At 48.5% G+C, this 60,276-nt stretch overlaps 1 protein-coding gene across 1 annotated transcript; it reads right to left on the bottom strand.

The window, feature by feature from the left end:
* Positions 1-1,131: 1,131 nt before the first annotated feature.
* Positions 1,132-60,045, bottom strand: GPR107 (G protein-coupled receptor 107). The gene is made up of 18 exons (XM_005908791.2): positions 59,672-60,045; positions 48,373-48,495; positions 48,004-48,054; positions 47,682-47,761; positions 46,365-46,504; positions 44,743-44,780; positions 43,227-43,283; positions 40,555-40,665; positions 39,910-40,043; positions 35,617-35,692; positions 33,984-34,057; positions 33,476-33,593; positions 31,197-31,327; positions 27,761-27,804; positions 14,591-14,640; positions 12,488-12,571; positions 11,430-11,551; positions 1,132-7,672 (listed from the first exon to the last, which is right to left on the bottom strand). The coding sequence occupies exons 1-18, from the start codon at positions 59,810-59,812 to the stop codon at positions 7,576-7,578; spliced, it is 1,671 nt and encodes a 556-aa protein (XP_005908853.2). The 5' UTR covers positions 59,813-60,045; the 3' UTR covers positions 1,132-7,575.
* Between the last annotated feature and the right edge of the window lie 231 nt (positions 60,046-60,276).

Consider the following 60,276-nt stretch of genomic DNA (forward strand, 5'->3'; position numbering starts at 1 on the left):
TCTCCTGCATGGAGGAAGCCATACACCCAAGTGGGATCCCACGCACGCGACCTTCCAGAATAGACCAAACCACGGCATAGACATCAGAGCAGCAGCTGTGGCAGCTGTAGAAAGGGGGTGGTGTAGACCGACAAGGGGCACAGGGGACCTTATGGGGTCGTGGAAATGTTCCACCTCAGTTATGGGAGAGGCTGGAGCTGTTTATACACACTTAAAACTCATCCAACTGTATGTCTGAAAGGTAAATTTTACTGTATGTAAGTTAAACCTCCATTTAAAACATTTCTAGTAAAATAAGGGGTTTGGGATTAGATGACTTCCAAAAATGCTCCAAGTCTAAAATCTTGGATATCCTCTGATTTGTCTTTTTAAAACCATTTTTTCACTTGGGCCGTACCGGGTCATCACTGCTGTATGCGAGCCTTCTCTAGCTGCGGCAAGCGGAGGCTCCTCTTCACTGCTGTACAGGGCATCTCACTGCGGTGGCTTCTCTTGCTGCCGAGCCAGCTCCAGGTGTGCGGGCTTCAGCAACTGCAGCTCGAGGGCGCTAGGGTGCAGGCTCGGCAGTTGTGGCCCCCGGGGTTAGTTGCCCGAGGCACGTGGACTCTTCCCAGACTAGGGATGGAACCTGTGTCCCCCTGCCACTGGCAGGCGGATTCTTAACCACTGGATCACCAGGGCAGTCCGGATTGTTTGGATTCTGATGTGGGATAACTAGCAGGGCTGATGTGGGATAGCCAGCCTCGAAAGGGGGCAGACCTAAGCCTGTCAAGGTGTCGGCTTTGCCCCAGGTCTCTGCCGTCAGAGCCCCTCCAGGGGCAGCAGCGCGCAGGACCGGGCTCAGAAGGCACCCCCGGCCCGTGGAGGCGGGACCCTCGTCAACGACAGCTGTGCTTCCATCTGTTCTAAGACACGGCCTCTGGGGCTGCAGCCACGTCTGTGTTTCGGTAGCAGCTGCACAGATCCGCTAAGACACAGGAACTTCTCTAGTAGGTGTCACTATTGTCAGCAGGAGTGAGTGGGAGGCATTCACTCATTTAATGAACAAAAAGTCACAAAGGAAAAAATGATGAGGGAAGTGGAGAGACAGCAGTCAGGAGTTGGCGACTTGGCTCGGATCACAAACATACATTTCCGCCACAGAATCTTTATTTTACATGTTTGCGTCACAGCAAGAGAATCCATCCTCTACATCACCCTGATCGGAACCCCCACCCGTTATATGTTTACATAAATACTCTTCAATGATCATCAGCATTTAAAAAAGAAAAAAAAATATTGACAACTCCCTCTGCATCCCAAACTAACCCGGAAAGCAAAGAATATTTACAGACATTTTCTCCCCCAAATGAAACTTATTTTCTGGATTGGATGTGTCTGAGTTCTTTTGAGGTCACATGACCAGGCAAATCCAATTTTACGATCTGCAGAAGCTGCTTAAGGCGTCAAGAAACCCCCTTGTGCAGACAGGATTTTTGGATCCTTTTGTAATGAGTATTTTAAATGCTAAGAACGCTGACAGCTGGCTCCCTGACTGATCTGCCTGCCCACCACCAAACCTCAGACCCTGCCTCGAGACAAGCTTGCTGTCTTGGGAGTAAGCTAAGTTCTCTGTCTGATCTTGACCTTTACTGACTTCATCGGGGACCCCCTTCCCAAACGGCCGGAAGCCCAAAGGTCCCTGGTGTGACAACGAGCGAATCCTGGCTCCAGCATCTCCCTGTCCCTCCCCTGGCTGCGTTTTTCACACAGCCCCGCAGGGGAGGTGTGTGTCCATGTCCCAGAAACACTATCTGTCAGGCACACACCGTGCAGAGTGGGCGGGTGCATTGCCAGGTGAGAGGAGAGGCCCCGGGGGAAGCTGGAGAGCGTCCCGCTTGCCAATCAATAACTGCGTTCCAGGTGGAAGTGACAAGGACTAGCATCAACTCAGATGAAGCTCTAAAGACCTCCTGCCCGAAAACACCGGGAGAAAAGCGGAGTAAAGGAGCAGATCTTCTAGAAAGTCTGGTGTGGTTTGTTTCTGATATACCAAGAGGTATCAAGACAAAATCTAATTTAACTTCTTCAGTGGGAAAACCATCAATTTACTGAATTCTTAAGAAGAAGAAGAAGAAAAAGCCGCAGGCCACAGCACCCTGGACTCAGCCGATTCTGAATCTGCTCAAGGTTGGGGTGGGGCAGGGAAACAAGGGTGAGGCGTGGAGCGTGGGGCAGGAGGAGGGGTGGGCAAGGACCCGGCTCCTCTGAAGTTCAGCTGCCGGGCAGCAGGAAGCACCAATGGCCCCAGTGCTCCGTGGGGTGCGTGGGGCAGACTGTCTCAGGCCCCAGGAGACGGCCAGAGCCGCTCACAGTGAAAACCAGCATCTGTGACAGGGCTCCTTGGTCGGTGAGGACTAAAACAAGACATCCGTTTCCATGTGGGGGCAGAACATCACACACGGTCGAAAGCGATCATACATGCTCGGGATGAAATTCTCCTGAGCTTGGAAAATAATCCTTCTCACAGCTGCTGGCAGAAAATGATGCAATGCACCAAGGGCTTCAGCCTGTGTTCCCAGGCTGAGCCCACGTGGGACTGACAGGCCTGGGCCAAGAGGGGGGGAGGGGGAGGGGCATGTGGGTCGTGGGGACCCACAACGAGGGAGCAGACCCCTTGCCCTGACAGCCCTACAGAGTGGCATTATGAAGAGTCTGGGTGCTGCCTTCACTGGCTGGATATGTCCAAGGGCAAAAAAAAAAACAACCCTGTAAATTTTACTCTAGAGTGGTTTCTGGAAAGAAAACTGGGCTCAGGCTCTGATCTGAGAAACCATCTTTTACACTAGAACGAGCTTCTCCTCACGAGAGCGTGAGCCCCCAGGGGTGCTCAGCAGACGCACCGCTGCTAAATGTCACAGCACCCAGGGACGGAGAACTAGGCTAGTGGGGTCTTTGGCCACTGCTAAGAGCCAGGGTTAAGAGATCAGTGACTTCAATCTGGAGAAGGAAATGGCAACCCACTCCAGTATTCTTGCCTGGAGAATCCCATGGAGGAGCCCGGCAGGCTACAGTCCATGGGGCCGCAAGAATCGGACTTGACTCAGTGACTAAACCACCACCACCACCACAAGAACATCGTGACCTGACCACGCCCTGACATCAAGAACAAAGACTCTGACCCCAGAAGTAAACAGGCCACTCCCTCAGCTTTCCTAGAAAAGCACTTTGCTGAGTTTTCTGGGTGCTCAGCATTTTTTGTTTGTTTGTCTTTTCTCCTTGTGTGGCCCTGCAGGAAGGCTTTCTCTCCTCACTGTGTGTTAGGAGCACAAACTTGTGATCAGTACCAAGATGATATTCTAATCAATAATAGAATCTGTTTTTATTCTCAATGTGTTAGATTTGTCCCTCCTCACCCCAAAATGTTTACTATCAGCTATGCTTGGGGACAGAACATTTTCATTCATATAAATTATTTTCATAATCAGAGAGGAATGTGTGAGCCTGAGATTCAATTTTTGAAATAAAATGTTTACTCTGAAAAGCCAGACTTGTCCATAGGCTCACAGTAGCAGTTGGACAGTGGCAGTTGGACTCATCCTGTGCAGAGTTCAGTTAATTCTGAAGGCTCTGTGATGTGTGGTCACCATGGTAATGTGGTGATACACATTCCACATTCAGTGTGTTTGCGAGCTGAGAGCTTCATGTATGGTGGCAAAGAGAAATGGGTAACCTGAATTGTTTGGGAGAATGTCTCATCCAGAAGGCGAGAAGAAACACCCCTCAAATGTCAAGAACATCAAGAACCAGCTGGATGAAGAGAGTTTGTTTTTGGCCACATAATAGGGTGCACCCTTTAACTGACTCAACTGAAGAGCTCCCAGAGGACCAGCTGGAGGAGCTATCCGTTTCAACGTTGGAGGAAGAGGCTCTGCCCAACTCCACAGCCTGTGAACAAGCCAGTGAACACGCTCCCCAGGACATGGCGGTGGAGCCGCCTCAGGCCGGGGCTGAGGACGAGCCTCTGAGGACGGTGGACGAATCCGGGAAGCCTATGAACACGCTCCCCAGGAGGATGTGGTGTTGGATCTGTCCCAGGCTGGGGCTGAGGAACCGCCCCTGCATCCCCTGGAAGCAGCTGGAGCAGCCAATGAACACGGTTTCACTGAGGACCTGCCAGTCAACCCAACTTGTGACAAGACCGAAGAGACTCCATGTGTCTCCAAGGTGGCCCTTTCAGAATGTGAAAGTGACTGCTTCCTGGAAAATATTAGCAACAGTGATGCAGAAGAGAACTCAGCCTCTCCATATGACTGCTGCCCTCAGACACCAGACGAGTACATGGCAGATAATGAAGATTCAGAGACGATGTCAGACAACTCTCTAATCAGCTCTTTGGAGAATGGCAAAAATGTCATCAGTGATGATGAAAAAGACCAGGAGGAAGTGTGAACGTGGGGCCCAAGTTGAAAAGGCTCTCGTCTGAATCCCTGAAGACCTGGACCTGGACCCCATCCTGGACCCCAGAGGCGGTGGGGCCCACACAGCACGAGGAGCCTCATTTGGATCAGATTAGGGGAGGCCTCACTGCTTCTCTCCTGAGGGCCCTCATTTAGTACAGCTTCAGTTGTTTTGTTGTATAGATTTAGTATTAGTTTTATCTAGTTTTATCTACAAGTTCTGTATGTATCTGTATGTTCAATGTTTATAGGCAAGGTTTTTCATTAAAGTTTTAAAGTCTTAAAAAAAAAAAAGAGATCAGTGACTTCAAAAAATAAAAAAGGGAGAGATCAGCAATTGTTCTTACTGTCCAAGAAGTACTTTTCTATCAAAATACACACAGCTTATTAAAGGAAAACAGATCCTTTACCTCCTAGAATCTCGCAGCCAGTGGCACTTCCGGTCCACAGCCGGTTTCTCAGAGGAGGCAAGGGTGTTTCTCGCAGGCAGATACGGGGAGCAGGGGCAGAAGGCGAAGCTATAAATACCACTGATCACTCCTGACACGCACAATCCTCTCTGCCCGATCCTCCAACACTGAAAGGGAGGGTTTAACCGCCCCGACAGCGCCCAGCACGGGCTGCTCAGGCTCTAACCGTCAGGCTGCAGCGAGCGGCTGTCAGCTGGGCAGAAGACCTGGCTCTGGACCCCAACCCCCATCCTCACTCCAGGGTGAGAGCTGAGCGCTGCTCACAGCTATTCAAGCGACAGAGGGACAACCACGTGTTTATGGAACAGGACGAGGAGCTTAAATAATTTTGAAAACACTTGCATTACCACCGCCTGGTCTCAGACTGGGGCCTTGATTTTCCTTGCTCATCGGCCTGACTTCAAACCTTCTTGCCAGTTACAACACAGGAGGTGGGCAGATGACCTATTTGTTAGGAAGGCCGCGGCCTGACTTTCACTTCGGATCCACTACCTTCTCTCACGCATACCGTCCTGGTCCTGAAGGGTCAGGACTGTACAACTGCAGCCAACTCAGCCCTTCCGTGAGCCTAGAGGTGCCCAGAGAGGGGGACACGGGGGTTTGAAGATGGTCGAGCCTGGGGGCTCCCGCCCACCTGTGACTGCAGGGGGCCAGGGCCTGCCCACACCTGTGCCCTCATCTGCGTGTACTGTCGTCCCTGTTTCCAGGCCAGGAACTGAAGACACCTCCATGGAGACCCTCAGGGTGGCAGGGGTGGGGGCTGGGGAGAGGAGGGGGTGTCCCTCAAACCTTTGGTTCCTGCCAAGAAGTCTATGGCCTTGTCAAGGACAGCAGCTCGCAGGACAAACAGCAAACGTGTCCTTCGGAGGGGAGCACCGGAGGGGGTATGGGCCACGGCAGGAGACACGGTCCTGAGGTGCGGGGATGGCGTCTACACACAGGCAGACAGGAGTCTGGAAAAATGTCCCTGTTCTCCGGGCCACTTCCTTCTGTCACACGGCTCCGAGTTAACTCAAAAAGAAAAGTCCCTTAGATAATACTCAGGGCATATTTCCTGGCTCCTGAAGACAGGAGAACACACAAACCTCCCCGAAAATATCTGTGGAAAGGCAAAGGGCAGGGTCAGGCCAGGGGCTCGCTCCTCTCCACACTGGGCCGGGACCGAGCCCCGTGGAGGTCTGCCAGGAGAGCACAGGGGGATATCAAAGAGCGCACAAGGGCACGTGCGTCCTCACGGTCAGCTGGGAGGAGACGGGCACAGGGGAGGGGAACCACTGTTTTCTCAGTAGAGACTCTTCAGGTTCCTAAACCGGGGATGCTGAGCGGCACCCCTAAATCTTGTGGCTTCTCATCGACCCTTCCAGGCCAGCGGTCTGAGAAGCACCCCCAGCTGCCGTCACCGTCTGGCACTCAGGAGGCGAGGGAGGGCTCAGGCTTCTGACACACACGCGGGTGCTGGGAGCCACCTGCATGGCCAGCACCCCACATTCCTGACACGGTGTCTCAGTCCCCGTCTCGGGCCCCGCTACGCCCCGGGTCACGGTGGACCTTCTGGGCTTGCCCCGTTATTCAAAGGCCTCGGCTCCGAGCGCAGCGGCAGTGCCGTTCCCACCCGTGCTCAGCCCCACGCTCTGCAAGTTTGGAAGAGAACCTCACTGAGATTCCTGAAAGGGGCTCCCCACCCCCAGACCCCGAGAGTAAAACCACTCAGTCACACTGGAACACAGGGACGAGGTCTGCGCCACTCCTCCGTTCCTAAGTCCTGCCCGGCTCACAGGGAAAGCTTGCTTAGACTAAGGGTTTGCTTTAACAGGACCCCTCCTGCCCCAGGCTGCTCCTGAAGGAAAGTCCTTCCCATTCCCCCGCTTCTGAGCACACAGAACAGGGGCAGCTGTGAGAGGAGGGCCAGGGCCGCCGGAGACGGCGCTGCCCTGGGCTGCTGGGGAAGCCAGGGAAATCCCAGCAGGGGCGGCTTTTCGAGCTTAAGAACACAATTCTGTCCGTCCATCAGGCAGCAAACCATTTGCCACCAGCAGAGCCCCGATGGACGGTGACACCGCGGCCCTCAGACAACCGCTGCCCCTGGTCACTTTCAGAATTTGGGACGAAAGTCTGGGGCGACACCCGGGGCCGGGAACCCTGGGGCAGGCTCCTCATGCCTCACCGAGTCTCGACTTCCTTAGTAAAATAACCTCATCTGTTTTCTCCCCGTGGACGCAGCGACACTTGTCCCCCGCCCCCGCCCCGGCCTTCTCTGTGAGTCCCTGAGCCCCCTCTCGACAGCGGCTCGCCTCCTGATGCCCCTTCCCGGGCCGGGCGGGCTCCCCCATCTGCCAGCGCTCCCTGCTACACACTGGGTCCCAACTGCGTCTCCCTGAAGAGCTCCCCAATTAAAAAGCGGAAATAGAAATTAAAAACAAAGGCTTCCTTTCCCCTGCCTCCTCTTACACTCCCTCCCCGCCACTCCCACCTGAAGGAGAATGCGAGCTGCCTGTCACCAGCGCGCACCCGGCATCCAGAAAAGAGTGAAAAGTTGGGTCTCCGTGGCGCTTGGCTCCAGCCGCGAGCTTTGCGGTGTCGCCGTCGCGAGGGGCTGACGCTCCCGCTGACCAACCGGACTGCGAATAAATTAGAAGTCTCTGCCAGCGCCCCTCCGAGCCGCTCCGTCACGCGCTGCCTTCCCAGTCGGCCTGCGGCTCCACCGAGCCATTGGTCACCTTCTTGACTTTCTTCATATTCTCCATTACCCCTGATGTCGTCACTCTGAGTGAGGGAAAAAACAACAACGAGGGAAACCTCAGTCTTTGAGTGAAAGGCTGCCCGCACTGCAGCCCAGCGGCAACCAGGGGTGCAGGGTGTTGGCTCTGAAGTCGGACAGACCCGGGTTCAAATCCTGGCCTGCTTGATGCGAGCTGAGCTGTGTGAGCGTGCCTGGTCACGTGACCCCGCCTTGTGCTGCAGGATAAACATGATCCTGACTTCCTAGAACTGTCATGACAGGCAGCCAGGTGCTCTGCTGTGCTGAGTCACGGCACGTCAGCTGTTAGCACAACCAACGTTAATCTCTCTCTCTTCCCGTCACAAAGTTATATATATATATATATATATATAAAACTAGTCACAATTATGACACTATTATCTGTGTCGTAATTAACATTCTGGGGAAAAAAAGCTAATCAGCTATAGATACTTTATACTAAACAGCCACAGTGGCTCACTTCTGAGACCTGGGACAGAACCACGGGTTTGGAGGAATCTTCTGGGCCCAAAGACTCTTTGACGGTTACAGAGACTAGGAGTGAATCACGACATCCCTTGAGGAGGTAGGGTCCAGGAGAGGACAGCCTCCTGCCTCACAAAGTGGGAGCCAGACAGAGCCTGAGGCTCTCCGTGTTCACGACGCAGCCGCGTGGCTCCACCACAGGAACACCAAGCAGACACGAGCTCCCCCGGTCGGCAGAGCCCGGGGGACTTCAGGGCGCCGCAGCGACGCTGTACGCCTCTGTAACGGCGGGTACACATCTGTCCAAACCCGCAGAGTGCGCAACACCAAGAGCGAGCCCTGCTGTAAACTACGGGCTGGGGTTACGATGGTGAGTCAGCGCAGGTTCATCAGTTGTAAGGAAAGGGCCCTGTGGAGGGGATGCTGCTGATGGAGGAAGCTACGCACATGTGGGGTGGGGGGCACACGGAGGGAATATCTGCATCCTCTGTTCAATTCTGTTCAATGTTATGAAGCTAAAAACGTTCTACGAAAGAGCCTTAAAAACAAACACCCCGGCCCAGCATCTCTGAAGTACTCTAAGAAACATGAGGCACCTCTGTCCCCCATCGTGGACCAAGAGGAATTTCCTAATCAGTGAAGTAAAATTCACAGCCAACCCAGCACTCTCTCTCCAAGGACCCTTCCCATGCCCCCACCAACTCCCAGATCCTGTTACCTACAAATGGCAACTCAGTGGCTCTACACAAGGCACATCTAGTGTCTGTCCAGCTGGATCTATACAGTAGACAAACGACTGCACGTGGAGTGAGGAAAGAGAAGTTTTTCTCCCTTCTTTTCTGTTGTCATGTTGCTGCTGTGACCAAGCCTCGGGGTCATGCAGTCCTCCCCCAGGGCTGGGCTTTTCTCTTGGGTTATCTGTACTTCTGGTAAAGCCACGACCGGGAGGTGGTTCCTGTGGGAACCGAAGGATTCCTGCAGAGGCTGCTGGTGAGTGTAAAGTGTTGGTTCTGTGGCTGCCGCACCGTGTTAAGAAGGCAGAGGAGCTTAACACATGCGGACGCCGAGGGCAGGGCACCAGGCATCACAACCCAGGGATGGCTCAGATGGCAGGCTTGGGACAGCCTTTGCTCCCTTGCTTTCCCTAAGGAAATACTCCTTGCCACATGATGGCCCAAATGAGAAAACCACATTCCCTCTATCATGACAGGCCTGGGGTGAGAACAGAGAGTGATGAAGCTGGAACTGGTGCTCTCAGGGGGCCTAGTGCCCAGCAGAACGGACAGTCTTTCAGATGGACACGCAGAGCCACCCCAGACATACAGGATGGAAGTGCCAGGACGCAGGCCCGATGATGGCCCAGGATGAGGAACCACCTCTACCGGGGTTGGGTAGGGGACGGGGGGATGCTCTGAAGCTTGTATTGAAAGATGAGGAACAGCAGCAAGATGCAGGTGGAGGGAGGAGGGCAGGGGAGTTTCTGAAAAGCAACCTAACAGGAAGAGGCGTTTTGTAAAATGTGGTCCCAAACAAATTACAGCAAAAAATAAATGTATACTTAACTCTGGGCTCCCCAGGTGGTGCTGGTGGTATAGAACCCACCTGCCAATGCAAGAGACATAAGAGACGCCAGTGCGATCCCTGGGTCAGAAAGATTCCCTGGAGGAAGGCATGGCAACCCACTGCAGTATTCTTATCTGGAGAACCCCATGGACAGAGGTGCCTGGTGGACTGCAGTCCACAGGGTTGCAAAGAGTCAGACACGACTGAGCAACTTAGCACACACGCATGCTCAACTCCAGGTGGACTCTCATCTGTGCCTTTTCAACCAGCGGTCCTGGCTCGGATTCTGTTACTTCTAGAAAAGGTATATCTGGCGGTTCCCCTGCACTCCCCTCCACAGGGGTTTCTTCCTCTGCACAACAGGAAGCTGGTGTTTGGGGCCCAGAAGTAGGCTCTGCTTCCAATTACTATTTCCACAGAGGAGCTGAATGCATCCTACGCTGCCCGACCTGCCCGCCAGCCCAGCAGAGCCTGCCGTGGGTCAAGGCTCAGCCTCTGAACTGGGAAGAGAGAAAAGCTGCCTGTGCTGGAGGCCACACACTTCAAAGAGTGGACAGGGAGGGAGGAACTCAGCCGCAGGCGCGTCATCAGATACAACTGCGGACCTAGCCCATCAGAACTCATCAGTTTACAAGCAAATATTCTCAATCACTATTCACTTCTCTAGAAAATGACTGCCCCTTCCCGGAAAACAGGACCCTAGAGTCACTTAGCCTGTGACTCAGAAAAGCTCTTTTTACAGCTCAGATATAGGTCAAGTCACTGTGCTAACTGGGAAAAGCCATCAAGTTATCTGACAATGAAGGCCATGCAAGGATCATTAGCAGACCTACAGATGACTTGGATGATTACACTGTCAGACCTGAGCTTCCACCGGCAGGCCCAATGGGAAGTGGGGCTACGCATCCCCAGTAGTTCTGAACAGGCCAAGGATATCCCCAAGATCTTGCTGCTAAGTTGCTGGCAGCAGGCTCCAAGGATGCCTCAGATGATGGCAAGTTCTACTTCCCCTGAAAAGACTAAGTGATGCTTGGCAGATACTTGACCTCAAACTGAATACACAAGCCTGGGGCCTGAGTGTCCATCTCCTGCACCTAAACGCAGAGGGACCAGCTCTGGAGCGATAATCTGCAGAGAGCAGCTGCTCCCACTCACACCACGCTGCTCAGTGAGGCAGGCGCGAGGCCGGGGAGGGAAGGAAGGGGGCGATAATCTGCAGAGAGCAGCAGCTGCTCCCGTTCACACCACGCTGCTCAGTGAGGCAGGCGTGAGGCCGGGGAGGGAAGAAAGGGGGGCAATAATCTGCAGAGAGCAGCTGCTCCCGTTCACACCACGCTGCTCAGTGAGGCAGGCGCGAGGCTGGGGAGGGAAGAAAGGGGGGCAATAATCTGCAGAGAGCAGCTGCTCCCGTTCACACCACGCTGCTCAGTGAGGCAGGCACGAGGCCGGGGAGGGAAGAAAGGCGGGCGATAATCTGCAGAGAGCAGCTGCTCCCGTTCACACCACGCTGCTCAGTGAGGCAGGCGCGAGGCCGGGGAGGGAAGGAAGGGGGGCAATAATCTGCAGAGAGCAGCAGCTGCTCCCGTTCACACCACGCTGCTCAGTGAGGCAGGCGCGAGGCCGGGGAGGGAAGAAAGGGGGGTGATAATCTGCAGAGAGCAGCTGCTCCTGTTCACACCACGCTGCTCAATGAGGCAGGCGCGAGGCCGGGGAGGGAAGAAAGGAGATTCTTACACAGATTCCATTTCCAAGTCATCTTCTTCCTGAGAAAGTTGTAGGTATGGGTTGTCTGAAGCTGGACGGAACTTATACCCCGTGAGAACAAAGAACACCAGCGTGGCCATTTCATCCAGGAGCTGCGAATTTTAAAATCACCACCAAGTAAAGGGATTAGAATATCGCTCTTCAGAAAGCAGTGGAACCAAACAAACTGCCCCCCACCCCGCCCCCCAGTAACCCACCGCTCACTGATCTGCCACTCAAACGCAAAGCTGACCGTTGGGGACCATGTTCCTTAGGGGACTTGCTGAAGCCTTCTGCCTAGAGAGGGCTTCCCTTGTGGCTCAGCTGGTAAAGAATCCACCTGCCACGTGGGAGATTCAATCCCTGAAGGTTCAATCCCTGGACTGGGAAGATCCCTTGGAGAAGGGAAAAGCTATCCACTCCAGTATTCTGTCCCACAGAATTCCACTGACTGTATAGTTCATGGGGTCGCAAAGAGTCGGACATGACTGAATGACTTTCACTTCTTCCCAGAGAGGACATTTGAGAGTCCTTGCTTTAAGTCTTCACTGGCATCTTTGAAGAGCTCATTATATACATACATTTCCCTATAACGTCCAAAGCACCAAGTGAGAGCTTCCAAAAACTAGTCTCTAAATCATTTGGTGACTATCCAGTAGTTAAACTAGCTCTAGAATACTACAAAGACAACTTTATTACTGAAATAATAACAATAGGCAAGAAGAAGGGAGGTCTGGATTCTAAGCTATTCTAAGCCCTATAACTGAAGGATTGGGCCCCATTTCATTGAGGTTTGAATTATACTGGGCAAGGCTTTCTCTGCCTGGGGTTTTTTTTCTCTTCAAGGACTTTTAAAATTGAAAACTACATCAGTTCCAGATTTCTCACGTAATCCAGCAGCTTTCCTGGACAAACACATCTTAACTGTGGACCAGAAGAGACAGACGGTCTTAATGGCCACTGCCAAATAAATCTGGAACCATCTCAAGTTACCCTGAGACTTCCTGCTCAGACACAAGTTCCCTGGCACTGTCCCCTGAGCCGCATACCTGGTAGAGCCACTTCCACTGGAACGGAACAGCGAGTTTGAGGAGAAATGCAATAATCCTGGTGAAGTATATGTAACATACGATCTAATGAGGAACAGAGAGACAAGAATAAAGTCAGTGCAGAAATCATAGCACTGCTTTCTTCCAACCGTCTGCTAAGGGGAAAGCAGCTACCTAAAGAAAATTACTTGACACTTACAGTGCTAATTAATCAGAGAAGGCAATGGCACCCCACTCCAGTACTTTTGCCTAGAAAATCCCATGGTCAGAGGAGCCTGGTGGGCTGCAGTCCATGGAGTCACGAAGAGTCAGACACGACTGAGCGACTTCACTTTCACTTTTCACTTTCATGCACTGGAGAAGGAAATGGCAACCCACTCCAGTGTTCTTGCCTGGAGAATCCCAGGGACGGGGGAGCCTGGTGGGCTGCCGTCTATGGGGTCGCACAGAGTCGGACACGACTGAAGCGACTTAGCAGCAGCAGCAGTGCTGATTAATAAATCAGCAGAGAGAGAAACTCTCCACTACTTGAGAGGATGTCCTCTTTTTCTCTAGGTGACTAAGATATTGATAACAATCACTTTCGTGAACAGGATATTTTGCTCTTAACTCCTGAGTAACCTCCTTCTCACCTAATTCTCATACATTTTTGGTGGTGGTGGTGTTCAGTTGCTAAGTCATGTCCAACTCTTTGTGACCCCGTGGACTGCAGCATGCCAAGCTTCCCTTCACTATCTCCCAGAGTTTGCTCAAACTTATGTTCATTGAGTTGGCAATGCCATCCAACCATTCATCCTCTGTGGCCCCTTCTCCTTTTGCCCTCAATCTTTCCCAGCATCAGGGTCTTTTCCAATGAGTCAGCTCTTCTCATCAGGTGGCCAAAGTATTAGAGCTTCAGCATCCTTCCTTCCAATGAATATTCAGGGTTGATTTCCTATAGGATTGACTGGTTTGAACTCCTTGCAGTCGAAGTGACTCTCTCAAGAGTCTTCTCCAGCACCACAATTCAAAAGCATCAATTCTTCAGCGCTCAGCCTTCTTTATGGTCCAACTCTCACATCCTTACATGACTACTGGAAAAACCACAGCTTTGACTTCATGGACCTTAGTCGACAAAATGATGTCTCTGCTTTTTAATAAGCTATCTGGGTGTGTCAGATGTCCTTTAAAGGAGTAAGTGTCTTCTAATTTCGTTGTAGTCACTGTCCACAGTGATTTTGGAGCCCAAGAAAATAAAATTCTCATACATAACCCACCGATTTCCAGCCCCAAAGGCTAACAGTTTTTCAGTCCCAGGCTTTGAGAAATGTTTTCCAGCAATAACAGCAAAATAAAACCATACGGGGAAAACAATGGCTTTTAGTCCCTTCAGGAGATCCTGTGAATGTTCGAGGTCTACAGTCAAGAGGAAGGACCAGTCATCCTAAGTGCCCTAGAAAGAAGGCCATGACAAGGATTCAACATGTGGACCCACCGGAGCGGACAGCTCACTGGGCTGTGCCCAGGGCAGACAGACAGGCTTACGGGGAAGGGACTGTGCAGAGTGACAGTCAGTGCCAAAACCACAGATGAAAACTACTCTGAAACTTTCGTCTGGAAGTAGGCAAGCAAAATTCTAGGAGATCCATAGCTTATACATTCCGGGAAATTATGACCCTATATTTTATAGCAAGTTCTCCTTTTGGTGGTACGCTTATATGGACTTTTTGTGTTCACTTCAGTCATGTTTTTAGACATGATCCCAATTTTGTAAGCCAATTTTTTAAAAAAGTTAAAGGAACAGCTATGCATGGCGTTCGCCTGTACATGGCGTTTGCCTAGAAAAGAATCTAGAGAAATAATGACTGAACTGTAAACTGTAATACCTGGGGGAGGAGTAAGAAAAGGGAAGGAACAGAAGGTTCAGGGTCATAAATGGCTTTCACTGTGTTCCTATCATTCTGCATTTAAAAACTATCAAGCATGTGTTACTTTTCTGAGTATGTAAAGCCAGATGTAAAACTAAAACCTAGTAGTAAGTAACTCAGGTACTCCGGGGAGCTAGTTCATTAGCTCTATTTCTTGAATTGACCTTATTCACAGACTTAGGGATTTTTTACTCACCAAGACGTAGTAATGTCTGAAAAGTTTCAGCTTCGCTAAGTTAATAGCAGCTGGGGAGAAGAAGACAACACCATGAGAGGCTGCTGCTTTTCTCATTTTTAAAGCTTGTCACCAGCAAGCACACTCGCGGTCCAGAGGCCGAGGCTAACGCAGATGGGGGCGCCACCAGGGGGCACCTCTGTGGTTCTGGACATGAAGCCTGGCAGGGTCTCCCCCCATCTCCAGGAAGGATCTGGGAGTCGTGGGGGCAGCAGGCTGGCGCCCCCAGCTCCAGCAAACCAGCGCTCCTTCCCATCCCGGGTTCAGAAGCTTTAAACGGCCTTCCTGGGAGGATAGTGACACCACAGAAATTAGCAGACACTATAAATCCCGACTCTTCCAACCCGCAAAGCCATCATTAAACATTTCAGCTCTGCCACTGCGGCTACAGAGCTGCAACTCTATTAGGAATGGTCTCAGGGGACTCTCCAGCTAACTGAGGGTGTAAACCCAATTAACCCATGGGTGTGTGTTGCAAATTTCACTTAGGTTTTCACTGTGTCTTGTAACAAAACCCTTTAAAAACGACCTCCCCAGCTTTGTCCTACCTCCCAGAGTGCTCAAGGTCAGGGAGCCAGGAACAGCTAACTTCCTGCCACCACCAACCGCCATGAAATATTGATGACCACAGAGGGTAGCCTAGCTCCCTCTCTGATTAGCGAGCCTTTCATTCATCATCAACCTTCCGGCAGGAGGCAAATTAATTTTGCTTAACGGCATTTAATTACTGGTTCCCTTTAGGAATGGAACTGTGGATGGTGACGGATTGACTTCCCGTCTCCCTCCTCTGGCTCGTGATTAGTGGGGGGGCAGTTGAGCTTAGGTTCCCAAAGAGATTCCTGAAATCCTAAATTAACCTTCAAGGTGATCACCAACTAATAGTATCTGTAAGAACCTGCTCTGAGAAACAGAGTGGGCCGATGAGGTTCAAAAAATCTGGGCAATTCTAATGCCCCAAACTGAGAGGCTCTGACACCCGTGTCTACAGCGCGATGGACTCACGCATTCATGTAGCACCTGAAGGAGCTAAATGAAGGAGCCAGATAACCCAAAGCTCTCTTATCGAGCAACCCCTCTGGTGGTCCTGCTGTTATTATGTCTCTCTGGTTCTCTGTCCTTTTTAATCTACGCTGACTCTGGGCTGGGCCCCGGGATGCAGCGGTGACTGCGGAGCCTGCCCCAGGGGCAGCGGCTTCCATCCCTCAGGGAAGGAGAGGCGCTGGATCAGGGCCGCCCCCTCACCACGCCCGGCCCACAGAGACCCGGGCGGTGCGGTGTGGGGTCAGGGACTCCCCACTGCCTGCAGGACAGGAGAGGTTTCACTGAGGACAAGATGTTTACACCAAGAAGTGACAGATAACTGTGTCACCAGATTTAAAACTCTGCACGTTTGTATAAAGCAGTGTTCCTCCTGTGCACGTGCACGAATCTGCTCACGCCGGCAGCGGTCAAAGAGACGGCTGGCTCGTGCTGCACTCTGCCCCACAAATCCAGGTGGCCTCTGAGACCTGGGGCCCTTCCACACAAGCAAATCGCTCCTACATTTGGACGTTTAATCTGCGTCATCGTGAGTAATTGAGAAAGAATGGCACCAACAATCGGACCATTTAAATGATGAAAACGCTTTAGAAGTCTCTTCTGAATTTTGCTTGCTGAAATAGATCCTGGCAAATGAAACTCCTGCCTTTGCTTCAGCAAGAACCCAAAGGAAAGAAGCGGCGTGTTTCTATTCCTGGACTTCAAGGTGCTGTGCCGGGATGTGCATGGTTGCCATGGCCACCCCCAATGAAGGGCTCCCGAGGCAGACCAAGGGGACAGCGGGGAGGGTCAGGATTCCCAAAGGAGGTGGTGTCCCAGCAGAGGCCTGACTGGGGCTCAGGAGGGAGTGAGAGTGGAGAGGTCGAGCCAAGAGGACGCTTGGGAGGAGCAGGCACCCAGGTCTGGAGGTGCCAGAGAGGCAGGGGACTCTGCTGGGTGGAGGACAAAACCCGAGACTGAGTCAGACACAGACCACAAGCGGCCCTCCTTGAGGGTGCCAAGGCCCCAGGGAGCCTCGAGGGTCTCGAGCAGGGCAGAGCCTGGATCACATTAGCATTTTTGAACAACCTCTTTGAAGAAAGGATGGAAGAATTAAGAATAAGAGCCCAGGGAGTTCCCTGATGGTCCAGTAGTTAAGACTGCTCTTTCACTGCCAGGGTGTGGGCTCAATCCCTGGCCAAGGAACTAAGATCCCACAAGACATGCGGTGTGGCTCAAAAAAAAAGAAAGAATAGAATCCAACTGAGAGCAAAACCTTTGAATTTTTGGAGGTTCCTCTAAGATGTGGTGGGGTCCCTGTCAGTGCAGAGTGGGGAACAAGGTGACCTCGTCTTAGTGGCTGGGGAGCAGGGGTGACATTGAGGATACCAGAGAATTCTTCAGGGGAAGTCTGAATCCACCCCCCCTCCCTGCCGCCATCACAGGGAAGGAAATCAGGGGCAGAGGCAGAGCTGACCAAGAGGAGGCAGGGGGTTAGGACACTGCGGGTCTCGTGGGGGTGAGAGGAGAGGAGAGGACAGGAAGGCACCACATTGCTACCTCCCTGGGACGCGTGCCAGCAGGCTGCCCATCAGACACTCGGAAGAGAGGCAGGCCAGGAAGCACACGACAAGTGAGCCTGCACACCCACGTCCAGGCCCTACGGGGAAACACCAGCATGGGCAACGCCACCAGGCCATCCCAGGGCTGTGCTAAGATGAGTAAATGGACCTTAGGAACAATCAGCGGTGACTCTGACAGACGCAGTCGCAACGCACAGAGCTCAAGTTTGATCTGCAAACCCACCCGTCACGACGGACGTCACTTCCAGTCACGAGAAAGACATCTGTTTGCGAGACTGCTGCTTATGGGATCAGGCTCCGGGGTCCCATAAGGTGTTCTTGCCACAACCCAGGCTGCGAAGGCAGGAATGAAGCTCACTTATTGTGAGAAATAAGTGGGTAACAGCACAGGCCCTGCACATCCGAACACCTTGGGTTCAAATTCCATCTGTGTTGCTTACGGGCTGTGTGACCTCAGATAAGTCGGCTGACTTCTCTGAGCCTCAGTTCCTTCACCTGTAATACAAGACCACCGCCACCACCTACCACTGGGGCTATTGAGGGATGGATGAGGCGGTACGTGGAAACCAAACAGCACACGGGTTTAAGCAGTGGAGGAGCGTCTGATGTTAAAGCACTAGGATTATATTAGGATTAACTTGATCCCTGAGCAACACAGATTCGAGCTGCTCCGGTTCAGGTCAAACATGCGGATTTCTTTCCCCGATGGTAAATACTACAGCACTACAGGACCTGCGGTGTGTAGGGTGTGGGAACAACAGTGACGGAGGGCCAGCCGAAGCTGTACTTTGATTTTCAGCTGCGCAAAGAGTGAGCACCCCCAACTCCTGTTTTGTTCAAGTGGATGCAGTTCCAGTCCGGTAGTGACTGCGCTGCAGCAGCTGCCACCACTGGCAGGAGCCCAGGCTCTCGTAAGTGACTGGGAACCAGCGGTGGCCCCGGGCTCTCCTGGCAGCGGGGCAGCCGTATGCACACGCTGCGTCAGCCTGCTGGGCGGGGGAGGTACCGGCTCCGAGGGGGCAGCCTCGCCAGCATGATGCAAGGAGCAGTGATGGAGCAGGTCGCAGCCTGGAATCTCAAGCCTCCCTTGGCTTTCCTTCCAGAAAAGCTTTCCCGGCAGTTAAGGACCACGGCGGGGCTGGGCTCCCGCGGGAGTGTAGGCTCGCCGGGTCTGGGCTATTTCTGACCCACCACGAGGAGCAGCAAATATGGTAAAAGAATGAGTGTGGTGGCAGGAAAAATCCCTCGGACAGGAGCCAGGAGACCTGCACTCCGATCCCTGCAGCATCAGAACACCGTAGGCCTGTGCCCAGTCTGCACTGCCTTCTCTGGGCATCAATCGCCTTCATGGGAGAATTTCTTTACGGTGGGTTACAACTTCTTCCCGGCAATGGCTCTTAACTAGGGTAAGCACCAGAATGCCCTGGAGGGCTTTACCGATAAGACAGATGCCCAACTTGCCCCCGACTCTTCTGGAACTGGGCCGGGCTGGAAGGTTCTGAAAAGCCTCCCAGGGATCGGGGAAGGACAGGGATGGGAGGCAAGGAAGGGGAGCAGCCCAGCCACTTCAAGAGCTCCTACAAGGCTATGGCTTGAGGGTTCCTCTCCCTCCCACTCATGCTCAGGAAAACAGCCTTGACTCTGGGTTCTGGCAGACAGTTTTTACCGATGGGAACAGAACAGGTGCCCGCCAAGGCAGGAGGAGCCCAGGCCTCTCACATGCTTAACAAGATAGTCCTCTGACGCAGCAGCACATGAGCAGATGTAAGCCGTCCAGAGGAAAGGCCACCCCCTCCCTGGACCGTCACCTCACCTTCCCTCTTTACACCACAAGGTTACTACACAGGCTGGCAAGAAGACAGACCGTGCCCTTACTCCCCAAGTGGTCTTCCCTGATGGTCCTGGAACCGGGACCATGAAAAAAACAATAGGGCTGGCTGTCACAGGGCTTCTCTGGTGGCTCAGATGGTAAAGAATCTGCCTGCCAATGCAGAAAACACAGGTTCGATCCCTGGGTCGGGAAGATACCCTGGAGAAGAAAATGGTAACCTACTCCAGTTCTTGCCTGGGAAATCCCATAAACAGAGGGGCCTGGCAGGCTACAGTCACAGGGTTGCCAAGAGACACGACTGAGCAACTCAACAACAACAAGCTGGTCGTCACATCTACTGAGCAGTAACCAGGCACCAGGCTGCACACCCTTCAAGCTTCATCTCATGTGATCCTCACAAAAGACTCTATGAGGGCAGGGGCATCGCCTCCAATGCCTCATACGTGAAGGATTCAGGCCTGTAGGGTTCAGTACATTACCAAGGTCACATAGCTTGCAAGTAAGGAGGGCACCGCTTAAACCCAAGACCCTCTCTCCAAGGACCAAGCTTTTAATCCCCACACTTTGTGCTGAAAGAAAGGCAATTCACAGCCTTGTAAATTCACCAGTAGCCTGGGGACACGATGGTGGCTTGAAATGCTCATCAATGCCCGGGAGCTGCCAGAGATCCATCCTGAGGGGTTAATACGGGTAGATCTATGGGACACACAGAGGCGAAGGCCCACAAGAGTCACCTACAGGTGGAAAATTTCCCAAACAATCCTTTCCCAGAAAGCCTCGAGGCTTAAACACATCTGCCCTACCCATCAGCTTTTTCCCTGCTTCCTCCCTGCTGCTTTGGAGGAATTCTGAGTCAAATACAAAAATTACAGAAATGAGTGTGATAGCAAAGCCAAGCCAGTGGGAGACTCGGGCTGACTCACTCTCAACAGTACGGGCTCCACAGTCTGCCTCCACTCCGGACGTGGGCCTGCTCTGGGTGGGGAACAGACCTAAGAGAGCCTGGCCACTCCTGACCTGGGACCACCCTGCTCCAAAAGCATCCTTTCTGGGGAGCGATTAGCTCACGGGGCGCCTTCTGGCCTCATTAAGAAGAGACCCCACTAACCTATCTCACAGAGAAGGTATCAGGAACCAGGGCAGGAAAGGGTCTGCTAAGAAAAAAGGACTCCTAACAGGATGAAATTTTTGACCTTCACTCTGTTGAGGCTCATGTGAAAAAGTGGTGCAAAATGTTTCCAAAATCCACTTAAAACATCCACTCCAGTGACCCAGGAGTGATCAAAAGTCACTGAACAGTTATGAGCTCTGCGCACATCTCCTTGTAAGCAAAAGCTTACCTTCAATGACTAGTAAAAAGAAACAAGAATGGCCCCAGAGAGTGGCTGACAGGAAAGTAACTCTGCGAAGAGCTTTGCTGAGTCAAGCATGCTTCTGCCTCTCTCTTCCCTTCTGCTCTGGAACTGCACCAGAGAAGCCCCTGCTAGGGGCTGAAGGTCCTCAGGGCCGAGCAGTCTCCGCCTCTGCTGCAGTCAGCACTCACCCCATCACAGCGTCTCCAGCAGCCACCATGATGAGCTGCGCTGAGCAGCATGTCTGGGCCCCACCCTCCCCACCCCCAAGGCTGTGCCTACGGCACGTATTCAGTCCACTGTGGCGAGGAAGATGGATAGACATCCTACTGCTTGAAGACACAGCCTGGTCAGCAGCAGACAACGTCTCTGCAAGAAGATAACCTGACCTCCCTGAGCGCTGCAGCAGTCGACAAGAGCTGCTTTCAACTGTGTCTGCCTCGAGACCCGGAGTCAAATGCGTGCTGATACCCTCCAGACAAAGAACCCAGATGGCTGAGCAGGCCTGCCGGGGGCCGAGGGAGGGACCCCTCAGGCAATTACGTCCCCAATGTTTCAAAGACCTAATAAAACACAGGGGCTTCCCAGGTGGCATAGTGGTAAAGAATGCCAGTGCAGCAGACCCAAGAGACATGGGTTCGATCCCTGGGTCAGGAAGATCCCCTGGAGGAGGGCATAGCAACCCACTCCAATATTCTTGCCTGGAGTATCCCATGGACAGAGGAGCCTGGTGGGCTACAGCCCATGGGGTTGCGAAGAGTCAGTCAGACACCACTGAGCGATGGAGCGCACACAGGCTAAAAACCGGCGGTGTGTCCGTGACGAGGCGGGTTCTCAGCCTTGGGATGTGAGAGGCCCCGTTGCTTTCCGCTGTAGGTTACACATACTCAGGGTGGTATCCCCGGTTAAGTGACTATTTCAAAATGTTGACCAGAAGCTGTGACCAGGATGACGACAGAGAGGAATTTTGGGTGATCTGAGATGGGAAAGGTTTTGGAGTTTAAAGAAATTAAAAATCACTGTATTAAGCCAATCTCAAAAACTAGATATTTTTTTTCTCTCATTCTAATGACAGTCTACTTAGCCATAGTTTTCACCCTCCCAAGGGTCACAGACTTGTTTGAAATTTTGCTGAAGGCCATACAACCCTGCCCACACCTGTGGTGCTGGGTGCCACATGCTGGGGTAGGGCATCACGGACACCACGGGACAAACAGCAGAGTCAGAGGGTTGCCACGTGCTTTGGTAAGGCAGCCCTGAGCACAGGATGGAACCCTCCAAAGGCTTGACCCATGCCCCCTCACCTCACGCCTGACCTACGCCACCTCACCTCACACCATAGGAGATGCGGGCGTTTTATGAATGCTTCTGTCACACCACCCAGAGAGAGAGCCATCGGGTTACTTAAAGAAAATCATGGATTCCCATTAGAGTAACAGGTTAGGAAAATATCAGGGCAGAGGATGACATAAAAGTTATTGTTCCAATCAAACAACAACACACACAGTTCTGGACACAGAGCTGGAGTTCAGTAAATAGTTAAAAGCAGTGTGAGCTTTACAGTTTTCTTAGTGCTCAGTACAGAGTGAAGTCAGTCAACACCGCTACACTGTAGGTGTGGTTTCTAAGACAGTATCTCTTGAATGTCTACAGCAGCCAGGAGCCGGCAAACTCTTTGTACGGGCTGGAGAGCAAGTGTTTCAGACCCTCTGGGCCGGGTGGTCTCTGCCACAGCCCCTCAGCCCTGCCACCGCAGCACAAAAGCAGCCACAGACCACAGACGTACACAGGGACACAGCTGTGTTCCAATAAAACTTTATCTACAAAAACAGGCAGAGGGTTATTTCTCTTCCTTTCTCAGCGGTGGGTTTTTTGTTTGGCCTATTTATATGAATAAACCCAAATAAAACATTTCCCCCCGCCATTAATTGTCCAGAATGAACAGGCATCTTCGTCACAAGAATATGGCCAACTAAGTCTGAAACAGGCTCAGTGGGCACAGGAGCAGAGAGCCAGGCAGCCTTCTGCTCCCGCTCATGGCCCTCGTGACCAGCAGAGCCTCAACAAGTCTCATTCCTAACACACAGCTCCCAGACTTTTGGTCTCGGGACCCCTTCCCACTTTCAAGAGCTTCTGTTACTGTGGGTCAAGTCTACCAGGACCTACCGTATTAGAAACTGACACAAGTTTTTTAAATATTTAATAATTCATTTATAGGTTAACAAAAATAAATCCATTATGTGTTAATATAAACAATTTTTCCTCATAAAATAGAAAACTCAAATTTCAGGAGAAGAGTAAAACTGTTTCCCATTTTTGTAAATCCCTTTAACGTCTGGCCTAATAGAACAGAACTGGATTCTCATATTTGCTTCTGCCTTCAATCTGGTGTAAGGGAGTGTTCTGATTGAAGTTTATAAAACAAAAAAAAAATAGGGCCTGATCAGAGGCAGGCCTTCTCAGAGAACTGCAAACAGTCGTCTTTGATTTTGCATTAAAGCTTGACAAGTGGTAGCTTCTTAAAGATAACTAAGATGGGAAATCTGAAACTAGCAATGAACTTTCACAATGTCACAGTAAAATCCGCTGGTCCATCTCAAACTTTGAACAGATCTTTTATTCATGCATGTGTAACATGCATTCATCAGGTGGAAAATATTCTCACTGAGTTAAAGGAGATCTCTAAAATACTGAAACTCTTCATCATAAAATATTTACATTTATTAATATCACCTCTGTTCATATCAGATGTCTGTTAAAAATTGGGAAGCCGTCAAGTTTACAGGGGTAGATTCTACGTTTTCCTAAATTAAAACCTGTGTTTTTAAGCGAAAATGAGATCACTGACAACATATACTTTTTGTTTTCCTGAAGTGACATACACACTTCATTCATTTTCAAGAAAATGTCTGTCAAAAGCCCAGGCCTGAGTAACTAGTCTGACCGTCATCATTCCTTCCCTCGGCCTTCCATGGTTAGGAATCTGCCTGCCAACGCAGGCGACATGGGTTGATTCCTGGGTCTGGGAAGATGCTACATGCTGCGGGGCCTGTGTGCCACGACTACTGAAGCCCGTGCTCCCTAGAGCCCGTGCTCCACAAGAGAAGCCGCTGCCACGGGAAGATCTCACACCCCAACCAGAGAAAGCCCGTGCAAAAGTAACAAAGGCCCAGCACAGCCCAAAATACGTCCTGAGAGAAAGCAGCTAGCGGAGCTCACAGCTCACACAACTGCACACGTGCTTTTCCTCAAGATGACCACCACGCTCCAGATGGAAGCAGAAGTGCTTCCTGGGCATGTCCCATTCCACACGGAGTGGTGAAAGACATAGTCCAAGGGCTGCGATGTACCGACGTTAAAAGTTTTCCTAACTCATCAAGGGCTCTCTTCAGTGACATGCGCCTTCTCCACCCCTGCGAGGAGGTGAAATGAGAAGGCAGCGGCCACAGCAGTTTGGTGCCCGGCTGTGCAGCCTGCTGAGGCTCCAGCTGGTTTACCCACCAGTGCTTCTGCGCCGTCAGTGCAAAGATCAACAGCAAAGAAGGCTGATGACGTCGCACTACGAAGAAAGTTCTGACCCCGAGGACCCTCTAGAGGACGGTTGCCCTGACGAACCGCTGTGACCTCTTGAGGTCACAGCTACTTTCGGAACATGGCGGTGGCTGGAATGAAGCCACTTCTCCACTCCCCCAGCAACCAGCCAACCACCATTTGTTTCAGGGCTTTTGAAGCTTATATGAAAGCTAAGATTCCCCAGAACGCATCCTCTGAAATTTTCCTCAGAAACTCAAGGGGGTGGGGGGGAGGGAGATGCTCAGAAGCAGAGACTGTTAATTAGACACAGGGTGTGTATCCCCAAGGCACCCTCTGAGGTAATGACACTGGAGAAAGAGAAGGGAATAGGAAGGCAGGCTCAAGGGCAGAGACGGCGATTCCTGGCAGGCTTGAAACGCAGCGGCAGCAGAGTCGGACGTGCCTGTGAAGACTCCGTGAAGCCGCCTCTCAGAATGCATCGCAGCAGTGACTCTAAATGACAAAGGACGTGAGAAGAGCCACCGTGTGTGACAGAGGAGACAAACGCATGACTTCAGGACAGTGGGCAGCTTCGCCCTTCATGCTTTCCTTCATACTCTCTCAGCTTCAGTCAGAAGGAATCCAGAGACGAAGAAGTCAACAACTCCAAACCCACCTCTCTGAAAGCACCGTGAACCCCAAGTGCAGGGAGAACGACGACAAGCAGCGCTTCCCCCGCTTGCCATCAGTCAGCCTGGACGGCACATTCTTAAGAAGCTATCATTCTTAAGCCAAGTCACTGTCAAGGTCATGTAATTAGTCAGTGGAATAATGAGCCTAAGAATAAGAACCAAAGTGTCAGGCTCCATCCAGCGAAAAGCTTCCAAATCCAGTAGGAGATGTTATCGTCTACGGGCTTCACTCTGTCAGCTGTCTCAAGGATGGGCAAGATCTCAGGAAGGGCGAACGGAGGAGCAGAGGGGCAACACCGCATTCCAGACCCAGGGGCCCACGGGCGGTGTGCTCATTCGAGCCTGCCCGTGCCGCCTCACCGCTGTCCTGGGCGGCAGAGCGGGGCACAGCCACTCAGCAGTCACGCCTGAGGAGGGCCTGCCAGCACAGCCAGCTGTCCCTGAGTTCTCTGCAGGGGAGACATCAATCGCAGGGACACAGCTGCCCTGACTCTGCAAGGGTCATAGTTTTCAAAGTACAGAGTGAAATATGCATCTGAAGATGAGCTCAAAAGCATCCCCCAGCCTAAGTCAGTTCAATGAAAGAACTCGGACCAAGAAGACACCCTATTCTCATCTACTCTGTCCCCCTTTCAAAGGGTTTGAGATATCTGCTGATAGGAAATGGGTGCTTTCTTAATGGCCTGTCCCCCTGAGAATGGTGGACGCGAGCCCTGGTGTGCCCTCACGACTTCCGGCTCTCAGACTGGCCCTCCACTCAAGAGGCCCCTTGCTGTCACCTGGTGGAAGGAATAGGAAACTGCCTCGTGTGCCCTCAACGATGACAAAAGCATGCCTGCTCCACGATGCTTCTCTTCACTACGGATGTGGGCGGACAGGGGTGACCCCTCCTGGCTGCACCATCTACCCCACGGAGAACACTTCACTGGATGCTCAGCCAACGGTCAACTTCTCATGAAATAAATGGTCACAGAGATAATTAACTGCCACAGTCACCCTTCAAGTCCTCTAAAAGGAAGGTGGAAAAGGCAGAGAGGCATCAGAGGGTCAGGACGGCGGAGAGAACGGGAGCAGGCAGCGCTGAGGAAGAGCCAGGAACTCACCAAGGGGAAGAGGAAGACAGATAAAACTGAACTGGAGGACATTACCCTTGGGGTTTTTAGACATTTTCAGTTGAATAGTCAGAAAAATGAACCCAGAACCACAAGTGTAAAAAGATTAAAACAAAAAGTTAAAATGTCACATCTCAACACATTAAAGTCAGAGAAAGATCTATTAAGTTACAAAAATAATAAAACAGGACTCCCCTGGTGGTGTGGTGGGTAAGAATCCACCGGCCAACACAAGGGACACAGCCCATGCCTGGTCCGTGGAAGCTCCATTTGTCCCGGGGCAACAAGGCCCACAAGCCACAAGTACTGAGCCGACTTGCTGCAACTGTGGAGGCCCACGTGCCTCGAGCCCACACTCCAGAACAAGAGAAGCTGCCGCAGTGAGAAGCCCACGCCCCTCGACTGAAGAAAGACCGCGAGCAGCAACAAAGATCAAACCCGACCAAAAAATAAATAAGTAAATAAATACAGCAGTATGTACACGTTAAAAATAATAATAAAACTAACTTTACATACAACATGCATAGAAGAAGGAAAAAAATAAAGTCAAGAAAACGCCCAAACAATACGTATTCCCAGAAGGTGGGTTTTTTTTTCTACTTTGGATTCTCTTGTTTGTGCCAAGATGCTTTATGAAGACTCTCATTTGTGGTTTGTTTTCTGTAGCTTTCCTTTATCCATTGAGAGAAGGCAGGAGAGTTCTCTGATATCCACGGCTCAGAGGAAGGCTATGTAGCCAGGCTAAAAGCAAAAGATTTCTGCACAGTCCAGCTTCAGCTCACTGAAAAGAATCTATCACCGAGGGCATTCCAGAGGGAGAAGGGAACCCAGGGCCTTTGAAAGAAGACAGTAAAAAACACAAGAGAGCTATTTCCTGGGACAAGAAAGAAAATGAGCTGGCACATTCTGCGAGGGGTGGGCCTGTGGCCCCCCGGGGAGCCGAGGGACCTTGGGAGCCTGGAATCTGAGCACTGACTGGGGCTCCCAGCCTGGCATGACCTTCACACACCAGGCTACCCACAGCAAGACCCGGATAGCAGGAATCTCAACAGGAACTACTCTGGGCCCCGGACTGTGTACTGTGCTCTCAGTAAGAACCCCAGATTGTGCCTGACACTGGTGGGAAGGCTTGAAGTCAGGTTAATTCAAATTAGAGAAAATGATATGATACTCGTTGTACAGCAAGTGTGAAGGAGGATTCCTACCTACTATTAACCAAATTTTCCAAAATGAATCCACATTACTTTTACAATCAGAAAACAGATCGACAACATATTTTATCTAACGACAAGTGAATAATCTGCCTTAAAGAACATTAGTACAGCACTGGGTGTGTGACTTCATGGATCCAGAGGCAGGTGGGACCTTTGCGAGTCTGGCTCTTTGACCCCTGTGGCCTGAAATCCCCACTTGGCCCACGGCACCCTGCAGTCCTGGACATGATTCAAATAAGCCCAGAGACACACACAACACTTTCTCTGTGGTTTCTTTTCTGACTTAGGAGGCCGGGTCGGAAAACCAAGATGCAGGAGGGTTCTAACTGCACGACAACTTAAAAATCAGAGCGCTTTAGAGGTTCTTTCTGGCATCAGTCTCTTTTTAAATTAATACCGACACATCTATTTTGAAAGTGTGTTAAGTCAGCAGGAAGGGACGCTTTACACATAGCCATCCCGGATCCATAAAACCTTCTGTTCGCACGGGGAGGTGTTATCTGGTCCTTCCAAGACAACGTTTGCTCCTCCTGACTCAGTTTTGAGAAGGTGAGGATCACACTCACGAATGGAAATGCGGTGAATCATCTGGTAAGCAGTCACCCCCAAGCCTTATACAGCTGGGCTCAGCAACGCTCCCCACCTGCCTCGAGACCCAACAACCGGGCTGCTCTTACAAAGCCCCTGCCCACCCACCCCTCCCCACAGGAAGTCAGCATCGTGGGCCCCCGCCTTCCCTCTCCCCCTCCGCAGTGCCCAGGCACCAGGCTTCAGGGAAGGCTGGCCAAAAGAACAAAAAGAACACAAAGGAACTTGCCTTTTCCATCTGTGGCTGATGCTTCTTGTAAATGCCTGATTGACCTAAAAATAAACATTTGCAGAACAAAAGGTTAGCTAATGAATTTGCATTCCTCTCCATTTTCAGAGCTAGTAACTTGAGGCCTTGAATTTCTCCACAGAAACTGAAAGGCTGGAATGGATGACTTTATAGAGCACTCCCTAGACATGGTGATGGTTGACAACCAAGCCTCAGGCATGTGTGGCTCTCAAGCCTGAGAGTTAAAGACGCCCTCTGCTGGCTGCAAGAAGTCTGGCAAGGGCCTGGTGTGAGGGGAGAGATCAAAACACAGTCGTGAGCAGTCTGCATCTTCTGTTGCTGCTAAGTCGCTTCAGTCGTATCTGACTGTGCGACCCCATAGACGGCAGCCTACCAGGCTCCTCCATCCCTGGGATTCTCCAGGCAAGAACATTGGAGTGGGTTTCCATTTCCTTCTCCAATGCGTGAAAGTGAAGTCGCTCAGTCGTGTCGGACTCTTAGCGACCTCATGGACTGCAGCCTACCAGGCTCCTCCATGCATGGGATTTTCCAGGCAATAGTACTGGAGTGGGGTGCCACTGCCTTCTCCATTGCATCTTCTGTTAGGTTGGTGCAAAAGTAACTATGGTTTTGCACTGTTGAACTTTGCTGTTTGATTTTGGAATACATTCTTAAATAAATGTGGTTATGTTATACATCACTTTAATGCACATTCCTCGCTTTATTACTTGCTGTTTATTTTATATTTATTTTAAACTAGGGAAATGACTACCATTCCTTCAAGCATCTTGACAACTTCTTGCAGGGAAAATGCTTCCAGAACCAGCAGGAGGCAGAAAATGCTTTCCAAGAGCTCGCTGAATCCCAAAGCATGGGTTTTTATGCTACAAGAATAAACAAACTTATTTCTCGTTGGCAAAAATGTGTTGAGGGTAACGGTTCCTATTTTGATTAATAAAGCTGTGCTTGAGCACAGTTATAGTGATTTAAGGGCTTCCCTGGAGGCTCAAACAGTAAAGAATCCATCTGCAATGCAGGAGACCTGGATTCAATCCCTGGGTTGGGAAGATTCCCTGGAGGAGGGCATGGCAACCAGCTCCAGTATTCTTGCCTGGAGAATCCCCATGGACAGAGGTGTCTGGCAGGCTAAGTCCATTGGGTCGCAAACAGTCAGACATGACCGAACAACTAAGCACACACAGTGATTTAAAATTCACGGTCCAAAGAAAAATTAAAAAAAATAAATAAATAAATAAAATTCATGGTCCAAAACTGCAATTACTTTTCACCAGCCTAATATCTAATCTCAGTCCCACAGCTATGCCCGCACCCCAAACGGACTAAGACAATGCAGGTTCAGGGAGCTCACCTGCCACCTGGAGAGAACGGACCCTATAAGGTCACAGGCCGACCTCTAAAGCCTAGATCTGGGGGCTGTGAGCACAAGGATTCATGCAAACTTCTAACTTTGCTGAAAAAATGCTGGCCTCCAAGGAGTCTTTTCCAGCTAGGAAGTGCTGGCAACTAATTACCATTAGTACAGTTCAGACAGGGGAACAGGAACGTTCTTAAGGAAGGTGTGGACCAGCATTCCAGGCAGAGCTGAAAGGCACGGAAGGAGGGACTGTCTGAGAGGAAGGGCACAGCGCGAGCAGGCCCGCTGCAGCGGGAGGGCCGGGGTCTCATGGACCTGGGCTGCAGACCTAGCCCAGCCAACCACTCTCGACTGGACTGTGAGTAAGTCATTCCTCCCCAAAACCCTGTAGTCTGCCCACCTCGGAGAACCGAATGGCACAACACGTGAAATTAAGGAGCACAAAGATGACGCAAACCGATGCTGGCTGAATCTGAGTGTCCAAAAGAAATCCTGAGTTTCTTAAATTACCTCTCCAGTACTTGAGTTTTTCTCATTTTACAGCAATTTTCAGAACATCTACCGTGAAGAATCTTGCCATTTGGCATCTGCTCCTTAGTGTTGCAATCAATGACCAGCAGGAAGTGACCCCTTGTAGCTCCACAGTGCGTCTCGGCCTTCCTCAATTTCCCAGGTCCCTTCTTTTTTGGCCGCACTCTGTGGCTTGCAGGATCCTAGTTCCCGGACCAGGGATTCCAACCGGAGCCCCCAGCAGTGGAAGCTCAGAGTCCTAACCACTGGACCACCAGGGAACCTCCCCACAGGTCCCTTCTATGTTAGCGTGCTGAGGGTGACAGACGGCAGAGTGGGGGCTGAGGCTCTGTGCCCTAGTAGGAAGACGCTCTTTCCAACTGGAGACGATGCTAGTCGTCCTGTTTCAAATGTGTGGGTCGCTATTCCTGAACAGGATACGGGGCGGTTGTGGAGACTAAGAAGACTCATTTATGCTCTCTCCTAAGCAGGCAGCTGTCTGCTGAACTGATATGTGAACATGTGTGATGTATGAGTTAGGTTAAGAGTGAATCTAACATGCTTGGGACTTTCCCGGTGGACCAGCAGTTAAGACTCTGTGCTCCAAATGCAGGGGCCCAGTCTTGATCCTTGGTCAGGAAACTAGATCCCACATGCCGCAACTAACATCCAGTGGGCCCCAATAAATTTTTAAAAAGTGGATCTAACTGACTGAAACGAGGATTACACTCCACTGACACCAGGTTCTAAATAATCGGAATAATGAATGACCCCATCAACTCCAGGAGCATAAAAATACTAATTCACTGTGCGGGGCACTGCAGTATGGGAACATCTCACTTCTGAGAGAAGACAGCTAAGTCTATTTTTTAAAACTTTATTCCTAAAAGAACCAATTGCTTTCAAGTGGCCACAGAACTAGATCATAATGAGGGCGAGCGTCTGATTTCTGTGAGCCTTTCTTTCGCTACTTTCTTTCTTCCTATTGAAGCAAGAATTTCCTTCACTTGGATGCGCTCTGAGGATATTCTTCCTCTTCAGTCGCTGACTTGGCACTAACACGTCTTTACATAGTCAAAGCCCAGCACATGCATCCATAGTCTGCCAACCCCAGGAGTGCAGCGAGTCCGTCTGACGACACCACGTCTATGGGCTGAGAACTGCCCCTGGTTTCATGTGACGCACTTCCTCAGTTTCCATCTAACTTGGCAAGAAGAGGCCATCTGTAGGCTTCCTTCAACTTCAACTCCCTTTCCTTCAAATTCACACGGCTGTTTTATGTTGCTACTGAGTTCTCGTCTCCAAACCCTTCTCCAGCATCTGAAGTGCTAAAAGTCGGTGCCAGGTGAGCACTACTGCAGTCCCCTGAGGAACCTAACAGAGACACAAACTCCCCGGTCCAGCCTGGAGACTAACTCAGGTCAGCCTGGGACCCAGGAAGCTGTCGTGGGCCCCGGGTGACTCTGACCAGTTTGGGTTCGGCGGGTCCAGCTGCCAGGCTGGATGGACATGCCCGTGGCGCAGGAGTGGGCCCCGCCCAGGGGCACTCACCACACCACCGGGAAGAGGATGGCCCCACAGCACAGCAGGTCAACCAGAAACAGGGAGTCCTTCCACAGGCCGTACTCTGTCGTCCCCTCCTCGGTGGACTCTATGATGATGTAGGCCACATTGGCCAGGACCTGTGGGACACAGGAAGCGTGGACAGATCTGTGAGACAGAGCCCCGGGGCGGCGGACACCCGGGCCTACAGGCTGGGCTGTGCTGCTCCGTCCTGTCATTAAGCGATTAGCATGCTATGAAAAGTCCCTCGGCTGGTCAGACAGAAGGCAACAGTTTAAAACCTGTGACACCTCTGAGCACAAGGGAAACACATCCGATGAACTATTCTTCGGAAGATTATCACTAGGTAAGAAAGCAGAGGAACCCCACCTCTGCTCCATGCAAAGTCCGTGGTCCCAAACACTCTGCTTCACTGCTCTCCAGGGAATTCTCCATAATGCCACAAAAATGGGAAACCCGTCGTGCTATGACTTAGAAGGGTAGTTTCTCTTTCCGTCTAGGACATATCAGTTAAATCATCACTGAAGCCACACTTAATACAAATGCAAAAATTAGCCTGAAATTTCAGTCTCCCAATGACACCCAGCCTCTGGGCTCCTCCAGAAGCCTGGTCCGTTGTACAGGTCCGCATCTGTGGCTCCGTCTAAGAAGGCAAACCGGGAAATAAACAGCTGAATTCCATTTCGCCCTCAGGTCGCACGCTGGACACAAGGCACGAGGGGTTCCCAAGGCACTGGTGTGGGACCAAGCGCCAAGAGTGCTCCTGAAACGCGTGGTCTGCTTCGCCCACTCCCTACTCAGGAACGTGCACTGGCTCCCATGACCAGAAGGAAACAGTTTCAACTTGTCAAGGCTGATGTTCAAGGACTTCCCAGACCAGCCCTTGCATTGAAATACTCGTTACTTCCTTATATTTGATTGTCTAAATGGCCTTGCTTCCTCAGAGTGACCTGCCTTGTAACCTTGTGTTTTTGTTCCTTCTGGGGAACAGAAGAGGGAAAGCTGGGAAGAGCCTCCATTACGTCACTCCGGGCTGCGTGAAGAAGAGTGGGGCTGAAGGGGAGGGCAGCCGCTCCTGGGCGGAGGGGGAGACGGGGCAGGACCCCAGCCACCGTCTCCCAGCTCTTGAGGCCTTGGCAGGCTGGAGAACACTACCCGGCAGAGAAGTGGCCGTGGTGGCTCAACAGCCAAGGCCCGTCCAGTGCCTCAGCCTCTCCTGCTCGCCCCACGTTGTCACGTTTGCCTCCGTCACGTGTCCTTCCTTAAAATCTAGGCCAGGCCCATCTCCACCAGACAGCTCTTCCAGATCATCTGAATTGAAGTGAATACTCTCTCGTTGGAAACCTACAGAGACCGGTCTGTAGCATTTACGTGGCACTAACACATGTCTGTGATGATTGAAAGTGAAGACGGTTTTGCCACAAACACTGCCAAACCATCAATCACCAGGTGAGCGGGCTGCCCTGGGTGCCTGGGGAGTGGCACCACTCCAATCCTCACCCGCCACACTTGCAGTGGGCCCCAAACGATCACGGGCGAGAACGACTTTATCAATCAGATGCTCTCTGGCCAAGCAGAGCTGAGGAGCTGTGTGTCCCTGCCGGGATCTGTTTATCATGCATCCTTCACGTCCAGCTTCTACCTCCAATAAGACTGCTACGCGTAAGACAAAGTTCCTCTCCTGAAGGGCTCACAGTTTTATAAAGCTGGCCTCAGTCCAAGGCCCCAGACACATGCAGCTCTTAATAAACATTTGCCCCAATGTCTCGTATTCTACCTTGTGGAAACTCACTGGTATCATTCACATTTTACAATAATTTGCTGGGAATTTCCTGGCGGTCCAGTGGTTAGGACTTAGTGCTTTCACTGCCATGGTCCAGGTTCAATCCCTGGTTGGGGAACTAAGATCCTGCAAGACGAGCAGCACAGCCAGAAAAAAAAGAAATCGTTAACCAAGTCATGGTGTACCCAAGCTTCTCTGCTAAGAGGACCATCAGATGCAGAAAAGGCAGCAGTACATTTCCCTAACTTCTCAGCAGCTCCCTGTTCATGTGCTGTTTAAAGACGACGGATGGTGGAGCATCTCCCAGTGCAAGAACCTGAGATCTGGGTCCATCAGAATCCAGAAAGACAGGCCCAGGCTTCAACCCCAAAGGCAGAGGAGGGGGTTTTCCAGGAGACCCAACTCCCTCTCCCCAGACAGGCCTGGAGCTAAGCCCAGCAAAGGCTCGAGAGAAGGAGGACGAGCAGGGTTAGGGATCCTTTACCTGCAGCGGGATGACAACCATGAAGACCTTCTTGTCTTTATCAGAAAGGATGTGCTTAATGAAAGCCCAGCCAGTGCCGATGAGTGCAATGGTGATGAACAGCAGTGCCCCCTTCAAGCTGCAAAAGGGAAGAATGAACAGACATCAACAGGTCTCTTTAGCCTTTCACTCTGAGTCACAGTCTACAGCTCATTCTATGGTTTCATGCACTTCCTCCAAAAGACAGATGGCCAGACATAGGGAACGCACGTCAGTGAACAGCATTTCTTTTCCGGCACAGAAATAGTTAGCTACACGGCCCATTGCTGTGCTGGAAGGCCTCTTTGGGAACATGCTGACAGCCCCAAGTTCTCCAGTCAGGACAGCCATCCACATGCCACACGACGGCCCTGGAGGGCGGGGCCATCTCCCTCGCCCTGGGGCAGGTCTCCTGCAAGCTCGGCTCCCCAGCCTTGCCCAGCCATTATGTCACAGGACGGGTACTTCCCGAGGCGCTCTCAGTACTCACAGGTGAGTGATGTAGTACACCACAGCCCACCCTTCAATCGGGAAGCCCTGGGAGGAGATGTAGTGGTAGTCGATCTGCAAGAAAACAAGTGCGTCTCAGAAAGGTCGTCTACCAATGCCTTACCCACAGGAAACGCCACCAGAGGCCCTTGTGACGGGGATACCCGCCCCCACTCCCTAACCCTGCACTTGCGGACGCACAGTGAAGCGTGTGAGCGCACTGCGAACGGCAGGGAGCTTGAGAAACTAGATAGAAGGGCTCCACGTCACTAACCCCTAGTCCAGGTCCCTCTCTTTTTTTTGGCCCCACTGCATACCACGTGGGATCTTAGTCCCTGACCAGGGATCGAACGTGCAGCCCCTGCAGTTGAAGCATGGAGTCTTAACCTCTGTTCCGGCAAGCAAGTCCCAAGGTCCCTCTCTTGAGGCAGATGATTCACTCTGGCAAATGGCTGCCTATTCTCTTCTTATAAGAAATCTCCAAGGGAGTCCCTGGTAGTTAGGAGTCCAGGTTTTCACTGCTGGGTCCCGGGTTCAATCCTTGGGCAGGGGAACTGAGATTCCGCAAGCGGTACTAAATGGCTAATTAATGAATTAATATATAAAAGTAAAGATGTAAAAAACCAAAAAACAAAAAAATCCTCCAAATGTCACAGGTATTTTCAATCCCAGGCAACAGCTTTCTCTCTCATAGCCTTGCTGCTTACATAAGAAATAACTCAGTTAAAAAACCTATGTGGAACCACCCAGCTTCAACTCTATTTTCTTTGGGGGGAAAAAAAGAACCAAATCTGTAAATTTAGAGCTACCTGAAGCTACCAATGAATTTCCACTAAAGTGGCCAGCTTCAGTAGTGCCCCAAATGCTTGCAGGCAGGACGCCCAAAGCTGACATCAGTTCCTTCGTGCACCTTTCATTCCTCCTCACGTGGCTGTCTGGATATGAAAGTGACCCAAGAATCCCATGACTCGTCATCTGCATGATTCCAGAAGGAATCTTTTTACCTTAATCCAAATGGGAAACTAGCCAAATAATCGTCATTTCTTGAAACTACAACTGGATACGTTATTACTTTTTCTAGGACAACATTTTTAAGGGCAGTAGGCTCCTGAGAGTCTGGAGACTGTCACCCTCACAGATGGGGCCCATAGATATCTCGCAGGCCTACAAAGTGGGGAAGCTGTGATTGTCTCCCACGGGCTGGCTCATTTCAGTCTGCATCGGCACTAAACATTCAGAGCTTGACTCAATTCTTATGCCTCAATCTTCTCAAACAAGTATGCTAACAGTGAATTTCAAATCAAATGGGAACATGGGGGAATATTTCAAAAAATAAAGGAAGCTGTGGAAACAATTCATGAGGTGGCCCTCTAATCTCAAGAAATGACTAGAAGGGTGAAAAAATAAACACCTACAAGAGAAAACTCTGAGTCTGTAGATAATATCTAAAGATGTCTTAAGTCTAGCACTAGGGAGGCTATGATGATTTATCCCATGACCAGCCCTTCCTGGACCAAAGGAGGCTTCATGGCAAAGGCATTCTTTTATCTGTTGTTGGATGTAGCCTGTCTTCCAACTTATTTTCCCTGATAGTATAGGTATTTCATAAATGACTCCAAAACATGAATACGTACTGCGTGGAACACCAAGGAAAGAGACTTGGTGAAAGGAAGGGCAGCCATCAGCCAGTGAATTTTAAATACATCATTCCTATAAAACAGAAAGAAAAGAATTTAAGGACAATTTTACACTCCCAAAGGATAGCTGAAGCCCCACCCACCATATATTTATAAGGAAGTCATAAATATGATCTAAGCAAACCACAAACACAAAGCTTTTTTAAAAAGTGGTTGCTGCCAGCAGAGAAGGCGTGGAATGGGGTTCCAAGTCATCTCTACCATGTAATCCAACTCTGTGAATGGAGCCAAGTTATGCACAATGGGTTCCCAGGCCTGATAAGATAGAAATCTAAACAGGTTGCCAGTTTCCTCTCCGGAAACCACCCTGGAAAGCCCACAGAGGCAAGAAAGAGGCAGATGGATCTATGAAAATGGCACAAAATCCCCAAGAAGGCAGAGGTGACTGGGCACAGCTCTAGGGAAAATTGCTAGCCCAGAGGAGAGGTGGGCTTGGTGCTAGGTAGCAGGGATGGTAAAAGACCGTGCCCCTCTCTGTCCCCTCAAGGCTGGAACCTGCCAAACACACCAGGCCAGTGAGACACAGCACCCACTCCCCACATCCTCTACGGGCACTAGTCCACCCTCAGGCTGCCAGACATTCAATTCCTCTACCCCTTCCCGCCTCGCCCTAGGAGTTAACCTGTGAGACACACAAAACCATGACAGGGAAAAAGTTTTAAACCCTATGAAAGAAAGCAAAGACTTGAGGAAGAACGACAGGGGGAATTCCCACTCTCTGATATCAACACAATCTGCAAAGATACACCAGTTAAAATATGGGGGACAGTGAGCATCAGAGAAGTAAACCAACAGAACAGACTAGAAAGCTTAGAGATAGATTTGTGCATGTATGGAAGCTTAATATTTAAGGTGACACCAAGTCAATGGGAAAAGAATAGGCTGCTTAATAACTGGCACTGGAGGAAAAAAAAAACCAACCTCAGCTCAAACCTATATAATAAATGAGGAAAGCTGACCTCAGCTTCACACTTACCTATACCCCAGGGGGATTTGGCTGCTAAACAGAAAATAGACATTTTGTGATCTGGAGTAGGAATGGGCCTCTCAGGATCCACGAGGCACGACCCAGAAGGCTACAACTACATGGCCTCGACTCCATCAACGTGAAAGATTTTCCCTCAACAATTCAACTGGGAAAAGAAATTGCCAATGTCTTAAGACATACGAGGGACTGAGACTCCAATGTGCACGAACTCAAGCACAGCAACCAGGGACAGACAGCAAACCCGGCAGAAGGATAATGCAAACACGGGCCGTCACACGGGGAAGCCCGGGAGGCTGAAGACACGCCAGAGAAAACCAGGCACCGGCTCAGGTGTCAGTGCTGGCGCGTGCGGGAGCAGCACCACCCGCCCAGGCCCTGCGGGAAGCAACCTGGCAGCGCTCGGTGAAACTGAAGAAGCGCACGCCCCACGCGCAGCGCACCTCCTTCCGGAATGAACCTCAGAGGCTGCCCAAGCCGTCTGGGGACAGGCAGGCGGGCTGGTGACAGGGTAGGGGAGCAGGGAGATGAGAACAAGCTAAGGGTCCACCACGAAGGGGGCGGGCAAGCGAAACGGGGCGCCCACTGGATAACACGGAGGAGCTGAACAGCCATGAACTGGGCGCACATGCAGCGATGTGCCTGCATCTTAAAGAGGATGTTACCAAGTGAAACAAGGTACGAAAACAATACCTACAGACAGGACAGTTCATATAAATTAAAAACACATTCAATACCAGTAAACGTGATTTGTTTATCAAGATACACAAATACCCCAAAACACAAACGAAACACATTTGGGCGGCTGGCCGTGGGTGGGAAGGAACGAGAGAGGGGACAGGAAGTCAAACAGGAGAGGGCCTTGCACAGAACGATAAGGAGGGCGGGTCGTGAGTGACGCACACCAGTTTCCGGGCTGGCTTCCTCCCTGGTTCTTTCCTGCTCCAGGGCCTACCTACTTGAAGGTCGAAAGGGAAGTCAAGTCCAGAGGAGTCTGTCGGTCCTCAAGAGCCAGGAGACTCGCCCAGGCTGCAGAGCCGGCAAGGGCTGGGCTCACCCTCACGGCCTGGCCCTCTCAACCTGCAGCCTGGGGGACAGCGGCGACGGCAGGTGAAGGCAGGCAAGAGTTCGAGCTCCGGGGGGGCAGCGACCGGGCTCACACACGGGCTCTACCCTGACCACCCTCCTCTCACGAGGCCTCAGAAACCTCTGCTGAAAATGGCACCACCACACCCAGCACCGTGCTGGGCGGAGAGCAGCTCCAAGCGGGCCAGCTGTGCGTGTTCCCTCCCCGGCTCCCCATGCTCCGGGGCCACGACAGAACTCGCAGACGTGAGAGAGGCCACGACGGCACAGCAGACCAACGTGGGCCCAGGCCAGCTGTGCCCGGGACGCCAACTGTGGCTCTCACCTCCCCTCTCGAGGCCTCAACAAGCCAAGGCCCAAGTCTCTCAGCTCCCTCCAACTCTAGGGGCTGCAAGTCTCTCAAAGAGCCCTGGAGGCACATCCGTGATGTGACTCAAATCACCAACCCCCCGTGGCTCAAGACTCCTGGAAAAACACGGGGGGTGGGGGTGGGCAGAGGGCCAGAATGACATGTTTCTGGATCTACACTACACTTCAACAAGAAGTTTAAAATACGCTGCCCAAAGCAGGTCAGCCTCATTTAACCACAGGTTTTAAACTGTCATCACGGTTTTATATAAAAGTGAACCAGTGACAGTGACTGTTGCCTCGCTAAATAAAGGGAATTTAAAATACCAATGAACATCTGGCTAAGCTATTTTGCATGTGCCTCATCTTTGCATAGCACTCTGATTTGCAAAGCCCTCTTGTACACATCATTTCAGGGGAAATCACATAAGAAATCTGAAGATCTAAGACTTTGAGAGGAAGGCAGATTATGGCAGATTATGACTGTTTCAGTTCTGCAGCTGTAAAGAGAATTACAGAGTGAAGCCAGGTACACTTCAATCAGTAGCAACAACAGTCAGCATTTACATTTGAAAACCAGGTTTCCAACTCCTAGTTCTTACTTGTCTACTAAAGGTAAGAGCAAAACCTTAACAACAACAACAAAAAAAACCACCCTCCACCATCTTTTACGGCCTGAATTTGCAGGATTCTTTTTTTCTTATTAATGGTTTCCCGATCTCTAGTCCAAACATGATTATGTAGAGTCCTTCACAAGCAAACAAGACGTTCTTTGCATCCAGTGGGTGTAAAAGATTTATAACAAACAGGAAACAGCAAACCGCACCCAGCAGAGCCCAGTATTCAAGCTGAGCCATGTCCACTAGAAGACAGGCAGGCTACCAGGGCTTAGAGGTCTCCATTTCTGGCCCACTGCTCCAGAGGAGGCATCTGGTATTTGGGGTACTCATTTATTGTGTGAATTTAAATCTCTATTATGATACTGTATTTCCATACCTTCCTTTACACAGTTTATGGACTTTATAACAAACACTATTCTTTAACTGAAAACTAGCATTTCGTTTCCACTTTGGGGGAGGGACACAGAATTAATCACTAGTTCCACTCATACGCTGCTGCTCCCCTCAAATACCAAGAAGAGGAAGTTAAAGCCTCGGGGGTTTCAGGAGAAAGGCCAAGAGTCAGGCAGGTAGGCCTTGAAGAGGTTTTCTCGAGCTTCTGGAGGGCAATGTCTACCCTGGCTGGGCCTTCAGAGCTCGGCAGCAGCTCCAGGCTCCCACCAGGCCCTGGGCCACGGTCACGCCTCTTGTCTTAAGAACAAATAGCCCCTGAATGCGACCAATGCTTTCACTCTGAGTCCTGAGCTGGGGTGTCCTTGCTATGGAAAGTGAAGTCGCTCAGTCGCTCAGTCATGTCCAACTCTTTGTGACCCCGTGGACTCTAGCCTACCATGCTCCTCCGTCCATGGGATTTTCCAGGCAAGAGTACTGCAGTGGGTTGCCATTTCCTTCTCCAGACCTTGCTATGGAAACACTTGGCTTATATATTTTACTTCGATTGTATATTACTGAAGTATTTGGATTTGCTTTTTAAACCAAGCAATAGGAAGTAAACAAACATCATGGCATGCAAAGGCCTCCCACACTGTAAGGCTTCTGCAGAGTCCCCCTTGTTTCAGGGAAGATGCCCTTTGAAGAGGACGGGACTGCTAGTGACAAGGTCTCCTGGTTGGGAAGACAGCAACAGGTGAAACTAAACAAACACATCCCCAAACCCTGGGGGCTGAAGGGCTCAAGAAGGTGATAATTTACCGTCGTTTTCGAAGGATGTGAATCCAGATGGTCCCAGAGAGAAAGAAGAAGAAGGCCATGGAAATGTATAATTTGGGGAGAGGAATTTCTCCTGCTGAGAGGTAGCTGTCAGGATTCTTCTCTGTGATCTCGATCTGAAACCAACATGAGACTATTTTCACTTTTCAGAAACAGATCATCCCATATTCAGTAATTTGGAATCTCTGCTATTTCACAGAAGCTCAAGAAAGTGAGTACCGGAAGGTAACAACCATATTCTTTTAGGAAACAGAGCATAGATGACTTATAGACGCTGTGACACTTTATTTTTTGGCTGCACCCTGAGGCGTGTGGGGGTCTCAGTTCCCTGCATCCCCGCCTTATTAGTGCAGAGTCTTAACCACTGGACCACATAGGAAGTCCAAACAACCACATTCTTAATGCACAGACTGAAGTGTAAACACATCCTAATATAAATCCCTTATATTTCCTTTTGAAGAATCCTCTGCTGAAGTATGCTGGCCACTGGCAGAAATGTTATTCTGGCCATGTTTTTCTCTAACTCTGCTTAAATGTTCTTAAAACTGCTCTTAGAAAGAAAAAAACCATCTTGCATTTTACACAGCTGACAACATCTGTGTGGAGCAGTTTTCATACGGTACTCACATCAAGGCTGAACGAAAACTTGTCATTAGACCAAGCGTCACTTCCAAGACACTTATGAAAATAAAGACTGTAGAGGCCTTCTTGGTCATCAGTGCTGATGTTAAAGAAAAACTGAAAATGAAGAAAAAAAAAGTTTAAGGATATCCAAATCCTCAGCTAAATTTTTAAATCTCAGAAAGAAATCATGAATACTACGAATAGAAGAAAACAGACCGTTTACTTAAGTTAATCAAACTCTCCTAGAGCAGAGTTCCAATACACTTTTTCTTATTCTATGATACCCTCCTAATATTTTAATGATTTTCAAGCGAACAGAAAAGTAGACTGGATTATACGGTCAACAGCTATGTACCCACTACCTAGACTCTACACTTTACTACACTTCCCTTATCACGTATCTATCCATCAGTGATGGGTTTTTGCCGAAGTCTGCAGAGCTAACTTAAGATGCGGTTACCTAGCTTTCAAGCCCACACATTACTGTTTTGCCCTTTAGGTAAAAAATACTTCTAAGTAAGAAAGGAGGTTCTTCTGGTACTTGAAAAACTAAAGGACCAGTATTTCCTCATCAAAATGTACCTGTATGATTTTAGACAACAGTAACAGAGGCTACATCTACTATGTTTAGAGATTTTTCTTTGTTTTTCAATATATTTCATGTATTCAAGTGAAGCTTAATGTAAATCAAAAAATGTTATTTATATATATACACACATATATATAATCACAGAATGTGACTGCTTGATCAATTCTAGGGAACATTTTACTGCAAGTCTAAAATATTAATATACTGTTTAGGGCTACATATACAAGTGGTGAACAATGAAGAAAACAAGGAAATGGTTATGGTAACATCTTTCATGACAGGAGTCACTCTAAAGAACATGAGGGACACAGGCATGGTAAGCATGGTCTAGTTCCTGTACCAGGTGATGGCTATGAAGGTGATTACTGATAATCACATGTACTCAAGGTAAGTACGATACACTCTTCTATAGGTACCGTACCTCAAAATTTTAAAGAAGGGAAAAAAAGAGACATCTGTAAAAGGGGACTAATACAAGTACCGACTTTCATAGCTTGCTGGGAGGATGAACTGAGACAAGGTAAGGTGTGAGTACTTAGCAGGATGTCTGACATTCGTTCATACATTCATTCATCTCAGTAATTACTGATAGGAAGACTACTAGGGCCAGGCCCAAGATAAGGAATTTCACACAGAGCAGCAAGAAAGCAGACAGAAATCCCTGCCCGTATAGTTACCTTCTAAAGACAGAGAAACAATAAATATAACAAATACAGTATGCTGTACGCTGGAAAGAAGTATTAAGGGAAAAGGTAGAGCCGGGGGGTGGGGCGTGGGCTGCATTTAAAACAGTGCAACCGGAGGAAGCTTTGCTGAAAAGGTGACATTTGAGCCAAGACTTGAAGGAGGAAGAAAGTAAGCATGAAGACTCTGTGGACGAGCTCTTCCCCAGTGGGGGCTGCGGGAGCAGAAGCCAGGCTTCACCTTCCCCAGGAGCAGCACGGCGGCCGCTGTGGCTGCAGCACAGCAACACAGAGAGCGCGGGGAGGAGACAGGACTGAGCTCAGAGTCGACAGCGGCCAGACCACGTGTGCTCGGAGACCAGCAGGAGGACTTGGGCTTCTACTATGAGACAGAGGGGAAGCTGCTGAGGGTTCAGAGCAGATGAGCACCCCATAAACTCTCAAGTCAGCTGTTAATACCGATGGCTACTGAAGTTAAATAACATCAACACTGTTAGAGCAGCAAAAGAATCTATGGTGAGAACTCAGACCTGCAGATGCAGGGGCGGGGGCCTTTCAGAAGTGGTACAAATACAGAGAGTCTTGAGCACGGGTAAGGGCAGGGGTGCAGGCCATTGTCAGAAATGACAGAACCACACACTCAGGAGCTATGCATTTCACTCGAAGTAAATGATGCCTCAATGAAAACTGCTTAGAAAAAGAGGTAGTTATTCTTACAAGTTAATGGTAAGAGACTATTTGTACAGTGCTTTACAAAGCACTTTTATTTTTAAAAAATGATACACCTAACCACCCTGTGAGATGGATGTCATCATTTTCCATTTTCAGATGATTAAAGAGTGAGGTTCAGAGGTTAAGTGAGTTGTCCAAGGTCACCACCTAGCATGTGGGCTCTGAGATCCAATTCAATGTCCTACCCCACACCCCACACACAGGCTGTGATGCTGCATGAACACTCGTGTGCAGTTAACGACGGTGACGGCTGAGCAGCTCACTCAGGCCTCTAAGTCTCAGTGAACTCGTCTCTGAAATGACATCATCCAAAAGATGACAATCATCCTTTCAGGTGGAGAATTCTGGGTTTCTGACACACTCTGAATGGGAGGCAGTGTGGGATTAGACAGGCAGAGTTGTGGGGACAGCCAGGGAGAACCGGGTTGGAACCTGGGCCTTGATGCTCACACTGGATACACAGTTATTCTCTCTCAGAGAAACATGGTTTGATAAGCAGCGGGTAACAATATCCACCTTGGAGGTTTGTTACGGAGAGAGTTCCTATATTCAAATGACTGGCACACAGCATATGTAAGTTGTTATTCCTAAATTGAAAGTTTCTTTAAAAATTCACCCTTTTACATGGCAGAGATAAATTCTACAAAGCTTGACTCAAAGAGATTACGTACCTGGAATGAAACCGCCCCATCATTATTATGAACAGAAAAGGATTTCTCTCCTGTTGCCTAAAAAAGACATTAACAACCTATTTTAGATGAGACCATCCAAAAAAACATGCTAGTAAAAATAAAAATTTAAAAGCTCCAAAACATTTTTTTCTAAAATCCTAGATTCGCTGGTCTTCAAAAGCTCAATGGAAAAGAAATTCACCATCTTTTCAATATGAATGAAATCCTGTTTTACAAAAAAAGGTAAACCTTTACCCGTTTCCTTTTCTCAGTTACGTCTCCTGTCGCCCCAACAGCCCCCTGCTCCCCGCTGAGCACCTCTCCAGTCTTACAGCTTTAGTGAGACAACGGACGCCAACCCAGGCCACGCCTCCACGCCCAACGTCAAACGACCGACACGCTGCCGCGGGCGCAGCGGACTACAGCCAAGTAACAGAGAGGACTACTGAGACGTGCGACGACATAGGAACCTCAGAGACTCACACTCCAGGAGAGCACCTAGGGACAGGTCAGCGGCACCTCAGGACAGGAGGGGACGGATACGCTGTGGTGCTGGTTTCACAGGTGCACGTCAAGTCAGAACTTACTCAACTGCCACTTCAAATACGCACAGTTTGTAGTCTATCAATCTTACTTCAATAAAGCTGTTACAATGAAACCCTGCCATCTGGATGCTCCATCACTCAAATATTAAGATAACCCAAACTAAAACTTTCCCACGTGTCCTTCTGTTATTTCTGTTCCCCACCTCGCTGGGGGCAGGAAAGCAACCCCCTCTTCTCCCCGCTCCCCGCCGCCCTGGCCTCCCAGCCTGCTGCTCACTTCCTCCACATTCCGAAGCTCGGCTCTGGCTCAGATGCTCAACACCCGAAACCTGCACGGTTACGACGGCACTCCTCCTGGTTCCTCTCAGGTCCCCGGCCCCCTCACCACCGCCACGCTGCACGCTCCTTCTGAACAACGACTTTCCCTTAACGTGTTCGGTATCACGTTCCATCCTGACCAAGGACACACCATGACTTCCTGTTTTCTGTGCATCGATATCTTCAATTTTTTGGCCCTCTATAATCTAAGATACCTCTCTCTGGTCCCAAATATATGTTATGTTTTACTTTCAGCAGGCCAGTGCCCAGCACTCGTCAGTGCTCATGTCCACTTCCAGTCTTTGCTCATGATGGTCTTCAGCCCCTTTTTTCTCATCTTCTTCCCCAAACAATCCACCACACTTCAAGCCCCAGTGACATCTCCCTCCAGGCGACTCTCAGATACCCCACTTCCCTCTCCCCTCACCATCTGAGCTTCTATCACATAAGGGCTGTGTAACTCAGCACTCAGTCTTACTCTGAAATTATTTCAGAGCATCCAAGTTCTCTCCCCAAACAGAAGGCAACCGCCTGCAGACTGAGCATGCAGATGTGTGTGTGTGTGTATACATATGCACAAGGACAGTCCTACATGCGCGTGAGCACACACACCTGGAAAAGCTGAGAGCGCACAGGTTGGGGTTAGTTCTTACCTTTGAATCCACGGTACTTCTTTTAGACTTTCCACTTTCTAAAAGAAGAATCATTTAAAAGATATTATTGCATGATTCAGCTCATAAGTATACTACGGTATCACTTTATGAGACTCTAGTTCATCTAACATCAAATAATTCAAACAAATAAACAAAATGGTGAGGCCACATGCCATCTTACAAACTTGCAATTCCTCAAAACCCCAAACATTCTTGAGCTGTAGAAGCCGCAAATTGGACATGCTCTATTACGAACACAATTTAATAAATGGCAACACTCAGCATCAACGAAGGAAATCGTCTCTAAATAACCTAGTGCATGTAACTGCCAAAGATACCACGTGGAATGACTTTCTTTTTTTCTAAGTAATGACACTTGAAACCAGATCACTGTTTAAAATATATACGTATGAGATTTATTTACATATGTAGAAAAAACAGCAAATATTACTAGCATAAAGCATACTTTTTTCTCACGGCAAGGAGTGTAAAGATTGCTAATGATTTCTTTCAATGAAAAGAGAGGGCCTCTGTGTCTTATTTTTACTTAAGTCGTTCTTTCTGAGGAAGAAACTCTCAAACTATATAGGAAGGGAGAGAGTTTCAGAATAAAAAGAAGGACGAAAATGTTCTGCCTAGGGAATGGTCACGTGAGCTCAAGGAACCTAGACGAGGAGAAGATGGTGCACATACATGGAGCCGCACCATCACACACGTGGAACACTCTGCACGTCTTTTAGTGTGTGTTAGAACGTTGACAAACTGAGAAAATAATACATAAATAATACTGTAACTAATAAAGTTATCTTTAAAGACCTCATATAAATTACTAGATAAACCTGATGGTCAATAAAAGAGGTGATAAATCTAAACTGGTAAATCAACATAGGGAGAAAAAGTGCGATCTCAGTGATAAGAGTGACTTCAAAACCAAGGACACCCCTTTGCCTTTCACTTTAGGATTTAAAAAACAAACACAACCAAAAACCCACTGCTGGCTAGGACTTGGTGATGTGGGTGCTATGATTATATATTTCCTAAAAGGAGTATAAATTCACACAACTCATGTGGAAAGGAATGAAAATATGTATCAATGTTCCCAAAAGTATTCATATCTTTTGAACCAGAAATTCCAGTTCCTGGAACTCAGCCTAAAAAAAAAACGTTCTACATAAAAAAAAAAATCTACAAATAAAGACGTCTGATGCAGCAATGCTTTATAATAGCATCAAAATGGAACTATGTCTCTTTAAGGGAAAATGCCAAGCAAACTATAGTATCCATTTAATGGGGCATCTGATAAGTATAAAAAAATTTTTAAGCTGAGTGAACAGGGATCTTATAAAATTATAAGATGACTATTAATTTTTAAAATCAAATGTTCTAGACTTAGGAAACAAGTTTAGAAGGAAATAGAAATTACTGATTATTCTAACATGGAGAATAAGGAAAAACGACTATTCTTTCTCCATCTTTCCTGTATTTTTCTTTGTTATGCATTTTTATATCACCTCAAAAGTAAAATAACGCTAAATAAAATCATGTTTGTTTTTAAGTAGGAACAAAAATGGATCTAGGAAGCAAGGTAGTGAAGGAAAGGCTAGTGTCTACCTTACAGTTACCTTGTTCTTTCGGAGCCTGGCTGCCTGATGAGACAGGGTTAACACCAGGCTCCTGGCTCTGACCAACAACCTTCTCATCCTTGGTAAAGATGATCTTTGGTAACTGGGCACCAGCTTCTGGTGGAGATCTTATTTTCACTCTATATTCAAGTAAGACAGAAGAAAAAGAGAAAGAGATCAAAGTAAAGCTTACGGCGGGTAGGTGTTGTCAGTTAGGTGTTGTTTCCAGCTCTAAGCCCATCATCTCATGCAGTCCGTGATGGACTGGATACAGATTCTATTATCTGCCTTTTACAGATGCTGAAATGGAAGCTAAAAGGTTAAAGAACTTGCCCAAGAGTAGCAAGCTAGTCAGCAGCTGGGGCAGCCCCACTCCAAAGTTTGAGTCTGTAGCAACCATTTGATTCTGAGGTATATATTTCCTCCCTAAGTATGTGTAATGTGTTCAACAAACTGATGATGATCAAGCTGAATGAACAGGGACGCTTATAAAATTATAAAATGACTATGGATTTTTAAAATCAGATGTTCTAGACTTAGGAAACAAGTTTAGAAGGAAATATAAATGACTGAGTATTCTAACGTGGGGAATCAGGAGAAATGACTATTCTTTCCCCATCTTTCCTGCACTTTGTGCACACGGGAAAAGGAACAAGAGGTTAAAAAAACCCAGTAAGACGTTAAAACAGGCCTCGGGGAGCAAGCGAAGGGCAGAAAAACGACTCGCAGCCCATGAAAGGTGCATGTCCTCCCTCTCCCTGCTGACCAGACCCCAATTGTGTGAGACCCATCCCGCCTGAGGAGGGGCCCGCGAGTTTCGATGCCGGAGTGGACACGTGCCCTCAGGTGGCACTATCGCACACGTCAAGGGGAGCACGTCCAGCATGGGATAGGCAGAAACCTCCCTCTTCCCCTTAGCTGGCGCGAACAACACACTCACTTCACTGAACACGTGCCATGCTAGCGCACGCTACTCTTTCTCGGTGCAACACGTTCTCTTTGCTGGGAATGCACTTCCCTTTCTTATTCCTCTGCAAAGTCTCCTCACGAGAAAGCTGGCTGCGCCAACACTTCTCTGAAGCCTTCCCTTCCTGCCCACAAACCACCGTCCCTCTGCCCTACTGCTCCTCCAGGTTGCTGCCACCACTGGTATCGCTGCTGTCTCATCTAGAAGCTCCTCCAGGACTGCACCTCCACCTGATCTCCAGCACTCGGCAAAGTATTTGGCGTGTGGCAGATGATACGCGTCTTAGCTTAACTACCGAAGTCCCCCAACTTTACTCGAGGGTTGAACTGAAGGATCTTAGCATTACTTACTCACTTCTGGAGATGTCTAGGATTAAAAGGGTGACAGAGGCAGACTGCTTCTTTAAAATACAGTAATTCACATCTTCATCCTGAGAAGGAAGACCCAGTTACACATCATGTTATTCAGTCACACTACAATAAGAACAAAAGGTTTACATGAACAAAGCAAGTAAGTGGCCCAGCCTCCACTCAAAAGACACAACTGCGGCTGCTCAGACGCCTGGAAGTCGAAGCTGCCACCTCAGGAAGCAGCGCTGACAGGGGCAGGGCACTCCCACCCAGGGCTTGGGCGCAAGTGCAGGGGGCGTCAGGTCACGCACTCGATGCTCACCAGATACGAAGAAAAGCCATCGTTCTTTGTTCGGTCTAGGCTGAATCCAATCTAAGAGGAGGTGAAAACGGTAGAAGTGAATTACCACTGATGCCCCGACGTCCATACCTTTCTTAGCCCAAGAGAAGAAAAGGTGATTATTTTGGCCTGGCCTTCCTCTCGGTTTTCTTAGCGTGTATTTTGTAAGAAGGATCAGCTGTAACTGAAATTATTCAAGAATTGTAACTTCAGTGTTAAAAAATAAAACTACTGCTGTCTGCTCACAAGTTTAACTTTCTACATATTCTAATATTCCATGTTTAAAAATGGGGGACGCTCTTACCTGAGCAACAGAAAAGGGTTTACCCTTGCTCCTGGAAAGGCACTTACAGTGAAGTCCTTGTCTGTGGCTCCTTTAGGTTCATTCACTGAAAGGCTGCTGACATTCACCTTCATGTACCCATTCTTGAAGAATCCAAAGGTGTTCAGATGAACCTTATGCCTCACGTCATCCTGAAAAGATGTGCAGTAGAAGAATTAGTAATCTGGAGAAGTTGATTAGTAAACCTATTCATTTGCTTGGAAAACTGCGATATCTAGTTCCTTGTCAGCTAACCAATGTCTCCATATATTCAGTAATACTGACCACTGTGGGACTTGATCTTGCTCCAAAAGCTGAAGAAGACTCATCAGAAATTCATATGACAGCAACAATTTTGCAGAGGGAAACACACAATAGATTCGATTCAGTCCAGTGCATTTGGAAGGGTCCCGGGGGCAGACTCGATGGCCTGCTGGAACGTGAATTCCAGGGAAGGAAGAACAATGTTTTAGTCATCCTCCTATCCTTCCTTCAAGTACAAGGCCTGGCATCCAGCAGGCACTCAAAACAGGGAGGGGGGTGATGAGGGGGAAGTAGCCAAAGCTGCTCCAAGAATACACTTGGCTCCTCCCCCCGAAGAACAACAAGAGACACCTGCCCATTACTTGAAACTGTCTCAGAGTTGTGACTCCAATCTCAGCTCAGTCCACAAATTTTAAGTCCAAGAGAACAATGGGATCAGTGGATACTCCCAAAGCTGAGGTTCCACAAAGGCACTTCACGTTGTGTAAAGTCATGAGTTTCATATTGGGAATTATCTGCCCAAATGTTCAGTTATCACATAGATCCTAAATACAAAACACTAGGCTAAGTATTTTTCTAAAACTTGGATTTGGTTCTTCCCCAAATCCACACCATTATTTTTGCTAGTGTTTGTTTTCCGTTTGTATTTTAAAATTCTGTTCATTGTTTCTTTCACTTTGTTGTTCAGTCACATCTGACTCTTTGCAACCCCAAGGACTGCAGCACACCAGGCTTCCCTGTCCTTCGCCATCTACCAGAGTTGCCTCAAACTCATGCCCATTGAGTTGATGATGCCATCCAACCATCTCATCTTCCATCATCCCCTTCTCCTCCTGCCCTCAATCTTTCCCAGGATCAGGGTCTTTGCAAATGAGTTGGCTCTTTGCATCAAGTTGCCAAAGTACTGGAGCTTCAGCATCAGGCCTTCCAATGAATACATGAATATTCAGGACTGATTTTCTTTAGGCTTGTAGACTGGTTTGATCTTGCTTGCTGTCCAAGGGACCACTCTTCAAAAGCATCAGTTCTTCGGTGCTCTGCCTTCCTCATGGTCTAACTCCCACATCCATACACAACTACAGGAAAAACCACAGCTTTGACTGTACAGACCTTTGTTGGCAAAGCTATGTCTCTGTTTTTTAATATACTATCTAGGTTTGTCATAGCTTTTCTTCCAAGGAGCAAATGTCTTTTAATTTCATGGTGGCAGTCACCGTCCACAGTGATTTTGGAGCCCAAGAATATAAAATCTGTCACTGTTTCCACTTTTCCTCATCTGCTTGCCATGAAGTGATGTGACCAGAAGCCATAATCTGAGTTTATTGAATGTTGAGTTTTAAGCCAGCTTTTTCACTCTCCTCTTTCACCCTCATCAAGAGGTTCTTTAGTTCCTCTTTGCTTTCTGCCATTAGAGTGGTATCATCTGCATATCTGAGGTTGTAGATATTTCTCCCAGCAATCTTGATTCCAGCTTGAGAGGCATTCAGTCCAGCATTTCGCATGATATACTCTGTATAGAGATTAAATAAGCAGAGTGACAATATACAGCCTTGACGTACTCCTTTCCCAATTCTGAACCAGTCAGTTGTTCCATGTAAGGTTCTGTTGCTTCTTGTCCTGCCTACACGTTTCTCAGGACATAGGTAAGGTGGTCTGGTGTTCCTATCTCTGGAAGAGTTTTCCAGTTTACTGTGATCCACACAAAGGCTTTAGTGTAGTCAATGAAGCAGATTTCTTTTGGAATTCCCTTGCTTTCTCTATAATCCAAAGAACACTGGCAATTTGATCTCTGGTTCCTCTCCCTTTTCTAAATCCAGCTTGTACATCTGGAATTTCTCAGTTTATGAACTGCCAAAGCCTAGCTTGAAGGATTTTGAGCATTACGTTGCTAACATGGGAAATAAATTAGTACATGGTCTTTGTTAGGAATCTGTATTTTCTAAATTCCTAACAAAGACCATGTACTAACCTATAATCACTAAAAAATAGTTATTTTCAACAATTATTATTTGCCAGCAATATATTAATTGCAGGACCCTCATCTAACCTTGGAGAAGGAAATGGCAACCCACTCCAGTGTTCTTGCCTGGAGAATCCCAGGGATGGGGGAGCCTGGTGGCTGCCGTCTATGGGGTCGCACAGAGTCAGACACGACTGAAGTGACTTAGCATCTAACCTAATTTCCAACACTCCCTTTTAAGCGATCATGTTACCACATCAAGTAAGATATACGTAAAGAAGGCACTCTGTAAACTGTATTTCACTATACAAATAAAAGACACAAAATTTCAGATTAATAGGAACCAAGAAAGTCAAACACACTAATCACTCATTCAACTTTGATTTAATTCAAATGTAAAGAAACCAGTATTTACAAAATGCCACTAATGACTAAGGCCCGAGAAGTGATAAAAGACTCAACTCTCAAAAAAAAAGTCTCCCACAGCCTTCTTACAGTCCAGGAATAAGGAAACCTCTTCTTCCACCACACGGAAGCCAGAAATCTCCCCAAGGACAATCAATGGTCAGCGAGACAAGAGAGCCCTCTCCCCCAGGAGGCTCAAAATCCCCTTCGCTGTAGAAAAATAAAAGGAATAACAACAAATATCCATCTACCCACTGCTCACAATTATGACATGTCTACATCGAAGCTGCTTCAGAACCATCAGAACAGAGAGAGGGCAAGGAGCAGGAAGAGGAAGAGAATAAATCCTATTCCCCTCGACCATCCCTTCCCAAGTTCATATCCATAACCATAAACATCAATACAGTATCATGATGTTTTTAAAAGTTTGATAAACTGTGTTACAATGTATGTGCACATCTGGCAACGTGCATTTTTCAGACAGCATTGCATTCTTTGAGGCCCTATCTGTGTTGACACATTGAATATGCTCTGGTTCCTCATTTTATCTGCTTGTGTTCCATCGCATGTACATCTATTTCCCCAAAGCATCACCTGGGCATTCAGGTAAAGCCCAATCATTCCTGGGCATTCAGGTAATTTCCAATCATTTGCTGTGACAACACTGTTACGAGAATTCCTTGTACATATCTTTTTTTTTTTCTTTCTTTAAACTGTGCTATTTTTAAGACGTATTTATTTCTCTTATGCTTTGGCTGTGCTGGGTCCTCACTGCTACACACAGGCTTTCTCTAGTTGCGGTGCACAGGCTCCTGCCTGCAGGGGCTTCTCTTTTTGCGGAGCATGGGTTCTAGGGCATGCAGGCTTCCGCAGCTGCAGCAAGTGGGCTCAGCAGTTGTGGTTCTCTCGCTCTAGAATGCACTCAGTAGCTGTGATGCACAGGCTCAGCTGCTCCGTGGCATGTGGGACTTTCCCCGATCGGGGATCCAACTGGTGTTCCTTATATTGCAAGGTGGATTCTCAACCACTGGACCACCAGAGAAGCCCCCCTTGCACATACGCTATGTATTATCTGGGTGGGGATTAAGGGTATATACATCTAGATGGAAAATCCTAGGACACAGGGTGTGCACATTTTCAATTTTAGTAGAAATTGACAAATGAATTTCCAAAGTATAAGAAAGTTTCCTTACATCCTTACTGAACCTTGATGTCATTAGACATTTCATTTTTCCCAGTTTGGGGGAAAATCAATATTGATGATTCAATTTGCATTTCCTGGTACTTCATGAGTTTGAGCACCTCATCTAGGTTTATTAGCCATTTGAGTTTTTGTTTTGTAAAATGCTTTTTTAAAAACATATCATAAAAAAAAATTAAAAAATAAAATTGTTTTTCCCCCCGCCGCCCCAAAAAAACCCATATCATATGTCAGACTTCCCCAGCAGTCCAGTGGTTAAGACTTTGCACTTCCAATGCAGGTTCCAACCCTGGTTGGAAAAGTTAAGATCCCACATGCCAGGCAGCATGGCCTAAAAAGTAAAAATTTAGAAAACTAAATAAATAAACATCATATGTCCATTTTCCTTTTGGATTTTTTCCCTTAAATTCTTTATATATTCTGGGTACTAATTTTGACTTTGATGCTGCAAGTATCTTTTCCTGGTCTCTTTTTTAAACTGTGGTATCTTTCGTTATACAAGTCTTTTTATATTTTGTAAGAGAAAATCTATTGATCTTTATTCCTGACAGTTTTCATCTTCAAAAAAATCTATCAGGGGTGTGGGGGAGGGAAGTATTGAAAGTTTGGAATTAATAGATGCAAACTATTATATACCATAGGATGGATAAACAACAAGCGCCTACTGTATAACCCAGGGAACTGTAGTCAGTACCCTGCGGTAAACCACAATGATAAAGAATACGGAGAAGAAAATATGTATGCATAACTGAGTCACTCTGCTGTTCACAGAAGTTAACACAACACTGCAAATCAACTATATTTCAATAAAATTTCTAAAAATTCAATGTTTATTCCTGATAACAATTTTAAATGTCTTTTAAAAAACGTCCTTCTCTACCCCAAAGTCTAAAATATTTGTGATAGTGAAAGTCGGTCAGTTGTGTCTGCCTCTTTGCGACCCATGTATAGTCCATGGAATTCTCCAGGCCAGAATACTGGAGTGGGTGGGTAGCTTTTCCCTTCTCCAGGGGATCTTCCCTGGATCCCCAGGGATCTGGAACCCAGGGATCAAACCCAGGTCTCCCACATTGCAGATGAATTCTTTACCAGCTGAGCCACAAGGGAAGCCCAAGAATACTGGAGTAGGTGGCCTATCCCTTCTCCAGAGGATCTTCCCGATCCAGGAATTGAACCAGGATCTCCTGCATTGCAGGTGGATTCTTTACCAACTGAGCTATCAGGGAAGCCCAAAAATATTCACGATATGTTATTCTAGAAGTTTGAGAGTTCTGTTTTCACATTTACTCTGTAATTCACCTGGAATATATTTTGTTTGTGGGATAGCATCTCTTTCCCCACCCCTACTCCCATGGAGACCAGCCAGGTGTCCTGAGGCCACTCCAGAGTGATCTGTCCTAACTTTCACTGCCCTACGGTGCCGCCCCTGCTGCACATCAAGTTTGCACCAGGATGAGTCTCTCATCTGCGCTTCCGATTCTGCCCCATCGATCTGCCTGATCCCCACTACAGAGTCACGTGCCATTATGGTTCAAAACTGAGCAGGATAAGACCTTGCTCCTTCTCCTGTTTTGATGTGTGCTGGGTATTATAAGACTTTTAGTGACTGGGAGAGACAATCAAGGGGGCTTCTGGGGTATTAGTAAAGTCCTTCTTCTTGACCTGGGTGCTGGTTACCTGGGTACATTCAGACATTAAAAAAATTCAGGAAACTGCACACATATGAACTAAGAAATTAAAGAAAGGCAGGGCAATGACAGCAGAGAGGAGACTGGCAGTCGAAGAACTGAGAGTTCCCCCTCAGGGGCACAGGGTGCCACCAATGGGCTTAAAAGGGGAGTGTCATGACTGGCTTTGGCTTTTAGGAAGATAAGGCTACAAAACAAAATAGGAACTAAGATAATGCTAGGAAAACAGGTATGAGGAGACCTCCCTGGTCCAAGGATGGCCTAGACCTATCAGTCACAGTGGCAATGACAGCAGTGAATGGATTGGAGAGCTTTGTATTTAGAACACAAATCTATGAAACTTGGTGATGAGAAGATAAGAATAAAAGATTTCTGACTTAAGAAAATGAGTAGCTGGTGGTCCCAGTTACTAAGAAAAGAAAAACTGGACAAAGAGTACGTACAGATTGGGGGTGAAGGGTGAGGATGTTTCTAACATACAGAGATGATTATGAGCCACTTAAGTGGAAATGGGGGTTAAGAAACTGGATACACTTGTCCAGAGCTCAGAAGAAAGGGCAGAGCTGGAGACAAAACTAAAAAAAAAAAAAAAATTCCCATAACCCTTATAGACAGCTACTATATTTTTCTCCTTTTCCCCGTTATTTTAGAAAGTTGTTTTAAACTTTTCACTAAATATTGGAATATAAGAAATGGTTTACGTTCCTCAATAACTTCACATTTTAGACTGCTTTCAAATATAAAGCAAGTGGGGTAATGATACGTCAATTTAGGTTTTCTCACAAACTGAATTTTAGAAAACAGAGTAACATTTAACTGAGCTAGCTTATGGTCACCTACCTGGCCACTTCTTTATTTAAACAGCTCCTCAACTGGCGGCCCACTGACTATGCTGGCCCACAAACGTGCTACATGTGGCCAACACAGTGCTTTGTTTTTGTTTTTAAATTTGAGTTTGAGCTAGCTAGTTTCACTTGAAAGCCTGGATTTCTAGTTTTTCTTAAACACACATAATCCAGCAAATCTAGGTCACACAGGACGGAAGCATAGATGAACATACTAAACTACACTACAAGGAAATAATCAGCAAAATCCAGGACAGGGGAGCTGGAAGGAGTGAGCCCCCCCCAGATCAACACAGACAGAGAGGTATATTAACCAATCATAATGTGAGGACACTACTTAGATTCTGATTTTTAAAAAGTTTAAATCCATTTATGACCAATGGAAATTTGAACCTGATTTGGTATTTCATGATATTAAACATTATCTTTCTTTCTGTTAAAATGACATTGTTGTCGTTGTTGTTCAGTCACTCAGTCACGTCTAATTCTTTGCGATCCCATGGACTGCAGCACACCAGGCTTCCCTGTCCTTCACCATCTCCCAGAGCTAGCTCAAACTGGTGTCCATTGAGTCAGTGATGCCATCCAACCATCTCATCCTCTGTCATCCCCTTCTCCTCCTGCCTTCAGTCTTTCCTAGCATCAGCATCTTCTCCAGTAAGTCAGTTCTTCTCATCAAGTGGCCAAAGTGGAGCTTCAGCCTCAGCATCAGTCCCTCCAATGAATATTCAGGATTGATTTCCTTAGGATTGACTGGTTTGATCTCCTTGCAGTCCAAGGGACTCTCAAGAGTCTTCTCCAACACCATTCAAAAGGATCAATTCTTCAATGCTCAGCCTTCTTTATGGTCCAACTCTCACATCCATACACGACTACTAGAAAAACCACAGCTTTGACTAGACAGACCTTTGTTGGCAAAGTAATGTCGCTGCTTTTTAATATGCTGTCTAGGTTGGTCATAGCTTTTCTTCCAAGGAGCAAGTGTTTCTTAATTTCATGGCTGCAGTCACCATTTGCAGTGATTTTGGAGCCCAAGAAAAAATCTGTCACTGTTTCCATTTTTTCCACAACTATTTGCCATGAAGTGATGGGACCGAATGCCATGATCTTAGTTTTTGAATGCTGAGTTTTAAGCCAGCTTTTTCACGCTCCTCTTTCACCTTCATCAAGAGGCTCTTTAGTGCCTCTTCGCCTGAAAGCCTTATGGCTGAAACCATAAGGGTGTCATCTGATACTGCAGTTACGTTTTTAAGAGTCCCTATTTCTTATAGGTACATACTGAAATATATACTGAAACATTTATGGATTTTAAGGATCAAACAATATGATGACTTTGATTGACTCGAAAATAATATGAGAAGGACAAATGTTGGCATATATGTTGAAAGCAGAACCCTCACAAATTGCTGGTAGGACTGCAAAATGGTACTGTTGCTTTAGAAAGTACTTTGGCAGTTTCTTAAGAAGTTAAATATAGATCTACCATGAAAAAAAAAAGTGCAAGTGTTAGTCGCTCAGTCGTGTCTGACTCTTTTGTGACCCCATGGATTGTAGCACGCCAGGCTCCTCTGTCCATGGGATTTTCCAGGCAGGAATACTGGAGTGGGTAGCCATTCCCTTCTTCAGGGGATCTTCCCAATCCAAGAATTGAACTCCAATCTCCTGCATTGCAGGCAGATTCTTTACCTTCTGAGCCACCAGAGAAGCCCAAAGAATACTGGAACAGGTTGCCATTTCTTACCCCAGGGGATCTTCCCAACCCAGGGATCGAATCCACATCTCTTGTGTCTCCTGCACTGGCAGGTGGATTCTTTACCATCTGAGCCACCCGGGAAGCTATCTACCAACAATGACCCAACCATTCTACTCCACTCCTAGCTATCAACCCCCCAAAACGAAAACATGTTTCCCAAAGACTTGCATGTAAATGTTTGCAGCAATATTACTCACAACAGCCAAAAATGGAAACCCAAACGTTCAAATGTCCTAGTAAATGGCTGAGCATAGGTGATATATTCATACAATGAAAAACTATTTGGCCATTAAAAGGAATGAATTGCTAATACACAGTACAACATGGATGAACCTCAATAACATAAGTAAAAGAAGCCAGACAAAAGGACCATATACTGTGTGACTCCATTTATTTGAAACACTCAGAAAGGGCAAATCTATAGAGACAGAAAGTAGATTAGTGGTTGTCTGGGGCTGGAGGTCGGACTAGGAATTAACTGTAAACCAACAAAAGAGCTCTTACACGGGTGATGGAAATGTTCTATGGCTGGATTGTGGTGACAGCTGCATAACTCAGTCAATTTACCAACAAGCACTGAATTGTGCATTTACAATGTATGGATTTTAATGTATACAAACTATGCCTCAAGAGTTTCCAAAAGTTAAGGAAGCTAAAAAACAAAAGACAAGGAATTTGAGAAGACTAGAAGAAGAATGGGAAATGTAACATGGAATGAGGAAACGGAATAAAGAATGAAAGGGGGACGTCTCTGGTGACCTGGCGGTTGAAACTCTGCCTTGCAGTGCAGGGGATGTCGGTTCGATCATGGTTGGGGAACTGAGACCCCACTTGCTTCAACTAAGACCAGAGGCAGCCACATAAGTAAACACATTAAACAGAAAAAAAGATTTGTTTTCTAGTTAAAAAATAAAGAATGCACCTGAGAAGGGATGCATGTGGGGATAGAGCAGAATTAGCCATTGGTTAATGGTTACAGCTACATGGGAATTCACTATACTATTCTTTCTATTCTGGTGTGTGGCTGAAATTCTCTCTCTCAATCTCAAGCAAAATAAGACAATCTAACGTTGCTGCTCTGACAGGCTCCCTTCAGGTGACTTCACTTTCTTGGGCAAAATGTCAGACTGTTTAAGAGGAGAGAAACAAGTACAATACTGATTATGGAACAGGCACCTAGTATTTGAGAAAACAAAGATGAAAAACATTAAGCAATGTAGCTTACTCCTTGGAAGTAAAGTTATGACCAACCTAGATAGCATATTCAAAAGCAGAGACATTACTTTGCCAACAAAGGTCCGTCTAGTCACGGCTATGGTTTTTCCAGTGGTCATGTATGGATGTGAGAGTTGGACTGTGAAGAAAGCTGAGTGCCGAAGAATTGATGCTTTTGAACTGTGGTGTTGGAGAAGACTCTTGAGAGTCCCTTGGACTGCAAGGAGATCCAACCAGTCCATTCTGAAGGAGATCAGCCCTGGGATTTCTTTGGAAGGAATGATGCTAAAGCTGAAACTCCAGTACTTTGGCCACCTCATGCGAAGAGCTGACTCATTGGAAAAGACTCTGATGCTGGGAGGGATTGGGGGCAGGAGGAGAAGGGGACGACAGAGGATGAGATGGCTGGATGGCATCACCAACTCGATGGATGTGAGTCTGAGTGAACTCTGGGAGTTGGTGACAGACAGGGAGGCCTGGCATGCTGCAATTCATGGGGTTGCAAAGAGTCGGACACGACTGAGCAACTGAACTGAACTGAACTGAACTGAAGCAATGTAGCACAATATGGAGAAATCAATCACCAGAATTACACCAACTCAGGTTGCTTCTCCCATTGAGGGTAGTATATTTTTCCTTCTATATTGTTAATATTTACCTAATGATGCTGGCCATCTGACATTTCAATTCTAGACATGCCTAAAGCCAAGAGACATGGTTCAGTGCGTTCAAGGTTCAGTATTAGTTTTGTTCTCTAATTTATAAGCTACAAAAACTCAGTTACATGATTTCACCTAAGACTCAAGATTCTAAATTATAAAGTGAAAGAATTTTAGGAGTTCATCACTTGGAGTCACAGGCCTGGGGACTAAGACCTATGGATAAGCTTTGGCAGGATTACAAAGCCCTATAAATTCCAAGAAGTTTTGCCTACATTTCTACCTGCATTTTCTGGGAAGAGATTCAATATCTTTCAGCATATTCTCAAAAGGAGCCAAGACTCACTTCTCTCCCTGCAGTTGACAACCATTTTAATCAGGATATTTATTGTTTACAAATAACAGTATGGGTCTAGTCAGGTTTTTTTAATCCAGATTCTGTATTCTTTAAACTATAGTCACAAAATACATTGCTTTGTTAATTTAATAAGGGTTTTAATAAGACAAACTTTCTCACTGCTGAAACCTCATTCTGCTAAGAATACCTTACAGAATGAAAATTATGTACAAGGTTTGGGGTCACAACGATTTATTTTTCCTGGTCTCATATATTAACCAGCTAAATCGCCTGGAGGCATGTTTTGAATTAAAAAGCAGGATACAAAGGGTTCAGTCTAGGCCTATCGTAAATTTCTTCCCTAGACAGACAATGACAGAAGCGAGGGATAAAAAGGCCTCTAATCAAAAACATATTTTCATTGCTGGGCTTAAATTTCCGGTAACGGATTTCAAGCGAGATTTGAAATTCCTCCTGGAGATGCTCACTTTGCTCAGGCCAGAGACCGCCACGCCCACCAGGGAAACTGAGGCAAAGGTTCCGCGCACCTTCCAACTGCCGCGCACCTTCCAACTGCCAGGCACCAGGGGGATGGACCAAAGGAGAAGGCGGACGAGCGAAGTCGGGGGTAGAAGTTGGAGATGAAAGGGAGGAGGAAGATCAAGTTGCTCTAGGCAAGGAAGTCAGGGAAGCCAACAGGACTGCAAGCACAGCCCCCTGAAAGTCCTTCGGGGTTACACCGCAGTTCGGCCCCTTTCCCTCTCTTAGTTCGAATCTTCCTACCCTTTCCAGACCGACCGAGGACTCCCGCCATTCCCACAGTTCCCAACAGACCCCTATGAGAGGGAGGCCGCGACTGGGAATAGAGGCGGGAATCCAATCGCTCATAGACAACCCCCCGACCCCCGCTTCCCCTGGGCCAAAAGTTGCCCCTCGGCATCAGGGAGCGGCCTCGGCCTCTGTCCCCCGCCCTGGTCTTGCAAGGCCCTGGTCGCCCTTACCTTGAGCGCCAGGTGGTGGACGCGGCCCAGGCCGGGCTCGGCCAGCAGCTGCAGCAGCCCCAACAGCGGGAACAGCCGGAGGCCGGAGGCTAGCCGAGGACTGCGGGAGCCCGAGAGGCCAACGGGCGCCGGGGCGGCCATATTTGTTCCAGCATCACCAGCTGCTTCCTCTCCCGCCCACTTCCGGGGCTAAAGAGCGGCGGCTGCCGGAAGCGCCTGAAAGCGGGCTCTCTGCTGCCAGCGGCGGGGAGATTGTAGCCTTTTTCCTGGAGTTTGCGGTCCCGGGAGCGGGGCGGGTACACTTCGGGGCCGTTCAGTTGGCCTCTGCTGTGAGGACTTTTCGGTTTAGCCAGAAGAGGTGCGCCCGCAGTGGGTAGCCGTGGCGGTTGCCATGGTAACAGTCGCTGGGCTGGACAAACCCCAGCGTTGCCTCCGCCCCGCGGAGCTTGGAAAGCGACCTTGGGCCTGCGCGACCGTCGGCCCACCGAGGGACCTGGCGTTCCTAGGCGGGGAATGCCTCCTGGGTGCCTGACGGTTGATGGGACCGATTGCCCCGAGCAGCCTTCACTCGATAGAAAAACCAAGTTCGTGGCTTGTCATCAGTC

The sequence above is a fragment of the Bos mutus genome, chromosome 11 (genome assembly GCF_027580195.1).
Source record: "Bos mutus isolate GX-2022 chromosome 11, NWIPB_WYAK_1.1, whole genome shotgun sequence".
NCBI classification, from domain to species: domain Eukaryota; kingdom Metazoa; phylum Chordata; class Mammalia; order Artiodactyla; family Bovidae; genus Bos; species Bos mutus.

Bases quoted from the DNA above. Each gene is read 5' to 3' on its own strand.
- GPR107 (XM_005908791.2), bottom strand. From the start codon at position 59,812: ATGGCCGCCCCGGCGCCCGTTGGCCTCTCGGGCTCCCGCAGTCCTCGG. The intron at 47,762-48,003 runs GTGAGCATCGAG...CTTCCTTCTCAG, and splicing joins ATGGCTTTTCTTCGTATCTG to GATGAAGATGTGAATTACTG. The intron at 35,693-39,909 runs GTAAATTATCAC...TCTGTTTTATAG, and splicing joins CACATCCTTCGAAAACGACG to GAATGATGTATTTAAAATTC.